Raw genomic sequence first — 72,089 nt, 5'->3', positions numbered from 1 at the left:
GGCAGAGAAAACCAAAGAAAGAGGCAGACCACTCTAGACTGGTAGGTGGCATTTTTTTTTTTTTTGGCATGTTTAATAGGCAAGGAAACTTACTGTTACCAAGCTTGTCTTGGGGGTCTGCACCAGGAGTAGATCTCTATACAGGCCCACCAGCATCTTAAAAGTTTATAAAAGGCTTGAACTGAATTCAGTCTTCTATCCAGTCCAGATAGTCTAACAATACCCTGCTCTCTTAAGGCTATGTACTTGAACATGGGTCTGGCTGTGGAAACGTGGGCAGAATGTTGTTTCCAAGGAGAGAGTGTGGGGTGAGGAGGCTCCAATTGACCAGGTCCAGCTCTCAGGTTAACCTGCTGTCAGGTTCTCTTGTTGACCTCCTTCAACAATGTGTACCATCATATATTTAGCCAGTTATTTCTTGATAAACACTGAGGGGTCTTTTCTTTAACTGCTTTTTCACTCGTATAAACAGTGCAATGATGAACATTCTGGTGTTGATTTTCTAGGGTACTTCTGCTGGTGTATCTGTAGAAAACTTGTTCTTGAAAGAGGACATGCTGAGCTAAGGTATGTGAATTTAAATTTTTGATAGACTTTATTATATATCCTTCCAAAAAGACTGCTAATTAACACCCTCCCCAATAGTATAGGAGAGTATCTATTTCTAGCCCAGGCTTTTGCCAAAACTATTATAATTTTTTAATCATTTCAATCTGATAAAACAATGATTGTCCAGAATGGTTTATTTAAATATGAATGAAGCTGAGCATCTTTTCATATGTATACATTTCTATATAAATTACCTCTTTGTGCTTGATGCACATTTTTATTTTTGATTATTCATTTTTTCTTTTTGATATGTAAAATCTTTTTCTGTATTAAAGAAAGTTTGCTTTTGTCATAGAGTTGCAAATATAATAATTTTCCCATTTATTTATATTACTTTCTTTCCTACAGACATCTCTAATCTTTCTGAAGTCATGTTCAGTATTTTTCCCCACTCTGTATTAAAAAACATAGTCTCCCATGTTTTACTTTAGAACTTTTATTCTATTTTTTATTTAGAATTTTAAACCTTTACTACATCTCAGGTTTATTTTAGTGTAAGTACTGAACCAAGAATACATCCAAACCCCACTTTGCTAGTACCAGTGCTGGCCAGTAGTACCAAGAAAAGAAGTTAATAATATATATTTTATCCCACTTATTTGCAATACAGTTTAATGTATATTAAATTTCTATATTTAAGATTGTTTTATCTGGAGATTGTAGCATATTTCATTGATTTGTCTAGCCCCAACCAGTAAGAAAAAGATTTTACTGATATTGATTTATTTTCAGTTTTACTAATTTTAAGGGTAGTCTGCTCTCATTTTTCCTTTTTAGAAAAATTTCCTGATTATCTTTCCCTGTTTTTAAATTTAGACTAAATTTAGTATCAACTTTTTTTAAGTTCCAAGAAAAACATACTGTTACTATCTTGATTAAGACCACATTGAATTTCTAGACAAATTTGAGAAGGATGGATAGTTTTATAGTATTGGGCTTTTCTAATGTTTATTTCCTCCACAAATACAGTATATTTTTACATTTATTTGTCTTCCCTTATGTCCTTTGGCCATTTATCTTTTTTTCTATATTATCATTACAAATGCCATGCAAGTTTATTCCTAGTTTTATATTTTTGCTGCTATAACTTAATGGAATCTTTCTTATATTTCGTGACAAAAATTTGTACATTAATTTTGTGACTACATCACCTTACTAGATTCATATTTTTTTAAAATTCGTTAATTCATTATTTTAAATTTTTGGCTGCATTGGGTCTTCATTGCCACGTGCAGGCTTTCTCTAGTTGCAGCGAGTGGGGGCTACTCTTTGTTGCAGCGAGTGGGCTTCTCATTGTGGTGGCATCTCTTGTTGTGGAGCATGGACTCTAGGTGCACGGGCTTCAGTAGTTGTGGCACACGGGCTCAGTAGTTGTGGCCCATGGGCTTAGTTGCTCTGTGGCATGTGGGATCGTCCCAGACCAGGGCTCGAACCAGTGTCCCCTGCATTGGCAGGTGGATTTTTAACCACTGTGCCACTAGGGAAGTCCCCATATATTTTTCTAGATTTTTTCAGTGACTTCTCTTTATTTTCCCAGTGGTAAAATCATATTAATAGCAAATTATAAGGCAGAAAATTTTCTATTCAGTATTTTTGTATATTTAATTCTCCAGCATCTATGTATAGACTAGTATTTCCAAAGTATTGTTAAATAACAGTATTGAGTGTAGGTGTCCATATAGTTTTCCTAATTTTAAAGGAAATCTTTCTAGTTTTTACAATTTGACATAATTGTGGCTGCTTGCTAATTTGGTCACATTCATAATAAGTAATTATCTGTCTGGTATTATTAAGTGTTTTCATCAGGAATAAAGGTTTAATTCTGTTAAATATCCTTGCATAAGCTAGTGAAATGGTCTTATATTTTTTAAGGTTTGACTTAATACTGGAATCAAATAAATAAATTTCATTATTTTAAAACATTCTTGCTCTGTAAAGAGTACATGGTGACAGTTAGTTGTTACTTTCATGTATTGCATGGTTCTTTGTGTTAATATTTAACTTAACAGTTCTGCAGACATATTTCTGGGCAATATTTAGTTTTCTTTTTCATTTGCAATGTGTTGCTTTTGTTAGGTTTGAGAGATTACTGATATATGGGTTTTATGAAATCTATTTGGAAGCTTCCCTTTTTTGCCTATGAAGATGTTTCTTCAAGTGTGTTACACATGAACTATCAGTATTGCAACTGACTGGTGGTGTTTTATTTGGTTTGTTTTAAAATTATGGTGACTATTTTTTATTTTTTCATTCATTTTTCCTTCAACAAACTAACCCTTGAATTGTCTTCTTTTTTATTTTCTGCCTTTTCTGCTGTGATATATTTAATTTGTCAATGTCCAACTTATCATGCTTCCCTCCTTTTCTACTTCTAACCTTTGACTTTTATTGCAGTGCTGGAATTTGGTCTAATCCATTGCAGTTATAATATATATTTTCAAATGATGTATTTTTTCTCCCAGTGTCTTAACATTTTCTTTCTTTTTTTAAACATAACTCACATGTTTATTTTGCCATGACTCAATAATTCCATAATCCATGGTATTCAGTTTTTACTCCCAGTCCTTTCATAGTATAGTGTCTTCATTCCCAAGTTCTTTGTTTGATTCAGTCTTTGGTTAGATGCCTCTAACAAGTTGATTTTAAGAATTTATGTTTGCTATATTTCCTGATTTGTTTAAGAATGCCAGCCTTTACCTTTATATGTTCAAAATGATTTAAATGAGTAAAAAATCTTGATTTTATAATTTTTCTCTTTATCCAATCAGAATTCAGAACTTATAGATATTATTCTTATGTCATTAGTATGAAAAAGTCTGAGGATGTTTTTTCACTCCTAATAAGTAAACTGCTTTTTTTCTTCCCTGTCATAGTGCCAAGGGAGTTTTTTTTTTAATTGAAGCCTAACACATTAACTAGGAAAATTTCAATGAAAATGACAGAAATTAACTATGAACTGGCATGAGCAAAAAAGAGAGATTTGAAATTGCACACACACTAACCAAGAAGGGGAGGAGTATCACTACCATTAAGGATGACTGGAATAAGTACTCAAATGCTGTCAGGTTCTTATTTGCTTCCATTCTGTGCTTTGTACCATGTGTTTACTTCATTATTTCCAAGTAAGGATTTTTGTGGGAGAAGTCTTTAGGAAAATTAGAAATATGATTATAAACAGCTCCAGACACAGAGTCTCAAAGCTTAGCAACAAGAAAGGAAAAGCTATTCTCTTCCAACTCCACCTTGAAAAATAGCATAAGCTCTCTGACTCACCTGAGGGTCATCTCCCATATGGACTTCTCAGTGTAGTCAGAGGTGCCCTGATGAGTATTTAAACCCAGTTTTTTGTTTTGTTTTCTTTTGTTTTGTGTTTCAAAACTGGGATGAGCTAGCTCTGGGGTCTTCCTTCTACAGAGCACTAAAGGTGATATGAGGGAGAATCCCCCACAAGAATTGATTGAAGAATAGTTTAAACTTTGAGTGTTATTTTAATCAGAAGAAGAAATAATTGTGCACTTCATTCAGTAAACTCATCAGGATATCACTTATTTGAGCTTTTGATTAAATTTTTTACTGGAATATAGTACAAACTTCTAAATAAACTACAGATTCAGATGTTATTTCATTTCAGGATTACTTTATTCTGTTATGTCCCTTCACGTTTGCTGGGGCCCCTGGTCGTCCTTGCAAATATATATCACTTTGTTATGCCAAGAAATTCAACCTTTTCTTCATTTATGCTCCTTCGAGACAATGCAGTAAGAATTTCCTAATTGCCAAAGGTTCATCAAAGTATTTTGTTAAGTAAAAGAGAGTGCATGATTTAAATATAACCATAATAATATTGTGTTTAAAAAAAACCTTCAGAACATAAAAAGTAAGTATTTATTTCATGCTTATGGATCTGAGGCTCAGCTGCTGTTGGTTAGTCTTGTATGGGTTTGATTGGGCTTAACTCCAAACTGCAGGCTGGGTTCAGATTATCTCTAAGTGTCTCTCATCCTTTTTGGATGCCAAAGCTACCAAAGGCATATTCTTCATACATGAAAGGTAGGAGCACAAGAATGCAAGCTCAGCTTCAAAGACCTTTTAGAGCCTTTGTTTGTATCACATCCACTAACATCTTATGGTTAAAACAACTCTTGTGATCAAACCCAAAGCAAGAGTTGCTTAGTTCTCTCCTTCCATCACGATAGGACTGTGGATGTATATTGTTACTGCAGGAGAGTTAAGAATTGAGAAGAATGATTCAATCTTTCACAGCTTCTTTGTTGGTCATAATTACTCACATATAAAATATACTCATTCATAAGCAAACGCCCCCCACCAAAAAAGTTTCACCAAAAGGAGCAGACTCAAAGTTGAGAATCAGAAGATCAACATTATGCCCAGATGCAGTTCCTTGTGATTCATAAGCTAATTGAAATTTCAGCAGAATCTGAAGTACAGTGGTATGACAAGGATGGGAAAAAGCATCATAAACATTCCCCTTCAAAAAAAGTAATAAAGGAATGCACATGCAAGTCAATTGTCCATAGAAATTTCATATTCCTGCTCGGCAAGTAGTTCCAAATCCACACATCCTAGGAGCAGGCAATGCTCTTTGATTTGGTCCTGTGTCTGCTCTCTGGGCATGATTCCCTCACCCACTGTTCTCCATTGCTCCTTTTCTGTCATTTAGGAGGCCTTTTCTTTTCTAAAAATATCTTCTTGGTCACTTCTGAAGAACACATGGGAGAATATGCTTTTCTTCAGAGCAGAGGAGCTTTTGAACCTGCTTTCCACATAGAGAAAGGAGAAGGGTCAATGGTCTTTTTACATCTTGCACACTTTCAGTTTCTTTTAGTCCAGATGAGAGAGATTTTGTCAATACAACTCTCTCAAAACCTGTAAAATTTCTATGTATTTGATTTCATTCAATTTCACATTCCAATAGCTACAACCACAATTATTTCATTGCAATGATAGTTTCCCTGGGTGTTTAAGACATCTGGGAGGCCATAGTCTTAAACTTTCTAGGAGGCACTCCTCATTTTTTTCCAGCTGAAGAGATCTACTAGATGCTCATTTAATTCTTTCAGAGGTTTAAAAAATGGTATTATAGTCACACATTTAATTTTAACATTCTCTGATGCTATATTTTATTGGAAGTACCAGAGAATTATTCTTTCCCCTGAGGCTATATCTTAATAGCCATATATTTAATATGGTGAAAAGCAGTTTAACTTTCCAATTTTGCAATCTTAGCATTCCTGGATTATTCATATTCCCTCTCAACTCTATTTTTATCCTGGCCAGTTCTTTCCAGTCTTATAGAACTTTATCATATGTAGCCTGTAGCAGCCACCTTGGGATTTCAGCAATCTACCTCAAAATCTCCTCAATGAACATGAAAAGTTCATTAGGTATATTTTCTATTCTCCCCACTATAATGAGTGACAGTATTACCAAACATTTAGCCACTATGTGGCATAGGTTAAAAAATTTTCCCCTTTTTATAACTTCCTTTACAGTTTTTCTAGCCACCTATTACAATATGCTTGTCACCTGCTGACCAGTTCCCAAGACACTGCCATCAGTTTTAGGTTTTATCATAGCTCTCATTGGTAGCAATTGTGTAAGTGATGCTTCATTACCAACCACGCTAAAACTCAGTGGCTTACAACAGTAGACTTATTTCTTTATCCATGAAACTGTGGGTCATCTTTAATTCCATTGATCTAGACTGGGTTTGCCTCTAAGTTTCATATTAGAACCAGGTTTGCACAATGTGGGTCTCATTCTCCATGGAGAGGCAACCATCTGAGGCATGATTTTCTCATGACTAAAATAAAAGTTCAAGAAGGCAAATCCAAATATGTAAACACATTTTAAGGTTTTGCTTATGTCACATATACTAACATATTTTGCCAAAGCAAGTCAATTGGCTAAGCTCAAAGAAAAGAGATGCATAATTATATTCTGCTTACCACAGAGGTATGCCAATGATATGGATATAGGCCAGCATTAGAAGGGCATGAATAATTTAGAACTATAATTCAATCTACACAGATAATTTGTTTTTGTTTTTTGAGAGGAATTCAACAGACAAATTCTAAAATCATAATATTTTATCCCTGATGCATATTAAGCAGGGCATACTTGTATTCAAGATTCTTGAAAATAGACCAGTAAGGAGAACATTCTTGAATTTTCATGTTAAAGTAATACAGATTTCTATATATCAGTCTTTTCATATATATCTTTGTGACCTATCATATCACTATGACTCTGGCTTTTCTGTTTCCAGTGAGAGCTAATCAGGACCAGTTTAAGAGCAATTGTTGCATTCTAATATTTCATAGGATGATAGCAACAGTATAAGTCAAGATTTTCATACATCTTCCAAAAAATCCATAGAGATCAAAAAGAAGAAGAAATAAAACCACCCCTGACTCATGCCTACAGCATAACTAGGGCATGGAGATCACTACAAGCCCTAAGCCATGGATAAGTCAATAAACATCCAAATTGCACAGATGTACATCCAGAGCCCATGCTTGTGAGGAGAGATAGAGGTAGAAATAGTTAGAAGAACGAGGGACCAAGAGTGATGGAACTCAGATAAAATTACCCCTAGAAAGAGAATCCTACACTTAATAAGAAAATATTCAAGTCAGGTTTGTTACCAGTAACTCAGAAAATAGTTATTAAAGAAGTGAAAAGAATTTTGTGTGCAGGACTCAAAGTGAGAGGCTCAAGAAGACATTGCTTCTGGTGAAAAGGGGAAAACTTATAAAACGGATTCATTATTTTGAGACTTGGTGGTAACAATGAAAAAGGAAATAAGAGGTAGGTATTAAAGAGTATGATTAAGAAAGTCAAGGAGAAAAAGTGTGTATCATGGATTGTGTTTAGCCAAGGTTTTTTAAAAAATACCAAAGGTATATAAAAGTAGCTTGACTCTGTAGAAACAGGCAGACAGAATCAGAAAATCAGAAAACACAACTATCCCCTCTTGAAAGACTATATATCATTATATCAAGAGAAAAGAACAAAGTCAACTACAAAACTTAGTAAATTATCTGAAGCCCTTCAGCCATGCCTGCGTACAACTGCTTACTAGTCCCAGAAGAAGACATCTCAAAATAAACAAGTGGTCGTCTCCATCCATACAAAGCTAGAATGAAAACAGAAAATAACAATAAAAATTTGAGCTCATGAAAAATCCTGAAAGAATAGTAATGAAGCAGAAGGGAACTATAACATAACACTCCAACCTAAATTAAATGTTATTAAACAAGCATCTGTGTTTATGTAAGAACAACTTGGGACTTCCCTGGTGGCACAGTGGTTAAGAATCTGCCTGCCAATGTAGGAGACACAGGTTTGAGCCCTGGTCCAGGAAGATCCCACATGCCGTGGAGCAACTAAGCCTGTGTGCCACAACTACTGAGACTGTGCTCTAGAGCCTGCAAGCCACAACTACTGAGCCCGCGTGCCACAGCTACTGAAGCCCATGTGCCTAGAGCCTGTGCTCCACAATAAGAGAAGACACTGCAATGAGAAACCTGCACACCACAGAGAACAGTAGTCCCTGCTCACTGCAACTAGAGAAAGCCCGTGCTCAGCAAGAAAGACCCAACACAGCCAAAAATAAATTAAAAAAAAAAAAAACTTAAATCAGAAATTTAAAAACTCGAAAAAATTGAAAAAAATTCAGAAAGCTGTGAAATAGGATGATAATCAGAATGAAATAGAAGGAAAAGACAAAAATTAATTAAAAATGAAGACAGAGCATAAGGTACCCCAAAGGGAATGGATTAAGTTGAGAATATTGAGATAAGGCATAAAAATAACTAAAGGGGGCCTCCCTGGTGGCGCAAGTGGTTGAGAGTCCGCCTGCCGATGCAGGGGATACGGGTTCGTGCCCCGGTCTGGGAGGATCCCATATGCCGCGGAGCGGCTGGGCCCGTGAGCCATGGCCGCTGAGCCTGCGCGTCCGGAGCCTGCGCGTCCGGAGCCTGTGCTCCGCAACGGGGGAGGCCACAACAGTGAGAGGCCCGCATACCGAAAAAAAAAAAAAAAAAAAACAAAAAAAAACTAAAGGAACATAAAGAAAGTGGTATGAAAGGATCAGAGCAAAAAAGACTGATAAATAAAATAGGAAAATGAAGGCCCAAGATACATATAATTGGAGACCTTAAAAATTTTTTTAAAAATAACAATGGAATAGAATCATTTTAAAAACTATTTTTCAAGAAAATTTCAAGAAATAAAACACCTGTATTTATTTATTAGAAGGACCCACTATTTCTGGAAAAATTGGGCCAGAAACAGATGACTCCAAAACATATCATTATAAAATTCTTAGAAATTAATATTGAAGGAAACCAAACCAAACCAAACCTTAGGTCTCTAGACAAAAAGACCAAATCATATACTAAGGGAACAAATTAATATTGGCATCATATTAACAACAATTACAAAAAAATCAGCAGAGTATCATTTTTCAGAAACTGTAGGAAAGAAAGTATGAACCAAAGGATTTTATATCCAGCCAAGCCATAATGAAATATTGAAGTAAAAATAAATAGGACTTAACCTTCAAGAAGCAGGGGATACTAGTCTCAAAAGCCCTTCCTGAGGAAACTACCAGTGAACAAGTTCTATCCAAACTAAATGATTCCTGGGAAGACTGGCCAAAAAACTGATCATGACCATTGTAATACTGTAATATGACATGTTTTTGGTCTCAGTTTTATCCTATCATTTTATGTATATTTACTGTGTAACATGTCATATTCAGTGTTTCCCAATGGGTTTTTTGTTTGTTTGTTTCCTTTGAAAACAAAGTGGTGACAAGAAGGGAAATTATACAAATAGCAAATGTTCTATCAATACAGATGTAGTGTAACTAAAAAGTAGAAGGAGAAGGTGAGAAAATAGAAAAATAGGAAAAGCTTATTGATTATTCCATACTAATAGGGATCAAATGAAAACAAAACTAGAAGTTAAATAGTTGAATGATAAATAAGAAACATTAGGCACTATAAAAAGGTACACATGTGAACAAAAATAAAAATCTAAAATGCCTCCAAAATTAAAAAGAGTAAAAAATAAGACAGTGCCAAAAAGGTATCATTGCAAATATAAAATTACAAAATAAATTTATAAATAAAATATATGTATATATAGTCAAGATCATTTTATAGAATTGAAACCAAACACCAGTCATATCATTAAAATGTAGATGAAGCCCTCAAACAAAATCTTAAAATATTGTGCACCAAAAATATGGATGGGCAGAAGCACATATTATGATTTTATCTCTGTGTGAAAAAAAACATAGTGATGTCTTTGCCAAAATTGCTAATGTAATCATCAATGTATAGTCATAGAATTATAGGGTCTATTGGGAAGTATTGCCATATCAGAGTGTCTAATATAATTAAGGGATTCCAATCCATCTCAGAATCCATCTCAGGAAGGCTAAAGAACTCAGGAGATTTTTCCTGGAAGGGGAAGAATGGTTAAGAGTGAATATGACTATTTTCTATATTTGAAGGACAATTATGTAACAATGGGATTATATTTATTCTTATGGCATAAGAAATATAATTAGACCTAATAGTTAGAAATTGCCTGAAGATTTTGGCTTAATATAAGAAAGCACTTTCCAACAGCCAAAGCTGTCTTTAAAAAATATTTTATAACTGGTAAGCTCACTGTTCATTGGTTATCCAGGTGACTAAGGAAGTACATATAATCACCAAGCACACTGAATAAAAGTTTAAATAAATTTAAAATTTTTTGATAAAATAAATTCCCAAGAAGGGTATTGGATGATGGATTACTAAGTGCCTGTTAGTATGACTTGCATTGAATTATTTTTGTATTTTGTGTCAAGAGAAAATTTTCAAATAAAGGTAAAATCATAGCTTTCACACAAATATAAAGCATATGTTAAAGATTTTTTAAAATCATCATTAATGAAGGAATCAGGCAGATGTTAAAACCAGTTCAAAGGGAGATCCAAAGAACAGACACATGTATAGATCAGGAATATTAAAGTGAATTTGTAAATGGGCTCAAAACCAGCATCTTCCATGAGGGGAAGGAAGTATATTGAAACTCCATCAGACAGAATTTATTTGCATGTTTATCATGAGAATTATTTGCATTACTGTAATTTATCTGCACCTTACAGAGTTGTAAAATAATATAAAAGGAATGAAGAGTTTAGATATCCCATAGAATTAGATTTGGATAACCCAGAAGTCTATACTCTAAATAATGCAGCTTTTTATTGGAGACACCAAGTAATACTTTTTGCTTATTTTAAGTTTCCTTGCTCTCATAAATCCCAAAACTTATATCACACAGTCAAAAGTGAGGAAATATTCAGATAATTTATTTCTCTATATACCTGTTGCACCGCCACATAAAACAAATTCTTAATTAATACTTTTAAGAATGTGATATATTCGGGCATTCCCTGGCAGTCCAGTGGTTAAGACTCTGTGCTTTCACTCCCGAGGGTGCAAGTTCAATCCCTGGCTGTGCAGCGAAGAAAAAACAAAAAAGAATACAGTATATTCATAAAAAAGAAACTCAAGTAAAGTCTATTAAACATGTAAATGAGGTCAAATCATAAATCATATTAAAAATAATATTTAAATTTCTTTACAACAAGAATCCAACTCTACTTATAAACTCTGGATAAAAAACAGCTATTTGAAAGCACTGTAGAGATGGCAAAGGCAGAGAGAAACAACTTTTGGAAGAAGAAAATACTGGTTGAATATATGTTTTTATGACTCTGAGGTAGGGTATAGTCATGTGCATGCTGCATTGGGTTGTGCAAACTTGGCTAGAAACATGAAGTGTTTCTGGTGTGACAAATCAGAGGGCAAGGTTTTGGGCTATCACCACAACTAAAAAATAAAAGGAAAATTCTAAAAAGAAAAACACCTCAGATGGGAAGACCCAAAGTCTATGTAGAAACTCTGCCCAAATCTCTGGCTGATGTATGAACTATGAATGCACAGAGCTCACTCAAAATTAAGTCCAGTAAGACTAAAAGAACAGAACAGAAATTGTAGCTTCCACTCATCATGGGGGAGAGAGTTTAGAACTTGAATTCAGCCAACTTAATTGTTAAAACAAACAAAAACAATTGGCATTCTTCAGAAGACAGTAACAATTCAGTTTCAATAATGCATCAATCACCACATCCAGAAAATATAATATTCAAAATTGCTATATAAATAAACAGAAAATATGACTCACACTTAAGAGAAAAGAAGATCAACAGAAACTAAATTTGTGATGACCAAGACCTTGGAATTACCAGACAGGCATTTTAAAGTAGCCTGTAATTATGCCCAGTGATGTAAAGAGTGTATTCTCATAGTGATAAAACAGGTAGAGAATCTCAGCATAACAATAAAAACTGTAAAGAAAAAAACCTAAAACCCCTGTGTTAATTCTAGAACTTAAATATAGAATAACTGACATGAAAATTCACTGAACTGGCTTAACACCACAATAAAGATGACAGAAGAAAAAAATTATGGAATTTGAAATAGAACAATAGAAATTGTCTAATCTTAAGAATAGAAAGAAAATAATTGTACAACAAATGAAAAGAGCCTCAGTGACATGGGTAAATATCAAAAATTTTAACATATCTCTATATATTTGGAGTGTGAGAAGATCAAGAGAGAAAGAATAAGGCAGACATTTAGTTGAGGAAATGACTGGAATTTCTCCAAATATATTGAAAGACATAAATGTAAAGAAACACAAAACTCAGCAAACCCCAGAAAGGTAAATACAAGGAAAAAAGACCTAAGTGAATGATGGTCAAACTATTGAAAAGATAAAGAAAAAAAAATTCTTTAAAGAAACTGGGGGTGGTGGGAAATCCAAAATATGTATACATGGGAACAATGTTAAGAATGATGAATGACATATCATTAGAAAGAGTGGAGAACAGAAGACAGGAAGACAGTGGACAATTATTTTTAAGGTGCTGAAAGAAAAAAAAATTCAGTCAATCCAAAATTCCATATCCAGTGAAAAAACAGAACAACTAAGAGATTTCATCACCAACAGACATGAACTAAAGGAAATGTCAAAGGAAGTACTTCATTAAGTGAGATAATAATATACAGAAAGTCAGATTTAGGGGAAGGGTTGAAGAGTATCAGAAATGATCAATATGGATAAATATAATAAACTATATTTTTCTCTTAATTTATTGAAAACATATATGATTTTTCCCAGTTTTTTATTGTGGTAAAATGCACATAACATAAAATTTAGCATCTTAACCATTTTTTAAAATGAGGTATAATTGACATATTAGTTTCAGTTGTACAACATAATGGCTTGATATTTGTATATACAAATATTAACCATTTTAAGTGTATATTTTAGTGGTATTAAATACATTCATAATGTTGTGCAATGATCACCACCATCCATGCCTGTAGCTGGTTTCATCTAGTAAAAGTGAAATTATGTACCCAGTTCCTGGCAACCACCATTCTGCTTTCTGTCTTTGACTACTCTAAGTAGATCAGATAGAGTCAGACAGTGTTTTTCTTTTTTGTGACTGGCTTATTTTACTTAAACACAGTGTCCTCAAGGTTCATCAACATTGTAGTATATATCAGAATTTCCTTCCTTCTTAAGGCCAAATAATATTCCATTGTACTATATACCACATTTTGCTTATCCATTCATCAGTTGATGGACAATTGGGCTGCTTACACGATTTAGCTAATGTGAGTAATGCTGCACTGAACATGGGTGTACAAATATCTCTATGAGACCCTGTTTTCAGTTCTTTGGGATGTATACACAGAAGAAGAATTGCTGAATCATAAGATACTTTTATTTTTAATTTTTTTAAGACTCACCATACGTTTTACACAAGAGCTATATCATTTTACATTCCTGCCAACAGTATGCAAGGGTTCCAATTTCTCCACATCTTCACCAACATTTTATATTTTCTGGAATTTTTATTGTAGTCATCCTAATGGATGTCAGGTAGTATTGTAGCTTTGATTTGCATTTCACTAGTGGTTAGTGATGTTTATCTTTGGAGAAACACCTATTCAAGTCCTCTTCCCATTTTTAAACCAAATTGTTTGTTTTATTGTTGTTGAATTTTATGAGTTGTCTCTATATTCTGGATATTAATCCCGTATTAGATATATGATAGAAAGCATTTTCTTCTGTTCTGTGGGTTGCCTTTTTTCTCTGTTAATATTATTTTTTGATTAACAAAATTTAAAATTTTCATGAAATCCAATATGGCTATTTTTCATTTTGTTGCCTCTGACATTGGTGTTATATCCAAGAAGTCATTGCTACACCTGATAACATAACATAAAGATTTTACCCTATGTTTTCTTTTAAGAGTTTCATAGTTTTAGGTCATACATTTAGGTCTTTGATGCATTCTGAGTTATTTTTGTATGCCATGTTAAGTCTTCTGCATGTGGATATTCTGTTTTCTCAGCACCAGTTATTGAAAAGATTGTCTTTTCCCCCACTGGGTGGCCTTGAAACATTTATCAAAAATCAAATAACCATATATGCCAAAGTTTATTTCTGAGCTCTTTGTTCTTCTGTTGGTCTATATATCTGTCTTTATGCCAATACCATACTGTTTTGATTATTGTAGCTTTCTAGGAGGTTTTGAAATCAGGATTTGGGAGTCCTCTAGCTACATTCTTCTTTCTCCAAATTATTTTGCTGTTCAAGATCCCTTGAGAGTGCCACGCAGGCTCCAGGGTCCTTAGTGCCACTACTGCCAAACCCTCCTTTGACCATGCGGGCCCCAGCAGGCCCACACATGCTGCCCATACAAAAGCCTCCTCCGGAATCAGCCCTGGGCACCTCCTGAGATGAGAAGCTGCCAGTGCTGGTGGGGTCAGAGTGCTAAAGTCTAGGGTCTAGGGTTAGGAGAGTGGATTTGGGGATAGGACTGCTGTTGGCTGTGCAGAGCCAGCCTGAGGGGATGGGAGTGAGGCGCTCCATGGCCAGGAATGCTCCTAGAGGAAGCATGGACTGCCTTGGAAATGAGGTACCACTGTTGAGTGGTGCACAAGAGGCAGGCCGACCACTGAAGTCTCCTTCCCCACCCACTAGCCCCTGCCTGTGTGGGCACTGGGAGGGAATCCCACCAGAGTGAGTGCATCCTCTGTTGCAACTTCTTGCTGGTCTCTGCTGCCGCAGGCACTTCGTACAACCTTGGTTGTGGCTGCCTTATCCCTCCATGGCCTGAATAAATGTCCCAATCAGCCTAAGAGACCCAATCAGCCGCTACTTTCACCCCCTCTTGCCTGGGTGGGGAACAGACGCCTGAGGGTGGCCCACACGCAGAGGTAAGGCCAGATCCCTGTGATCTGCTTGGTAAACCCTGCATGTGTGGAATATCTGATGGACAATGAGTACTCCCACAACTGAGACCAGCCTAACTTTAGCAGCTGTAGATTTTGGGGACAAGTACACACAGGAGGTGGGCCAGGTCAGTGTCTGAGCTGTCCCCACAGTACCCACACTGGGTCCAGAGACCTACCTAGGGGTATCAGAGGGCCTTCTGGGGAGGCAGCGGTGGGCTGTGGCTCACTGGGGGGGGGGGGGGCAAGGACACTGACAGCACAGGCCTCAGAAAAATATGATTATTACTATTTTTTTCTTTTTGTTTTTTGTTTTGTTCTGTTTCCTTTTTTTTTTTTTTTTTTTTTTTGCTGCATTGGGTCTTTGTTGCTGTGCACAGGCTTTCCCTAGTTGTGGTGAGTGGGAGCTACTCTTCATTGTGGTGCATGGGCTCCTCATTGCGGTGGCTTCTGTTGTTGTGGAGAACAGACTCTAGGCGCGTGGGCTTCAGTAGTTGCAGCACGCAGGCTCAGTAGTTGTGGCTCGTGGGCTCTAGAGTGCAGGCTCAGTAGTTGTGGTACACGGGCTTAGTTGCTCCATGGCATGTAGGATCTTCCTGGACCAGGGCTCAAACCTGTGTGCCCTGGTCATTGGCAGGCAGATTCTTAACCACTGTGCCACCAAGGAAGTCCCTGTTGTTGATTTCTTTTTTTTATTACTTTTAATTTTTTACTTATTTTTCTTTTCTCTTTTTATTTTTTTAAAAAATATAATATATTTTATTCTATTTTTACTTTGCTTTTTGTTGATTTGTGTTTTAATCTTGTTATTGTTTTTGTTCTTTGTTTTGTTTTTTGGTTTTCCTTTTTTTGATAATTTTTGTATGTTTGCTTTGTGTTTTCTTTGCTTTTATTTTAGATTACTTACTGTTTTTTGTTAGTTTTTGCTTTGGGTTCTTTTGTTTGTTAGATTGTTCTTTTATTTTTGGTCTTCTTTGGTTTTACTTTTATCATTTGTCTTGGGTTTTGTTGGTTTTCTTTTGTTTTCTTCTTTCTTTCTTTCTTTTTTTTTTTTTTTGCTGTGCCACACGGCTTGTGGGGTCTTGGTTCCCAGGCCAGGGATCGGGCCTCTGCCTCTGGGGTAAGAGCGCCGAATCCAAGAGAGTGGAATGCCAGAGAATCCATTCATTCATTTTTTAAATTCTTTTGTTTGTTCTCTTGATTTTTTGTTTTATGGGGGGTTAAATTATTTATTTTGCTTTTCTTTTTTTCTTTTCTATCTGCTTCTTTGTTTCTGTTAGTTTGGTTTTGTTGTCATCATTAGTCTTAGATTTGCAGTATCTGTTTATTTGTTTTCTTCTCTCTTTTCTTTTTTTGTTCTGTGTATGTGTTGTGTTGTTGCTACTGTGTGTTTGTTTTTCTCTTTGTTATTTGCCTTGGGTTTTGTTTGCCTGTTGGTTTTCTTTTCTTCTTTATTTTCTTTCTTTTTTCTCTGGCCGCACTGTGAAACTGGTGGGATCTTTTTTTCCCGGCAAGGGGTTGAGCCTGGGCCTCCAGGATGGGAGTGCTGTTTCCAGGATGCTGGACCACCAGAGAATTCCCAGGCACAGGGACTATTAATCGGCATGTGCTCTCCTGGAGGTATCCATCTCAATACCATGAACCACCTTCACCCAACTGCCTGCAGGCTCCAGTGCTAGATGTGTCACACCAAACAACCAGCAAGACAGGAACACAGCCCCACCCAATAGCAGACAGGCTACCTAAAGTCATACTAAGCTCACAGACATCCCAAAACACACCACCTGATGTGGCCGTCCTGATTAGAGGGAAAAGACTCAGCTCCACCTACCAGAGTGCAGAAAACAGTCCCTCCCTCCAGGAAGCCTACACAAGCCCCTGGACCAAACTCACTCACCAGGGGGCAGAAAAGAGAAGCAAGAGGAATTATGACCCCGCAGGCTGCGGAAAGGAGACCATAAACACAGTAGGTTAGAAAAAATGAGATGACAGAGAAATATGTTGAAGACGAAGGAGGAAGGTAAAATCCCACAAGACTAAATAAATTAAGACGAAATAGGCAATCTACCTGAAAAAGAATTCAGAGTAATGACAGTAAAGATGATCTAAGATCTCAGAATTAGAATGGAGGAACGGATTAAGAAGATACAAGAAATGTTTAACAAGAACCTAGAAGAAATAAAGAAAAATCAGTGATGAACAACACAATAACAGAAATGAAAAATACACTAGATAGAATCAATAGCAGAATAACTGAGGCAGAAGAACAGATAAGTGAGCTGGAAGAGAGAATGGTGGAAATAACTGCCGAGGAGCAGAATAAAGAAAAAAGAATGACAAGAAATGAGGACAGGCTCAGAGACTTCTGGGACAACATTAAGCACACTGACATTTGAATTATAGGGGTTCAAGAAGAAGAGAAAGGGCAAGGGCCTGAGAATATATTTGAAGAGATTATAGTCAAAAACTTCCCTAACATAGGAAAGGAAATAGTCAACAAAGTCCAAGAAGCACAGAGTCCCGCACAGGGTAAACCCAAGCAGAAACATGTGAAGACACATATTAATCAAACAAAAATTAAATACATAGAAAAAGTATTAAAAGCAGCAAGGAGGGCTTCCCTGGTGGCGCAGTGGTTGAGAGTCCGCCTGCCGATGCAGGGGACACGGGTTCGTGCCCCGGTCCGGGAGGATCCCACATGCCGCGGAGCGGCTGGACCCATGAGCCATGGCCGCTGAGCCTGCTTGTCTAGAGCCTGTTCTCCACAATGGAAGAGGCCACAACAGTGGGAGGCCCACATACCGGAAAAAAAAAAAAATCAGCAAAGAAAAAACACCAAATAACATACAAGGGAATCCCCATAAGGTTATCAGCTGATTTTTTAGCAGAAACTCTGAAGGCCAGAAGGGAATGGCAAGATATATTTAAAGTGATGAAAGGGAAAAACCAACAACCAAGACTACTCTACCTAGCAAGGATCTCATTCAGATTAAACAAAGAAATCAAAAGCTTTACAGAAAACAAAAGCCAAGAGAATTCAGCACTACCAAAATAGCTTTACAACAAATGCTAAAGGAACTTCTTTAGGTGGGAAAGACAAGAGAAGAAAAAGACCTACAAAAAGGAACCCAAAACACTTAAGAAAATAGTAAGAGGAACATACATATTGATAACTACCTTAAATGGATTAAATGCTCCAACCAAGAGTCACAGACAGGCTGAATGGATACAAAAACAAGACCCATATATATGCTGTCTACAAGAGACCCACTTCAGACCTAGGGACACATACGACTGAAAGTGAGGGAATGGAAAAAGATATTCCATGCAATATCAAAAGAAAGCTGGAGTAGCAATAATCATATTAGACAAAATAGACTTTAAAATAAAGTCTGTTACAAGACACGAGGAAGGACACTACACAATGATCAAGGGATCAATACAAGAAGAAGATATAACAATTGTAAATATTTATGCACCCAACATAGGAGCATCTCAATACATAGTGCAAATGCTAACAGTCATAAACAGGGAAATTTACAGTACAAAAATAATAGTGGGGGACTTTAACACACCACTTACACCAATGGACATATGATCCAGACAGAAAATTAGTAAGGAAACACAAGCCTGAAATGACACATTAGAACAGATAGACTTAACTGATATTTATAGGACATTCTATCCAAAAGCAGCAGAATACACTTTCTTCTCAAATGCACATGGAACATTTTCCAGGATGGATCACACAGCTTGGTTCACAAATCAAGCCTTGATAAATTTAACAAAAGTGAAATTGTATCAAGCATCTTTTCAGGCTACAATGCTATGGATTAGAAATCAATTACAGAAAAATAAAAAAACTAAAAAACACAAACACATGGAGGCTAAAGAATATGCTAAATAATAAACAAGGGATCATTGAAAAACTCAAAGGGGAAATCAAAAAATTTTGACAATGAAACCACGACGACCCAAAACCTATGGGATGCAGCCAAAGCAGTTCTAAGAGAGAAGTTTATAGCAATACAATACCACCTCAAGAAACAAGAAAAATCTCCAATAAACAACCTAACCTTACACCTATAGCAGCTAGAGAAAGAAGAACAAACAAGACCCAAAGTTCGTAGAAAGAAAGAAATCATAAAGATCAGAGCAGAAATATGAAATAGAAACAAAGCAGTAGCAAAGATCAACAAAAATAAAAACTGGTTTCTTGAGAAGATAAATAAAATTGATAAACCTTTAGCCAGACAAGTAAAGAAAGGAAAAAAGGGAGAGGACTCAAATCAATAATATTAGAAATGAAAAAAGAAAAGTTACAACTGACACCACAGGAATACAAAGGATCATAAGAGACTATTACAAGCAGCTATATGCCAAAAAAAATGGACAACCTGGAAGAAATGGAAAAATTCTTAGAAAGTTACAACCTTCCAAGACTGAACCAGGAAGAAACAGAAAATATGAACAGACCAATCACAAGTAATGAAATTGAAACTGTGATTAAAAGTCTTCCAGCAAACAAAAGTCAAAGACCAGATGGCTTCACAGGTGAATTCTATGAAATATTTAGAGAAGAGCTAACACCTATCTTTCTCAAACTCTTCCAAAAAGTTGCAGAGGGAGAAACACTCCCAAGCTCATTCTACAAGGCCACCATCAGCCTGATACCAAAACTATACAAAGAAATCACAACAGAAGAAATTTATAGTCCAATATCACTGATGAACATACATGCAAAAGTCCTCAACAAAATACTAGCAAACTGAATGCAACAACACATTAAAAGGCTCATACCCCATGATCAAGTGGGATTTATAACAGGGATGCATGGATTCTTCAGTATATGCAAATCAATCGATGTGATACACCATATTAACAAATTGAAGAATAAAAACTATATGATCATTTCAATAGATGCAGTAAAAGCTTTTGACAAAATCCAACCCTCATTTATGGTAAAAACTCTCCAGAAAGTGGGCATAGAGGGAACCTACTTCAACATAATAAAAGCCATATATAACAAACCCACAGCAAACATCATTCTCAGTGGTGAGAAACTGAAAGCATTTCCTCTAAGATCAGGACAAGGATGTCCACTCTCCCCACTTTTATTCAACATAGTTTTGGAAGTCCTAGTCATGGCAATCAGAGAAGAAAAAGAAATAAAAGGAATCCAAATCAGAAAAGAAGAAATACAACTGTCACTCTTTGCAGATGACATGATACTATACATAGAGAATCCTAAAGATGCCACCAGAAAACTACTAGAGCTAATCTATGAATTCAGTAAAGTTGCAGGATATAAAATTAATACACAGAAATCTATTGCATTCCTATACACTAACTATGACAGATCAGAAAGAGAAATTAAGGAACAATCCCATTTACCATTGCAGAAAAAAGAATAAAATACTTAAGAATAAACCTACTTAAGGAGACCAAAGACCTGTACTCAGAAAACTATAGGATACTGATAAAAGAAATCAAAGATGACACTAACGGATGCAGAGATATACCATGTTATTGGATTGGAAGAATCAATATTTTGAAAATGACTATGCTACCCAAAGCAATCTACAGATTCAATGCAATCCCTGTCATATTACCAATGGCATTTTTTACAGAGTTACAACAAAAAATTTTACGATTTGTATGGAAACACAAATGACCCCGAATAGTAAAGCAATCTTGAGGAAGAAAAGTGGAGCTGGATGAATCAGGCAACCTGACTTCAGACTATACGAGAAAGCTACAGTAATCAAGACAGTATGGTACTGGCACAAAAACAGAAACATAGATCAATGGAACAGGATAGAAAGCCCAGACATAAAGCCATACACCTATGGTCACCTAATCTATGACAAAGGAGGCAAGAATATACAATGGAGAAAAGATAGTCTCTTCAATAAGTGGTGCTGGGAAAACTGGACAGCTACATGTAAAAGAATGAAATTAGAAAACTCCCCAACACCATACACAAAAATAAACTCAAAATAGATTAAAGACCTACATGTAAGGCCAGACACTATAAAACTCTTAGAGAAAACCCTAGTTATAACACTCTTTGACCGAAATCACAGCAAGATCTTTTTTGATCCACGTCCTAGAGTAATGAAAATAAAAAGAAAAATAAACAAATGGGACCTAATGAAACTTAAAAGCTTTTGCACAGCAAAGGAAACCATAAACAAGATGAAAAGACAACCCTCAGAATAGGAGAAAATATTTGCAAATGAAGCAACTGACAAGGAATTAATCTCTGAAATATACAAACAGCTCATGCCACTCAATATCAAAACAACAAACAACCCAATCAAAAAATGAGAAGACCTAAATAGACATTTCTCCAAAGAAGACATACAGATGGCCAATGAACACATGAAAAGATCATCAACATCATTAATTATTAGAGAAATGCACATCAAAATTACAATGAGGTATCACCTCACACCAGTCAGAATGGCCATCATAAAAAAAATCTACATACAATAAATATTGGAGAGGATGTGGAGAAAAGGGAACCCTCTTAAACTGTTAGTGTAACATCAATTGATACAGCCACTATGGAGAACAGTATGAAGGTTTATTAAAAAACTAAAAATAGAATTAACATATTACCCAGTAATCCCACTCCTGGGCATATACCTAGAGAAAACTGTAATTCAAAATGATACATGCAACACCACTGTTCATTGCAGCACTATTTACAATAGCCAGGGCATGGAAGCAACCTAAATGTCCATCAACAGAAGAATGGATAATGAAGATGTGGTATATATATACACAATGGAATATTACTCAACCATAAAAAGGAGTGAAAGTGTGAAATTTGCAGAGCTATGCATGGACCTAGAGACTGCCATATAGAGTGAAGTGAGTCAGAAAGAGAAAAACAAATATTGTATAATATCACTTATATGTGGAATCTAGAAAAGGTGTACAGATGAACTTATTTGCAAAGCAGAAATAGAGACACAGATGTATAGAACGGACATATGGATACCGGGGGAAAGGAGGGGTGGGATGAATTGGGAGAATGGGATTGACATATATACACGACTATGTATAAAACAGATAACTAATGAGAACCTACTGTATAGCACAGGGAACTCTACTCAATGCTCTGTTGTAACCTAAATGGGAAGGAAATTCAAAAAAGAGGGGATATATGTATATGTATGGCTAATTCACTTTGCTGTACAGCAGAAACTAATACAACATTGTGAAGCAACTATACTCCAATAAAAATTAATTTAACAAAGTAAAGACATTGAAGTTCACAGAGATTTGAGGTAATTTGCCCTAAATCCTGTTAAGAACAATTATCCCCAATGTGAAAATTAGGCAAAAAGAACACTATGTGTCCTTTCAACATTATACTGGGGCTTTAGCTAATTGCAGACCACAGATTGTTCATTCTCTAACAGAGTGTACCTTTGACTTACTATTTAGTATTGATTAGTAGTAAACTCTGTGAAACTACCAGTTAACTTGTAGATTTTTGTCTGATAAAAATGCAAATGATTTTTTCCAGTAGAAAATATAATTCCAGAGCAACATTTCTTTCTTTCTTTTCTTTCTTTCCTTCTCTCTTTCTTTTGCTATATATTCAGTCTCTCCAATTCTTTTTTTCAAAGATTTATTATTTATTTATTTTTGGCTGCATCAGGTCTTAGTAGTGGCACACAGGATCTTTGCTGAGGCATGCGGGATCTTTCGTTCCGACGCATGGGCTTCTCTCTAGTTGTGGTGTGCAGGTTTTCTCCTCTAGTTGTGTCGTGCAGGCTCCAGGGCACGTGGGCTCTGTAGTTGTGGCACACGAGTTCCAGAGCATGTGGGTTCTGTAGTTTGTGATACACAGGCTCTCTAGTTGAGGAGTTCAACTCAGTAGTTGTGGTGCGTGGACTTAGTTGCCCTGTGGCATGTGGGACCTTAGTTCCCTGATCAAGGATCGAACCTGTGTCCCCTGCATTATAAGATGGATTTTTTACCACTGGACCACCAGGGAAGTCCCCAATTTCTCCAATTCTTGAACCAGTATTATAATCCTAATGCTTCCCTCATTAATAGATTAAATGAATTTTGAAAAACAAACAAACGAACAAAATCCCTTGAGATTCTACATGAATTTTAGGATGAGTTTTTATATTAATTTAAAAAAACATTTTTCATAGGGATTGATTGCAGTGAATCTATTGCTTATATCAATTTAAAGCAAAAATTATAACACTGTGCTGTGTAATTTATAATATATGTATATATACTACATATAAAATAGTTTAATATATGAGGGAAGTAAAATATTTATTTCCAAATTCTTACTTTATGTACAAAGTGATGTTACATTAACTTTAAATAGACTGTGATAAGATAATGATGTCTTTTGTAATCCCTAGAGCAACCATTCTGAAAATAAAATAAAAAAGGTAAATCTAAAAAAAAAACATTAAGTTGAATTATAAAAACTATACAATAAATACAAAAAAGTTACAGAATAGAAGGAACAGAATATATTTTTAGACAGATGGGAAAAATAGAAAACGTTAGAAAAATGGTATACCTAATTTCAATCATATGAATAATTACATTAAAGGTAAATGGACTGAAGTCACCAATTAAAAGACAGAGATCATCATAATGAATGTAAAAACATGTTCCAAATATAATCTGTCTGCAAGAAATAAAGATGCAGATAAGTTGACACTTAAAGAATGAAAAAATAGATTTAGCATAGAAACATTAATAATAAAAAAGCAAAAGCTAAATTTTATTTAAAGACAAATAATGTATGAGAAAGACAAACTGTATTAATAGAACTGTATTATGAGTTGAAGAATGCTTCATAATAATAAAAATAATATTACATAAAATAGATATTCATAATGTTATGTTACCAAGAAATCATAAAATCAGAACTATATATACACCTAATAACTAAACTCTGAGAGAAACAGGAAGTAAAAATTATACTATGTATGAGGTTTCAGTTTTTCCAAATCTTTCCAACACTTTCTATTTTCAGTTTTTAATAAGTTACTTATTATGGTAGGTGTGTCTTGGTATCCCAGTATTTCTTTTCCTTTGTCTTTTTAATGCCTTAAAAAAATTAAGACAGTGTTTTTTCAGAGCAGTTTTAGATTCACAGAAAAATTGAGAGGAAGGTACAGATATTTTCCATACATTCCCTGCCTCCACACATACATGTTTTCCCCTATTATCAACATTTCCTACCAGAGTGGTACGTTTGTTACAACTAATGAACCCACATCAACATATCATAATCACCCAAAGTCCATATATTACATTATGGTTCATTCTTTTTTTTTTTTTTTGCGGTATGCGGGCCTCTCACTGTTGTGGCCTCCCCCGTTGCGGAGCACAGGCTCCGGACGCGCAGGCTCCGGACGCGCAGGCTCAGCGGCCATGGCTCACGGGCCCAGCCGCTCCGTGGCATATGGGATCCTCCCAGACCGGGGTACGAACTCGTATCCCCTGCATCGGCAGGCGGACTCTCAACCACTTGCGCCACCAGGGAGGCCCCATATGGTTCATTCTTGATGTTGTACATTCTATAGGTTGGGGCAAATATATACTGTATCCATTATTATGGTGTCATACAGAGTGTTTTCAATGTTCTAAAAATCCTCTGTGATCCATTTTTTCATTCCTCCTCCACCCAACCCCTGCCAACCACTGATTTTTTTAAATTTTCTCCATTGTTTTGCCTTTCCAGAATGTCATATTGTTGGAATCATACAATATGTAGCCTTTTCAAATTGGCTTCTTTCACTTATATGCATTTAAGGTTCCTCCCTGTCTTTTCACATGTCATTTCTTCTTAGCACTAAATGATATTCCATTGTCTGAATGTTCCAAAGTTTATTTATCCATTCACCCACTGAAGGACATCTTGATTGCTTCTAAGTTTTGGCAATTATGAATAAAGCTGCCATAAACATACTTATGCAGGTTTTTGTGTGGACATAACTTTTGAACTTTTGGGGGTAAATACCAAGGAGCATGATTGCTATATCATATGGTAGAGATATAGTTACTTTTGTAAGAAACTGTCACATTGACTTTCAAAGTGGCTGTACCATTTTGCATTCCCACCAGCAATGCATAGGAGTTCCTGTTGCTCCACATCCTCACCAGCATTTAGTTTTTCAGTATTCCATATTTTGGCCATTTTAATAAGTGTGAAGTGGTATTTCATGGTTGTTTAAATTTGCATTTCCCTGATGACATATGATGTGAAGCATTTTTACATGTGCTTATTTGCCATCTGTATATCTTCTCTTGTGAAGTGTCTGTCAAGTGTCTTTGGCATAATTTGAATCGAGTTGTTTGTTTTCTTATTATTTAGCTTAGATTTCTTTGCATATTTTAGATAACAGTACTTTATTAGATGTGTTTTCGCATATATTTTCTCCCAGTCTGTGTCTTGTCTTTTCATTCTCTTGACATTGTCTTTTACAGAGCAGAAGTTTGTAATTTTAATGAAGCCAGCTTATCGATTACTTCTTTCACTGATCATACCTTTGGTGTTGTATCTAAAAAGTCATTGCCACCCAAAGTCATCTAGGTTTTCATCTTTGTTATCCTCTAGGAGTTTTATAGTTTTGCATTTTAGATTTAGATCTGTGATTCATTTTGAGTTAGTGTTTGTTAAGGGTGTAAAGTTTATATCTAGATTCCTTTGGTTTTTTTTTTTTTGGATGTAGATGTCCAGTTGTTCCAGCAATGTTTCTTGTAAAAACTACCTTTGCTCCATTGTGTTGCCTTTGCTCCTTTGTCAAACATCAGTTTACTATATTTATGGGGGTCTATATCTGTGCTCCCTATTCTGTTCCACTGATCTATTTGTGTATTCTGTCACCAGTACCACACTGTATTGGTTACTGTAGCTTTATAGTAAGTCTTGAAGTCAGGTATTGTCAGTCCAACTTTGTTCTTCTCCTTCAATATTATGTTGGCTTTTGCCAACATAAACTTTAAAATCAGTTTGTCAGTATATACAAAATAACTTTCTGGTATTTGGATTGAAATTGCATTGGATCTATAGATCAAGTAAAGAAGAACTGACATTTTGAAAATATTGGGTCTTCCTCTAGGTGAACATAGAACATATCTCTATTTACCTCTTTGATTTTGCTCATCAAAGTTTTTTTGTTTTCCTTGTGTATATCTTGTACATATTTTATTAAATTTGTATTCAAGTATTTGGTTTTCATGGATGCTAAAGTAAATGGTATTATATTTTTAATTTCAAGTTGTATTTGTTCATTCCTGATATATAGGAAAGCATTTGACTTTTGTGTATTAACTTTGTATCCTGCAACCTTGTTATAATCACTTGTAAGTTCCAGGAGATTCTTAGCAGTTCTTTTGGATTTTATACATAGAAAAATAAATCTATTTGCAAAAAGAAGTAATTTTATTTTTTCCTTTCCAATCTTTATTCCTTTCCTTTCCTTTCCATTCTTTTCCTTTTCTTACCGAATTGGATAGAACTTCCAGTATGATGTTGAAAAGGAGTGCTGAAAGGGAACATCCTTGCCTTGTACCTGACCTTAGTTGGAAAGCTTTGAGATTCTCACCATCTAGTATGATGTTGTATATTTTTTTTGTAGATATTCTTTATAAAGTTGAGGATATTATCATCTATTCTTAGTTTAATGAGAACTTTTATTATGAATGGCTGTTGGATTTTATCAAATGCATTTTCTGCATCTATTGATATGATCATGTGATTTTTCTGTTTTATCCTGTTGATATGATGGATTACAATAATTAATTTTTGAATGTTGAAACAGGCTTTCATACATGGGATAAATCCCACTTGGTCATGGTATATTATCTTTTTATACATTATTGGATTTGATTTGCTAATATTTTGTTGAGAATTTTTACATCTGTGTTCATGAAAGACAATAGTTTACAGTTTTCTTATATCTTTGTCTGGTTTTGCTATTAGGGTCATGATGGCATCATAGAATGAATTAGGAAGTAATATTTCTGCTTCTGCTCTCTGAAAGAGATTGTAAAGAATTGGTATAATTGCTTCCTTAAGTGTTTAGTAGAATTCACCATTGAACACATCTGGGCCTGCTACTTTCAGTTTTAGGAGGTTATTAATTATTGATTCAACTTTCTTGTTCTCTTTGTTTTTGGTTTTCCAGGATTCTAGTGATACATCCTCTAGCTCAAAGTTTCCTTCCTCAGCTGTGTCACATCTACTAATAAGTCCATCAAAGGCAGTATTCATTTCTATTACAGTATTTTTGATTTCTATTATTTCTTTTTGACTCTTTATTAGAATTTCCATCTCTCTGCTTACATGACCCATCTGTTTTTGCATGCTGCCCACTCTACCCATTAGAGCCCTTAGCATATTAATCATAGTTGTTTTAAAATCCTAGTCTGATATTTTGAAAACCCCTGCCATGTCTGGTTCTGATGCTTACTCTATCTCTTCAATATATATATATTTTTTTGCCTTTTGGTGTGTCTTGTGATTTTTTTTTTTCTTGATAGCCAGACAAGAGGTAAGAGGAGTAAGAAGAGCTGCCTGTAAATAGGCCACTAATAATATGATGGTGAGGTTTGTGGGGAGGGAAGGCATTTTATAGTCCTTTGATTAGATATCAGTGTTTTAGGGAGCCTATGCCTCTAGCCCGTGAACTTAACAGGGGTTTCTCAGGGTTTTTTTTTTCTCCCTCCTTAGGTAGTACAGGTTGGCTAGAATGGGCTGGAGTCGAGTATTTCCCTTCCCCAGCAGGTTAGGCCCAGTGTAACTAGTTTCTTCTGAGGGCAGGCCTTGTTAAGAAGAACAGAGTGCTCTGGAGTCTTTCAAAATGGTTCCTTTTCCCTTCCCCCTGCAGGAAGCAGGAGAGGATTTTTCACTGATATTTACTGTAGGAACCTAGTCAAGCTCCTGGAGGTAAATTTTAAAATATTGTGAGTCCCCCAAGACTAGATGCCTTGAAGTTTTTAACTCTCAGAGCTGTCTGCTCTGAGCCTCCAGTGATTCATCGATTACAGCCAAGGCTTTCCTACCATGGCACTGGCTCCTGTGGGGTTGCAGCTAGTGATTCTCTAGTAAGCCATGCCTCCCTGTATTGATCTATCTCTCCAGTCTTAGGAATAGCAGTTTGTCCTGTGTCCTCCCCTCTCTTGAGAATTCAAGGAGAGCTGTTGATTTTTCAGTTTCTTCAGCTTTTCATTTGTTGTTAGGGGAGAGTAACAACTTCCAAGTTTCTTATATGTGTCTTAATACACATCTTTTTAGCTAGTATTAGGTTCACTAAACAATTTTCCCCTGAGGGCAGGCCTGGTAGGAAGAACTGAGTGCTCTGGCATATTTCAAAATGATTTTTTTTTTGCCTGTCAGAAGCAGGAGGGTGTTTTCTCTGATATTTAATACTGTCAGAATTTGGTCAGACTCCTTACCTGGAGGTACATCTCACAATATTGTGGGAGCCTCCCATGACTGGTTTCCTCTTGATGTTTTTAACTCTCACAGTTGCCCTCACTCTATCTCCAGCAATTTATCAATTATAGTTCAGCTTTTTCTATCCCAGCACTGCTTCCAGAGGCAGTTTCTCCTTGTATGTCTCTGCTCCAGTAATCTGGTAATCAACAACTCCTTGTATTCAGCTCTTTGTTTCTCTAATCTTGGGAGCAGTGGTTTGCCCTGTGTTCTCCCCTATTTCATGGATCCAAGAAGAATCATGTTCAACTTTTTACTTGTTAAGATGGAGTGTTGACTTCCAAGTTCCCTTACATGCAGAACTAGAAATCAGAAGTCCCCATAATTAGGATTTTAATTTCCATTTTGCTGATGACTAATGATTTGAACATTTCTTCACATACTTATTTTTCATTCACATAGTTCTATTTTGAAATGCCTGTTCAAATATTTGCCATCTTTATTGCATTGTGTGTATTTTTATTGTTTTAATATATCTATCACATATATGTGTAAAGCTGTAATATATATTAGATAGTAGACACATTAGTTATATAAGTATCTATATACATAAATATATCAATATACATTTATAGATATATCTATTTATGTACATAGATGTGTTAGATACATATAGACATATTAGTAGATAGATATATCTCTTGGAAACCTGTTCTCAGATATTTTGAAAATATTTTTTTTCTTAGATTGTGGCTTGCCTGTTTGTTTTCTTCATGGTGACATTTGAAAACAAACATTTAAAATGTTGATAACATCTAATTTGTCTCTATTTTATTTTATAAAATCTTCTGTGTCATGGAAATTTCTTATAAAGTGAGGTACATAGCTACCCTATGACCCAACAATTGCACTCATGGGTATTTGTCCAAAAGAAGTAAAAACATGTCCACAAAAATGTTCAAAGCTTCTTTCATAATAGCCAAAATTTGGAAATAATCCAAATATATATAATCAGGAGAATAGATAAACTGTGGTATATTCATACAGTGGGAGACCTGGTCACCACTTAAAAATAAATACTGATGCAGCCAAGGATTTTGATGAACCTTAAAAATCATGTTCAGTGAAAGAAGCTTTACACATTAGAGTATGTACTGTATTAATTAGTCCATTTAAGTAAAGTTCTGTAATGGGCAGAAGTTAATATATGGTGAAAAAATAAAAGCAGCGTTTTAAAAGTAAAGTTCTATAAGTCAAAAATTAATATATGGTAAAAAAAAAATAAACACAGAGTTTTTCTCTGAAGTGTTGGAAATAGAAACTGACTGTAAAGAGGTATGAGGGAATTTTCTGGGGTGACAGAAATGCCTTATAGCTTGACAGGTGTTTGGATAACAGATCTAAACGTTCGTCAAAACTCATTAATGGCTTGTATATTTCACTATAGGTTAAATTACCTAAAATAAAGCAATAATAACTCTAAACAAATACTGAATTCTAGTTAATGATATAAATGCTAAACTGTTTAATGCTCATGTATCCTAATGTCTGAAACTTAACTTGAAACACTTCAAAAAGTGAGATGAACTTATAGATGAATAGATAAATTGATAAACAGATCAATTGATAAATTAAAGTTTTGGATGATAGATAAATGAACAGGTATGTGATAAAGCTTATCTAGCAAAATGTTGAGAATAATAAAATCTCAGTGGTGGATAAATGGATGTGTACTGTATAATCCTTTCAACTCTTCTGTACATTCAATAATGTATAATAAAATGCTGGGGAAAAATGCTCTTCCCATTGCAAATTATAAAGAAATAAAAAGAAAACCACTTTTTTCAACATTTCTAGACAAAAAGGAAAGTGAAAACCATAAATGCAAATTTTAATAAAATAATGTAATCCTTACATATCAGAATCTATTTCTTACAGCGTTTTTTCAGAGGAAACTTAAATATCTATATTGTTGAAATGTATAATTAAAAATAAGTTTCTTGGGCCTCCCTGGTGGCGCAAGTGGTTGAGAGTCCGCCTGCCGATGCAGGGGATACGGGTTCGTGCCCCGGTCTGGGAGGATCCCATATGCCGCAGAGCGGCTGGGCCCGTGAGCCATGGCCGCTGAGCCTGCGCGTCCGGAGCCTGCGCGTCCGGAGCCTGTGCTCCGCAACGGGGGAGGCCACAACAGTGAGAGGCCCGCATACTGCAAAAAAAAAAAAAATAATAAGTTTCTTAATTTCCCAACTCAAAACTCCAAAAGTGTATAAAATCTTAAAAAATAAAAATTAAGGAAAGACTTATTAAAATAAAAAGAAAAATTAATGAGGCAGAAATAATAAAAATTTTAAAATAATATTAAATCCAAAAAGTTATTTTTTAAAAAGTTACAGATGAGCCGGTTTGCAGGGCAGAAGTTGAGATCCAGATGTAGAGAACAAACGTATGGACACCAAAGGGGGAAAACCACGGGGGTGGGGGGTGGGGATGGTGGTGTGCTGAATTGGGTGATTGGGATTGACATGTATACACTGATGTGTATAAAATTGATGACTAATAAGAACCTGCTGTATAAAAACACAAACAAAAACAAAAACAAAACAACAAAAAAGAAAAATCCTTTTTGTAGTCTGAATAGTTTCTTTCAAAAAAGATATCTGAACTTATTGTAAGGGCAAAGCAATAGGTAAGTATTTTGGTATAAAACTTTAAAGTCCACATTAGTGATCTCTTCATTGAATATCCAATTTATTGAGGAAAACTGTATCAAAAATAGATAACAGGGGCTTCCCTGGTGGTGCAGTGGTTAAGAATCCACCTGCCAGTGCAGGCGACATGGGTTCATGCCCTGGTCCATGAGGATCCCACATGCTGTGGAGCAGCTGGGCCCGTGAGCCACAACTACTGAGCCTGCGCATCTGGAGCCTGTGCTCCGCAATGGGAGAGGCCCACGCACCGCGATGAAGAGTGGCCCCCGCTCACCTCAACTGGAGAAAGCCCACGCACAGAAACGAAGACCCAACATAGCCATAAATAAATAAATAAATAGATAGATAGATAGATAGATAGATAGATAACAATGCAGAGAAAATTAAAAGTTCTGAAAAAAATCAATGTAGAGGAAATGTAATAAGAAGTTTGATTACTGGATCAGGAAAGGTCACTCGGTTCAAAATGACGCTGTGCAGAAAAACTGAAAGTTGCTCAAGATTGGTTCAAGGGCAGCAGTGGCTCCAGAGCAGTAGCAGCATCACCAGGTCCCTGGTGGAGGTGCTCCTACAGGTGTTGTTGCTGGAGCAGCAGAGGTTCGGTTCTCACCATGGGGCGGGACCCTCCGGTTCATGTTAGTCTTTGGAGATCTCCCTCATCCCCCTCAGCTTCGGGAAAATGGCTCAAGCGAGTAAGCCTGCGATAAAGAAAACTTCAACATCTGTTCCTTTGGAGAGGAATAAGAAAGAAAAGGAAAATTCTGTAAACTCTTTATTGGTGGTTTAAGCTCTGAATCCATGGAAGAAAGTCTGAGGAACTACTACAAGCAACGGGGAAACCTTACAGACTGTGTGTTAATAAGGCATCCTGCCAGCCAAAAACCAGAAAGATTTGGTTTTGTCACGTTTTCATCCATGGCTGAGGTGGATGTTGCCATGGCTGCCGACCTCATTCCATTGATGGGAAAACGGTTGCACCCAAATGTGCTGTCCCAAGAGAGGACTATGGAAAATTGGGGGCTCTTGTCACCGTGAAGAGGCTGTTTGTTGGTGGAATTGAAGAAGATACTGAGGAGCATCATCTTAGAGATTACTTTGAGAAATATGGAAAAATCAATGCCATTGAGATAATTACTGATAGGGAGTCTGGAAAGAAAAGAGGCTTTGGATTTGTTACTTTTAATGACCATGATCCCGTGGAAAAGCTTGTGTTGCAGAAAGACCATAGCATCAATGGTCATCATGCAGAAGTAAGAAAGACCTTGTCTCGACCTAAAATGCAGGGAGTCCAAAGTTCTAGAGGTGGAAGAGGAGGCAACGTTGGTTTTGGAAACTCTCCTGGTGGTGGTGGAAATGTTGGAGCATGACCAGGACGAGGAAGGAAACTTGGAGGAGGAGCTGATGGATATGGAAGAGGACATACATTTGGGGATGGCTATCATGGGTGTGGAGGAGGATCTGGAGGTGGCAATTTGGGGGTTAGCCCTGGTTATGGAGGAGGATGAGAAGGATATGGTGGTAGAGGATCTTGATATGGCGACCTGGATGGGGCCTCCAGAGGTGGTTTTGACAGCCATGGATGAAGAAATTATGGAAGTCGTAATTACAATGATTTGGGAAATTATAAGCAGAAACCTTCTAAGTACGATTTACTGAAGAGTGGAAAACTGAGTGCTATAGCAGGAACGTGGGAGGATCATACGGTGGAGGAAACTATGGTCCAGGTGGCAGTGGAAGACGTGGGCGTTATGCAGAGACCAGCCGATACTGAGCTTCTATTTGCTGTGGGCTTGACTGTATAAATAGGAGACGTTGAGAGCCCATAGGTAACAGAAGAGCTTTAGGTTATCGAAATAACAATGTTCAGGAAACTCTTACCTCAGTCATGCATAAATATGCAGTGATATGGCAGAAGACACCAGAGCAGGTACAGAGAGCCATTTTGTGAGTAGACTCGATTAGGTAAGAACAATACCTTCCTGTGGAGGAAAGATTGTGTGAAAAATTGCTTTTGAGACCATTTCCTAGCTTTTGAATTGTTGTCTCTCCAGTGGTCTCTGTAAGAATGTGGAAGCATCCCCTTTGATAATGTTAAATTTCAAAGTTTTGGATGATATTTGAATCCTTTTTCAAGATTTTTCTCAAAATTTTGAAAAACTGTTAGCTAGAATCATGGTGTAATGAGACATAACATCATTCTTCTAAAGAAAATTAGTTCATGTGTAGAGTTAAGAAACTGTTGTACCTTTAAGATTTAATAAAATAATTCTAAAGGTAAAACAGTAGTAGTTTGTCCTCTTTGATAATTTTGCACTTTTAGTTTTCACCTTTTAAATATTTTTCTTGTTTTATGATATCAGAGTTTCCAGGGTAGTGATATGACTTACATACATTATGAAATGATTACCAGAAAAAAGTTTTTCTTCTTGCGATGAATTGTAGGATTTACTGCCTTAACAACTTTGATGTACATCCTACAGCTGTGCTAATTTTGGTCATCCTGTACCTTACATCTTTTGTAATGTTGAGTAACTTGTCATGTACCTATTGGTCATTTGTATGTCTTATTTGGATAAATGCCTATTCAGTTCCTTAGTCCATATTATAGTTTGATTATTTGCTATTGTGGTAAAAAAAAAGTTATTTTTTAAAAAGTTAACAAAAATAGACATGTAACCTAATAAAGAAAGCAATAAATCACATATATACAAAATAAGTAACTACAAGGAAAAATAGCTAGAGAGACAGAGAAATAATAAAAGTCATAGCAGAATACTTTGTGTAGCTCTATGCAGATATATTGTAAACTTAAGTAAGAGATAAAGTTTCCTAGGAACATTCAATTAAGTAAAAATAATTCTATTGCAGAAAGAGGTGAAATAGACCAGTTTCACAGGAGAATAGTGAAAGATCAAAAAAAAAATTCCCCCAACAAAAAGTACCCCATCTAGGTGTTTTCAAAGGGGCATTGTATGAAATGGTTAACATCTAGATGATCCTAATGCTATATAAATTTTTCTTGAGCTTCAGAAGTGAACAGAAACTTTCAAATTACTTCATGAGACAAATATAACATTACTTCCTGAATCTGATGGTAGCAGAAAACAGAACAAGACAAAAAAACCCCCCAAATATTCCTTGCGGACATTGATATAAATATGCTAAATAAAATATTAGCAAATGGAATTGAACAGTTATATAGGAAAATAATACATTATGACCAAGTGAGATTTATTCTTAAAACGTAAGGATGTCTTAATATTTGCAAATCTATTAACATATATCTTCATATCAATGAAGACAATTTCTTCATATTAATTCTGGGGAGAAAAATCATAGTTACTTGGAAGGGTTGACACAGTGGATACCCATTTATCTGATAATATTTAATGGAATAAGAACACACACATGCACACACATGATAGAAGCAATCATACTGAGATCAAGAACAAGGCATAGATGCCTATTTCCCCACTATTATTTAACATTGTATGGGAATATACATCAAAATGGAAAAGAAGAAGGAAAACTACACCTGTTTGCAAATGATTTGACAGTGTTCTGAAAATGCAAGAGAATAAGTTCTTAAAAGAAAACTCATATAATAAACATTCTATTAAGTAATAGGATATAAAAATTAACATAGAAAAGCCAGTAGCTTTCAACTGCACAAACAATAGCCAGTAAAAAAGATATAATAGGAAAGAATCCCTTTTAAACTGCAACAAAATATAAATAAAAGGCTTAGGAAAAAACACAAAAGACACAAATGTAGATTTGCAAAAGCAAAAACATTCCTTGTTTTTTTGGTTCAATATCATATGCATGTCATTTTTCTTTAAGTTAATATATGAGCCTAATGCAATTTCAATAAAAATTCACATAATTTAAATTTGTAGCTACAGAAGTTAATATGGAAAAATTCATGTGGAAAAGTAAACACGCAAGAATAATGATGAAATCTTGGAGAAGAGCATAGAGTGACAGGGCAATGCATACTTATCAGATACTGAAACATATTATAAACTTTCTATAATCAAAACAGTTATGTATTATCATATTAATGGACGGAAAGAACAGTAGAACAGAATAGAAAGTTCTGAAATAAACCCAAATACAATAGGATAAAGATGACACCTTAGTCACTGTAGAAAATATAGGCTTATTAATAAATGCAACTGGCCATCTGCATAGTCATTTGGAAGAGTAATATCAAATTTATATTTCATAGATTACACAAAAGTGAACTCCAAAAGTATCAGAAGTCTAAATCTCTCTTTTTCTAAAGAAACCATACATGGAGTAGAAGAAAACATGGATACATTTCCTTATAAACTGGATAAAGGCAAAGCTTTCTACTTGAGTCTCAAAATCCTGATGCAATTTCTTTTATTAGACCAGTAAATATAAAACATAAAGAAGCAATTTTTGCCTAGAAAACAAAGAGCCAAAAATACAATTAAAATATAAATTACAAACTGGGAGAAAATATTTGTATAACATTTATCCTAAGAGCTAACTTCTGAAAAATATAAAGAATTATAAGTGGGTAGGGGGGAGGGAGATGAATGAGGGAAGGGATGGGGGAACAGATGTATATGTATGACTGATTCACTTTGTTATAAAGCAGAAACTAATAAAAAAAAGTCTTTGAAAAGAAAAGAATTATAAGAAATGAAGAAATAGCAAGTCCTTAAAAAAAGGAAAAAAATAAGGAGACAAAGACCTGGCAGCATAAGATATGAGAAAATGGCCTTTAAATTCTTGAAAAGATGTACAACTTCATCCATACTACTATAAATGTGATTAAAACTACCTTGAATTAAAGCTTCATTTCTGATTAGATTGGGAAAATTTTTAAAGTTTGACTACACACTTTGTTGTTGCTCAGAATATGGGGAAATAGGTACTTTTTTATACTGATGCTAGAAATGTTAAATTGTATAACTCCTATGGAGGAAAATTTGGCAATATATAACAAAACTGCACACCATTTGACCTAGAAATCAGTTCTAGAAATTTACCCTAAAAGTATGCCTTTAGTAACACACTCATACAAAATACATTACTTACTCATTATGACATTATTTATAGCAACAAATTATTGGAAAGTTACCTATATGTCCAATAATTGGTGATTAGGCTAATCAACAAAAGTGTATCCACAGAATTAAATAATACACAAATATAAAAAGAATTAAAAAAACTCGAAGTGATATAGTTTAAGCAGAAATATGGTGTATATATCTGTGAAAAGAAAGAAGGGGAGATAAAAATGTGTATGTTTGTGTTTATGGAAATGTATCTACTTATTTTTGTAAAATAAACACAGGAAGGATAAACCAGAGAATGATTAAATTTGTTACCTACAGAAGATATGTGGAAACAGATTAGAAAAAATAGGAAAAAGAATGAAACATTATTAAGCATTTAATAGAGATTTGACTTAAACCATGTTATTATTTTCATATTCAAGAAATATTAATTCAAGAAAGAACTGCAAAAACTCTAAAATTGAATGCAAATATGAGAAAATATATAATTGCATATCAAATTGATCATACTCTGACTATATTCCCAGTGGGATATATTCCAAGGACAAAAGGAAATCTTGACCTTTAATACATTTAGTTAGTGGTGGTAGTATGGGTGTAGTAAGTCTGAAACTGTTTCTCAAACATTTTACGAGTGAACAAATAAGTACATATATTGATATTGATGGTACTACATTCATTTCCAACTGTGGAAAAAGGAAGTTGTAAATGTGGAATGAGAGGAAAGGAAGAACACTGTAAGTGTTCAATTTGAATTGAAGTTATCAATATGAGTTAACGATTTTTAAGATACATATTTCCTAGCTCTGTTCACTGATAAAACTAATAGCAATAGTACTTCAGTAGCAGTGAGCATACTTAGCACCTAGATCTTGACTTTTATAAGCACCATTCTATAAAAGGAGCCAGAGCTCCTTGGATAATGGCTGGCTCTGGGTCTGTATCCAGGGAAACAAGGTGGGTTTGATGCATTTTGTTATGTCAGAGAGTAAAAGTTCTCAAAAGTTGATAGGAGTATTTCAAGAGGACATAAAATCTTGTTTGAAGAGGCTCCATTGGCTAAATTTAGGATAATTTGAGCCTCAAAAATAAATAATGATGGAAATGATTTATAATACATGGAAAAGGAATGAATCTATGAACTATCATAATACTAGCTAATTTTCAAAGGGCCAAGGAGGAAGAGAGTGAAGGAAAATCTCTTTTTTTATAGAAAAATGCCATCTAATAAATATAGGAGTGATAAAATTGGAAAGTCATCATTTTGCAAACAAAATTTTAGGAATTGATTCAGGAATCAATCTTCAATGGATACTAAGACCATTCGGTTTAAGATTGTAGAGGAGAAGGATAGTTGCATGGTCTCAACATATGACCTCAGAGATTAGTTATGAATTATAAAGGGAGAATGTAATACTACAGAAGAGAAATATGGTGAACTTGACCTTTACCAAATGATCAAATTTAATATCACTAGTAGCAGGACAAAATGGCATCATCCATTTCCTGGTATGATGCACTGAGAATGATACAAAACCACCTATGTAGTATTCTTGTTAAAGATGCTTAACCTGAATCTACTCATGAGCAAACAATCAAATCCAAATGAGAGACATTCTGCAAACAAATGGCTTACTTTTCTCAAAAATATCAGTGTCATGCAAGAGAAAAAAGAACAGTCTTGATTATAGTAGACTAGAGAGTTATAGCAATTAAGCGCATTGATTGAGCCCTGGAGAGGAGGAAAAAGACATATGGAACATTATTGGAGTAATAAGAGAAATTAGAATATGCACAAGATATGAAAACAACAGATCAATAATTAATTTCTTTAATATAAGCATTGTATTACGATTATATAAGGGAACATCTTGGGTCTTAGGAGCTAAATGCTTAAATATTTAGAGATGGTAAAATGTTAAAAATTGGTGAATGTAAGTGAAGGATATAAGGGTGTTTGTTGTTACCTTTTAGCAAATTTTCTAAAATAAAAAGTTGGAGGAAAAGAACACACTAAAGGCCAAATTCCTAGATTGGACAACTTTTGTTTGTTTTGAAATTCAGGTAGAATATTAATCTGTCCTTGAAATTTAGAAAAGCAAATTGTTTTTCTATGACATGCTGGTCCTTCAATATTATTGAGAACAAGGATAAAGATAAAAACCAGATATGATGTGAACAACTCTAAACAGTGCCCTGGTGCTTGGAACTGACATTCTCTAAGCTGCAAATACTACATTCAGAATATAATTTTGAGGTGAGCCTTTCCTATTTCCAGAAGTGAATTCTCTTCCTTAGAGAAGATGGACACCATTATGTGAGGAACCAAATGAGAGCATCAAGGATTAAATAAATGTGCTTTTATGGTGGTTGGTAGTGGTGGACTTGGTGGGAGAAATGAAGTGGTACAAATATCCCCCTTCTTTTTTGTTTGAGTTCTTTTTTCTGCCACTAGATTAGTAAGATGGAGAAGACCTTGTGTTTCAGAGATGCCCTCAGTTCTGGAGGGCTGAGCGAAATATTAAGGCAGGAGCTTTAAGCCTAGACCTTAATGGAAAGTGGTAAATAGGAGTGTGGCAGACATTGTAGATTGGCCCAAGTAACATCCTATCAGTGTTGGCCATGTGACAGACTTTTGACTAATGACATGCAAGTGGAGTGGACATCTGCTAGTGCTGCTTCTTCTTTCTTCTTTATTTTTCTTGGCCAAATATGATATGATGGCAAGAGCCTCTGTAACCATCTTGCAACCACAATGAGAAGGCTAAATGGAGTCATCCCTGATTGCTGAGTTACTAAAAGGATCCTGCAATCAACTACCTCTGGGCTTCTTATGTAGGAAAAATAAACTTATTTGTTTAAGCCCCTATATTTGATTTATGATACAGTCCATCTCACTAGGGTAAGACCAGGAATTTGTGGCAAAAAACTCACATCGAATATGAAGAATTTAATTCAGCTTGAATGTCCCCTGTGTCATTGCCCTCAGAAACCTGTGTGACCAAATATAGTACACTGCCAGCCTTTAACAGGTATAAAATACCTTTAAACGGTCTAAAATAAAAATTGCCCAAGGTAGAATTAATTGAGCTATGTCACATGAAAGGAAGAAGCAAAGACCCTGCAGAGGGAGAAAGGAGATAGTGTGGAAGTTAACTTGGACCAGAGCTTCCCACATCAATCACTGGAATCACTAAAGGCTAGAAGGTGTTATGTCAGTCGGAGTGATGGTGAGAAACTGACCTCTGAAGAGTAAGGCTGAAGAGAGGATACATAGCATGGTCCAGGGTTCAGAAAGGGAGCTGTCAAGTAATTATCCCCAAATTATGCTGTTTTTCATTGAGAATTTGAAGGGCTTTCTTCAGACTAGTCAATACAATATTTAAAGTTATTATATGATAACTTGAAAAAAAATCCTGATGAGGACAGTTGATCCTGAGACCTAGCCAGTATTAAAGTTCTTGCCAAAGCAGCCCTGGCATTTAGCTTCATCACAAAGACAACCCTGTAGATGTGGAAGCATCTGCTCTCCAACTTACTGCTTATGTTAAAATGAAAGCTGTTCAATAAAATATTTATGAGTATCTCTTCCACTGGTGACTGGATGGAAATAAAATGGCGAGAAACCAAATTTCTAATAAACATATGAATAGCCACTCAGTTGACCACTCTTTGACATGGACATCATTCATAATTCCTGATTCTTTTTCAATGTGTTCCTTTCTTGTCAGAAAATTGAAAACAAAATATTCTAGGTTTCTTAAGTGTCCAGAATAAATGAGTCCTGTCAATATAGACAACAGTGATCAATTGGTGTGTTCTTCCTCTGTAAAAATTAGATTGTTAACTCAATCACTCATTAGTTAATCCATTGAACGAGTATTATGTACTTGATATTGTCATAGACTCTGTGGATAGATAAGCAAAGTTGGCCCTCTGAAAATTTATTTGTAGGTGATAAAAGGGAATGAAAAGGAGATTAAAAAAGAAAAACATGCTTTTTTCTTTGTAACATGCATCAAGTCAGGCTAGTTGGATCTTTCCTCGCAGCCAATCTCAGTAGAGACTCATTAAAAAAAAAAAGTAATTAGGGACTTCCCTGGTGGTCCAGTGGTTAAGACTCTACACATCCACTGCAGGGGGCATGGGTTCAATCCCTGGTTGGGAAACGAAGATCCCGCATACCATAAATAAATTTAAAATTTTTTAAATTTGTAAAGGGATTTAAAAAAGTAAAAACAATTTGGCCATTTAATAGTCTCTTTTGAAAAGACCCACAGATCACAAAACTTCTAAAATTCTAATTTCTTTGGCTCTTCATGTCAAAACCTTTCATGAGTATTTCCTTTCACTCTATAAACTCATAAAACAAACTGTCCCTTCACATTATATATACTGGATCTGAATACCTTTTCTTTCCTCACAGCCTCAGTTCTGTATGGCATATCATCTTAGCCACTCTGGCTTCCTTTTTTATTGGGCAGTGTATCAAATGATGAGGTACTAGACATATTTTTGTCAGCATTTTATAAGCCTCTACAAAGAGAGACAAGATGTGTGTTTATAATACCTTTTGCTCTTTGCCAACCAATTGTTAAGAATTTCCTTCTTGTTTGAGTGGCATTCATGTAGGATAATTCCAGGAATATTTCCAAATTCAGCTTTGTATTGCCCACCCAAGTTACTTAGAGAATTTGAATAGGGCCAGGTGAAGGCAGGTTGGCTTGCTTTTACTTTAAGCTTGGCCTAAGTAAAGAATTACAGTTAAAACAAACAAAAACTAAAATTTGGTGACAAAAGTTTAATTAGGAGCAGTTTGAATCTTGACTATAAACTCTCTCAAAAAACTTCACAAAGGGTGTTCCAATTACAGTGCTTCCCAAACTTCTAGAAAGCCTCTCTTCCAATGGCTTGCTAATTATTTCACTTTTCTGGCAACTGCCCACTCCCCGTTGCTTTCAGGTGTCATCTCCTCATCTTTCAACTTAGTAGTTCTCTCCGTCTACCCCGACTCCATAAACTTTAGACCCTCCCCATCCTCCTACACCTTGGCCTTTATTGTATGGGTAACATTAGTCATTTTGTTAATATCCTTTCCCACTTATACTTGGAATCTTCCCAATAAAGGAGAGCCTGACCTGGCCTAAAGAGGACACTAAAAGGAGGGTAGATTGGTAACAATTATAATTTACTAGCATTTCTTTTGTCTTTGTCACAGCTGAGAAAATCATGGTAAGGGTGAGGGAAGGAGAAATAACATTTCTGAATACCTACTGTGTGTTAAGAACCATATTAGGTTCTTTTTATAAATATGTCACTAAGTAGAAGTTTGATCTTTAGAAATGTAAAGTGCAGTGATGTCCACAGTTATGGGCCAAGAATTTTGAGGGAGCTGTAGAGTAATTTTAAAGGAGTCCTCATGTCAATATCCATATCAAGCATGAAGTCAAGGAATCACTAGTTTGAAAAAAAAAAGATTCTCAACATTTTATTTTTATTTTTCTTGTCAATACACTTTGATTCATGATTCTGTGACCCTCCTAAGGAGTAGACTTTGGTAAAGATAAGCAGAGTAGTGAAAGAGATTCTGTTTTGGGTGTGCTTCCATTAACCTCACCCTTTTCTCTCCTGCTCAGTAAAGTAAATAAGGATGTGAAGGAGACACAAGAAAATTTCGTAAATCCCTTCTTGTGTATATAAAATAAACATTAATTCTGTCACATTAACGATAAATTACTTTCATCAAAACTTAAAACAAATGTATTATTTCAAAGTATGTAAGTAACAAGTGACCAATACAAGTACTCCTAAATGGTCTGTGCCACCTCGCAAGAAACAGTCCACTTATCCAGACATTTCACAAATATTTGCTGAGCAGTAACAAAGTGCTAAGAGTCTTTGTCAGTGGACCAACAGAAAAAATACCTACGCTTGTGGAGCAGGAAGTTTCAGATACAAAATATAACATCGAGTAGTAAAAAGTTGGTTTAAGAAAAAAAAAAAAAAGCAGAGGGTGAAGGTTGTGGAGGAGATCATTGAAAGGACATGGCCCCTGGTTGACCCAGGCAATCAGAGGCACCTCACCCCTCCTCTGTCTCTGGAATATACATTCTGCCCACCATTCCCACAGCTGGAGCCGTTTTCAAGGACGCAGCCTTGAGAGAGCAATGCGTTGTTGAGACCATCTGGAGGGTACACCTGACGGAACTGAGTTAAAGCCTCTATGTAAACTTTTAAGATTCTGGCAGGCAGGTGTGGAGATCTGCTCATCTTTCAGCCGCTGAAGACAAGCTTTGTGTATAAGTCCCCTTGCTGCCACCTACCAATCTGGAGTCATCTGCCTCTTTCTTCCATCTCTCCTTGTCCTCCATGTATGGGGGCCTGTTTACAAACTAACAAGCGTGTTGCTACTTTAGGGAATGTGTTCCAGGAAGATCTCTCTGATGAAGTAATAATTGAGCACACACTAGGAAGAGTTAAAGGAGTCAACCATGTGGGAAGAACATTTCAGAAAGGAGCCTCATCAGAAAGGCCCCGAGGAGAGATGGGGTGAGTGTGAGCAGATAAGGTCAGAGAGGTGAGGAGGGACCAGAGCAGGTAAAGGGCTTTGATCTTATACTGAAGTGATGGAAAGTCATTATAGTGCCTTCAGCAAGAGCGTAACATCAGATTCATGTTTTAAAAGGATCACTCTGGATACTGTGCAGAAAATAGCTCTTGGGGGCAGGAATACAGGAGTTCAGGAAGCTCTTGCAATAATCCACAAGGGAGATGTTGTGACCAAGAGGCCTTGGAAATGGCTTTTTAAAAGTACGTTCTAAGCTGCAGCTGTGAAAAATAACATCCTGATCTCACAGAGGTTCCACTGGAGTTAGGTATAGGGCAGACCATAAACTGGTCCTTGATATGTTTGAGAATAACTGACAACTGTGGAATGGCCTTCTGAGAATGAGGGCAGTGGTATGGCCAGATGTACCTTAATGCAACTGTAAATGATCACATAATTAGGGGTATGTATAACTTCACTGAAATAAGCATAAATTCATCATAAGAGATCTGTTAGTTTAGTACAGCAGAAAGGAAGGGTAAATGGAAGGTAGTCCCATATGACAAGTTTTGCACATTTCAAATACTTGTCTCTGGAATCCCTCTATTCCTTTGTCTCTTTGGACATGTTCTCTTGCTTGATCACAGCCTACCCTTTCACACTTGATTCTGGGTATTTGTACTGTAGATTCCTCAAAAGCACTGGGGCTCAGCAAACTCATGTTAACTATTATAGCTCCACAGGACATATTCTCTGAAAGCAGGCAGATCCATGCTGGAGGATTAAGAGATGCAACTCTTTGGCCAACCATTGCAGAGAAAAACCACACATTCTGTAGGAAATGCTGTTGGCTCAGGCCTTACATGAGTCTGAGCATATCAGAAGTGTGAGAATTTCTATACAAGGATGCCTCCAAATACAATTACTATTTTAAATCACATTATTTCATATGCAAGAAGTGTTGATACCTGCAAGAAGTATCTGACACCTCTGAGGTTGTCACAGCCTTGATATTAGATAAGGGAGCTATGGTGTCAGATGCACTGGCAACCTGGATTCTTGTCTTGAACCTAGAATCACCTTCCTGTGCGATTATGCACAGACAGAAATAAATTTGACTTTTCTAAGCCTCAATTCCCTGATCTAAAAAAGAATATGGACTAACTGATCTAGAAAGTCCTTTCCTGCTTTAGCTTTCTATCTTTTGGTTGAATACAGTCTTGTGGTAGGCTTAAATATCAAATATTGATTTGTTTTTTTCTCTGTGTATTTCCACCCTCTTCTTATATTCTAACAGACATTTTCTCTATCTCAGCCTACACCAAAGTTAAAAGAAAGAGCTACAAGAGACATTTCTTAGAGGTCTCCAGACTAGGCTTTCCTCTCCAAAAACCAGTGAGACTGAATTCTATGATCTGAATGTTTGTTTGCCCACAAAATTCATATATTGCAATCCTGATTCCCAATGTGATTATAATAGAAGGTGGGGCTTTTGAGAGGTGATTAGGTGATGAGAGCAGAGAGCTTATGAATGAAATTAATGCCCATATAAAAGAGGCCAAGAAAGCTCCTTTGCCTCTTCCACCTAATGAGGACAGGAGAACTCAGAAGTTTGCAACCCAGAAGAGGTTGCTCACCAGACCATGTTGGACCCCTGATTTTGGACTTTCAGCCTCCAGAACTGTAAGAAATACATTTCTGTGTTTTTAAACCACCAAGTGTGTGGTATTTTATTATAGCAGGCTGAGCAGACTAAGACACTAAGTTTGGGTGAAGGGAAAGAAGAGAAAGACTTGCACATTTTATGGGAGAAATGCCGATGAGAGGTATGAAAGGGACTCAGCTTGGGGTGTATGGGGTTAGAGGGAAAAGGAGAATTTTCATGTTGAGCCTGGAAGTGGAGTGGTAGGTATTCTACATTTGAGGTGTCATCTAGTGTGGGCTCCTGCTTCTTCCATTGGGTTCATCCATCTGCTTTAGACAGTCTGCATTTAACTGTAGTGAACACATGTAATTTTTCCCTCTGACCTGGGTTTAGACACCTTGTCTGAAGAAGGGAGCATAAGGGAGAGCACCGTCTTCTCACCAAGATGAAAATGAACAAAATAGTTGGAATTTCTACTGGTTCAAGCAGCAGTGGATACAACGTATTGATAGTTTAAAGTCTTTTTCTTACCAGAAGAGAAACAGACTAGTAGAAAGACAACTTGAAAGAACAACCTGATATAAGATATTCCCATTACTCCCAAATAATTTGAAGTTTGTTTTCATATACAAAGATAAACTGGTGGCACTGGGCTGCTTTGAAAATAGTGTTAAGTCTAAGTTAACTGCTTAACAATTGTATGACGTCTGCAAGTAACTTCACTTCTTTGGACACCAGTTTTCTCATTTATCAAATGAAGGAGTCGGAATTGACCATCTCCAGGATCCATTTTAGTTGTGATGATCTCTGGTGCTCTGAATGGAATCTGATAAGGTATGTTCTATAAAGCTGGGGGATGATTTAAAAGTATTATGCCTGGACTCAATTCTTTCTTCTGGGTATTTCTTTTCTTCTAGGTTGAATTAAGTTTGAGTCAAATCCTCAGTAATATAAAATGTTATGACTTAAAGATATTCAGAGAGTTTAAAGAGAGAGAGCGCGCACGTGCAAGAGAGAGAGAGAGAGAGAGAGAAAATATACCAAAATGGCATAAAAGTTGTATTTGAGAGGTGGGTCTATGGGGTAATCTTTTTCATTCTTTTTATTACTCAGTACTTCCTGGTTTTATTTTTATTAAACTTGTAGTTCTTTAAAAAATATTTTAACTAAAAATTTCTACGGCAAAGAGAATGTTACTGATATCCTCCGTGTGTGTGTCTCTCTGTCTGTCTCTCCCTGTCTGTAGAGAAGAATGGCTGAAATATTTTCTGTAATAATCCAGCTTTTACATTCAAAGGTCAGAGAACCTACTGTGAAGGTTTGATATCTCTTTCAGACTTAGCCTTGAGCTTAATGATGTTCATGTTGAATTTTCTTGCTACTAATGTGAAGGAACACATTCTGTAATTTTTTATATAGTGGGTCCTAGATGAATTTTTAAAATCTGGTAATAGATTAGCCTTCTTTTTGACCTCCTCATACTTTATTTCTGGGCAGAAGGCAAGTGACTGGAATACATGTTTCACAAGACTCCTTCTGCAATAGCAGAGTACTAAATCCTTATGTGGATGCATTTACCTGTATAATGACTTCCTTTTTACGTCAGTATGCCAAAAAGCCTGCCTTAGCAATTAGTGGCTTCCCTTTGTAGATACTAAATATTATTGGACAGCTTTCTGTAATTCCTTGTCTTCATTTTTTGCTTTAGGTGGTCACTTTTGGTGCCAAGACCTCTACAAGGTATAATATAACTCAGGGATATTGTTTCCATAGCAACATGTCTTTCTAGTGCACTCATCACAACAATTGCAGCCGCTCCTGCCAACTTAAGCTTGATACCTTCAGATGAGAACAGGTGGCTAAGTAGTCTACTTCAACTATCAGAATGATCCAGTCAAATCATCTTACTTCTCTCTAAAACTATCCTTGAATTCCAACTCTACAAGGCAGTTTTGATTAAGTGGGAGTGAGATGTGTTTAAATAGCTGGTCCTTACACAGCCATACAAATACCTTTCTGACCCTTATCCTTGCCACAGATGTAAGTAAATACTAGAAAATGAATGAAGCAGAAAGAGATGTGGCATTAACAAACACTTTAAAAACAGTCTCCATCTCTTTTCCTCTCTTCTAATGCTGCTAGGACCTCCTTGAGAGCAAGACCCTGACTAGTTATGTCTAATACATGGAAGTGTTTTTAAAATGCTAACTTAGATAAGCTACTTTCAAGTCCAATTACTAGTCTGCTCTGTATTTCAGTACTATAACTTCCTTTTACATGAACAATGTACTTCCATTGTCTTCTGAAACTATTAGGGTAAATTAGGTGCCAAAATTTGCTTAACTAATGCCACCAGCTTTTACAATGTTGGACCTATTTTTTTTGTGTGTGGGGAGGCAGCCGTTTACTCCACACTTATTCACTATCATGACCAACTGCTTTTCTTTAGCCAGGGTCCCCTCAAAAGGACCAGGCCTGAATGTTATCAGTGTGGAAATGGACAGCCATAAAATCACAATTATCTTGTATTGTTATGTCAAGTTGACCCACGATGTGTGTATGGATAGTTGACAAGAAGCTTTAACCTGGCAAAAAGCTACAGGTTTTCTGACAAAGAAAACTTTTTCTCATTTTAAAATAACAAATACCTTATATTAATGCATATATATGGAATCTAGAAAAATGGTACTGATGAACCTAGTGGCAGGGCAAGAATAGAGACGCAGATGTAGAGAACGGACTTGTGGACACGGAGGCGGGGGGAAGGGAGGATGGCACGAACTGAGAGAGTAGCATTGACTACCATGTGTAAAACAGATAGCTAGTGGGAAGGTGCTGCATAGCACAGGGAGATCTGCTTGGTGCTTTGTGACCACCTAGAGGGGTGGGATGGGGAAGGTGGGAGGGAGGCTCAAGAGGGAGGGGATATAGGTATACATACAGCTGATTCACTTTGTTGTGCAGCAGAAACTAACACAACATTGTAATGTGATTATAATCTAATAAAGATATAAAAAACAAACAAACAAAAAATAACTTTTCTTCAATTAGTCATGTAGTCCTCTTCAATGCCCCCCCCAGAAATGTTTGGAATTGTATTGGAGTTGTCTTAGATTCAAACTTGTGTCTCCCCAGAACTGATTTGTATCAAAAAGACAAAGCACTGGGCTCCTTGGATTTGAAGGAAGATTTATAAAGGGGATGGTCACAACTCCCTAATTCTTAGCTGACATACACTTGCTGGTGAATATCTAAGAAGTACAAGAATGCGCCTAGTTTAGAGTAAGGAGAATCTGTAGTAATTGGATGTAGTTTTAAAAATGTTTTTGCTATTTTAGCTGTTTCTCTACGTTGGCCTAATAGCAGATGGATCAGTTTGTTATTTTGCAATGACAAAGTAAGAATGAGGACCTCTCAAAAACACATTGCAGGCATGTGAAATAGGACAGGACATTTATGGTTCTTTTTTGCTTCTCTAGTTATCCACTTAGTATTTTGTTAATTGACTGGCCCAGAAAAGGGAAATTCAGAGCAGGTGATAACTGGCAGAGTGACTGAAACCTGGCCTCTTAAGCAGGTGACTTGGTTTATTATTATTAATGTTGTTAAAAATAATAAAGAATAAAAGAATAATACCTTTAAATTTATGTAGAACACATTTCCATTCTGAGGTCCTAGGCCCACTGGGAGCTCATGAAGTTAGTAATTGTGAATTGTTTATACTATTTCAAAACAATTTAATAAGGATAATATTGTAGCTCAATTTTTTTACTGCCTAGTATGTTATATATATTTATTAATAAATATATACAGTTCGATTTGGTAAAGCAGCTTTTAAACAATAAAGGCGAGTAACAGTAAGAGACATCTTTAGAGGTGTAGAAGTCATTAGAATATTTTATAGCTAAATGACTCATTTTTTTCTCATGCCACTCCCTGAAGTTGGCAGATGGGTATAGTTATTTATTAGACGAGGGAACTGAAATTTGTTACTTCTATCTGTATTATCTGTTCTTTCAGGTTTCATATACTATAGATCTCTCTTTCATGGTTTCTTCATGCGATAAGTACTTTATTGAAGTCAGGACTTGTGTTAGGAATAACACAGTGTCAAATCACTAGAATATTATTATATATAATGCTTAATGTTTGCCTATCGTGGAGCTTATAGTCCAAACAGTGATAAAAAGTAACCTGCATGAAAAGTCAGAAAAGAAGGAGAGCAGGCAAAGTACAACTTGTCCATTTCTCTATCTCATAATATCTTCAATGATGTCATATTGGTAACTTGAGAGATCCTACTCAAATACCAAAACTGAAAACAAAAAAAACAAAGAATATAACAAAAAGAGTAGTGTAAGGCAATACATGATTATGAGACAAATGAATGATGGAGACAATATGAATTGGCAGGAAGGAGGGGTCACCGTAAGTTTAGTTATTGTTAAGGAAACATTTTTATGGACGTGAGTTTGGCTTTTAATGATTGTTCTAAATGAGAGAAAAGGAATAGAAAGACATTTGGGGCAGAATCTCGACTCTGTCACGTGGCACGTCCTTTCCAGTAAGATGCTACTTTTCAGTATGTTCTAACATCATATTTTTGCCAATTTTTTAACTTCTGAAAAAAGGGTTCAAAGGACAAAGTAAACTGGAAATAAATAAATAAATGTATGAGATGAAAATTTTAAAACAGATAAAGAAGAATTCAATCTTATCATTACCTTTACCCTCACTCTATGAAAGGAGTGAAGGAAGGAGTGGACCATCTGTATCACATATGCTAAAATGAAATTGGGTTTAGTTCTTTAAACATCACGCTCCCATACACACAAGAAACAGCAAGGAGAGTGAGTACAAGCCAGAGAGAGCTATTAAACAAGGGATAGCAAAGAACATGAGGGGAGAGAGAAGAATCCAGTGAAATGGACCAGAAAGATAATGGCAGCCCTAAAGCAAAATTTGGAAGAAAACGTCTGCTATGCAAAGGTCAGAAGCCAAAACTGGGACAGGATCTGCCAGTCACCAGGTAACAGGCGAATACGGAATCTGAATCCAGTTTGCTCAGTCTATCAGCCTGGCCAGGTGTGAGAACATTCATCAAGCTCCTGATAGTCTACCGCACCCATCCGTGAGAAATCTCATTTCTGGACATTCAGCAGTCCTTGACCTTGAAAGCAGTTCCGGACTGATAGTCAGTCTAACTTGATAAATGACGATTTCTCAACGAGAAATGCAATTCTCCCACTCCACTCTGACCACAAACACACACAAACACACACACACAAGTATAGGGCATAAAAATGTATAGCTTCACACATGGAAAGACCCATGAATGTGTGACATTCTCATTCCACCAGCAAGTCACTGATAACAGTGGTGCACTTGATGCATTCAACATAATTACAGATACCAACACCTGTGCCTGCCCCACTCTAAAAGCTCCCAGAGAAATTTTGGCTGTCTGACAGCAAGGTGTACAAGGGAGTCCCTGCCAAAGAGCAAGAATACAAATGTTTATTACAAATAATGTCTAGGATTATGGTTGTGTTCTGTGTAGAACTATGGTGGCCTGACCAGAGCACCTGGCCAAGGGATACCAAAATGTGCTGGGATTTTATTTAAATATGTATTTTTTTAGTCTAAACAAGCATGATAATGATATTTTTATCTCTTCTTTTTACATTGCTCTTATTCATTTATTATATTCTTGTTCCTACCACTAAATTGTAAACCCCTATGAAGACAGTCACTGTGTCACCTATTTCTATCTCTTGTGCATCTATTACAATTCTCTCTCTCTCTCTCTCTCTGAATGATATATGATCAATGACTGCTTGTTTTGATTTATCCATAGGCTTCCTTCATTCCTGAAATAATACAAGTAAAACGAACATATATGACACTTAATGTTAGTAAAAATTATTTCTTAAACTAATAGCGTAAATATATTTTTTATAGATGGATAAATATAGGCACCTGTTTGTCAACAGACTATCAAATTTGGATGGATTACATATGAGGCCTGCACATGAATTCTCTTTTTGTTGTTATAAACATTCTTTGTTCTGAGACACCAAGATTCGTGAAGCATTTTGATACTATACATGTAGTGACAAATATCTCTAGATTTGTTTGTGTTACAGGGAAAGAGCTCTTCTGAAACTGTACTTGCCCACCTCCTCAATTAACCATCACTCTGTTCCCTCTATTCTGACTGGGGCCCCCTGATTAGTAGACCTCCTTAACATACGATGTTCTTCTTTTCCCATCAACTAAATTATAGGTTTATTAAGTATGAATTATTTTTTTCCAAACATATTTATGCTAGCTTTATGTGCTATGGTAATTACATAATTTAACTAATTACTATTTAAAACAAACAAATAATGGGAGCAAAAATAAAAAGTTGCTGTTTTAGGGAAAACTATGTTGAATGCTTTGGACATATTTGTTAAAGGTAAGCTGGGAAAAAAATGCTATTGAATTAGGAGGGGGTGAGAGAACTGTAAAAGACTCAGGGATAATTGAAAAAATCTGGAAGAAATTCCATACTAAGATTTTTCATAGGTATCATAAGGTTTTTTGTAAGAAAGATAATGGGCCTATGCAAGAAAAGACCTTGGGCTTCCACTAAAATTGTGTTAAATAAATGTACATTTGTAAGCTTTAAGTTAAAGTGTTCGAAGCTATGCATATATTTTTAGAAAAATAATGATTCTCCTTAATAGATTTTTTAAAATAGACTTACTCTAAGGTGAGTAGGTATAGGGTTTTTACCCTTTATTGGCCCTTGAATTTATTCAGTTTCAAGTAGTACTTATTTCTTTTTAAAATAGTTCAGGAGATTTTCTCGAAACCTCAATTTTAAGGCATTCATTTATTCATTCATTCATTTTATTGTAACTACATGCTTAAAACAATCATTAGTGATGCAATGGCTACATTCAGTTTCATGATCTTTGTCCTCAGTTCACTTGCAATTGAATAGGGAAGGTATGGCACCTATATTTATAACTATAGTCAGTTACTTATAGTTTACAAAGCAAAACAGGGTTTCACTTCCAGAAGCATGGATGAAAGATGCATTTCTTTATTCAACAACTATTTTTAGACAGACCTCTTAGGTACCAGGAAATATGCTCAGTTCCAAGGACATAGTGGTAAATAAGACAGGCAAGTCCTTGCCTCTATTTGAGAAGATGCTCCTTAAATGTCCCATAGGTAGGCATAGGTTTTGAAGAAAATCATTGATGAGGTAGGTGGGGGGCTTGAGCAAAAGCAGGGAAAAACTCAAGATTTATTGAGGGATTAGTGAATAATTTGGCCAGAGGATGAAGTATCTGTGGAAGTCTAGTGAGAGATAATGATGAAAATGTATGCAATCTCCCCTTTTCATGTAAGGACAATTCTTTGAAAATCATTGCTGTGCCTTTCTGAGCCTGTTTCCTCATCAGTGAAGTACAGGAAATGGTCAGGCTCCATGTTCGACAAGGTCCAGGAGGTCCTACTCTTTTTCTATTTTGAATTCAAATCCCCCCTTCTGGTCCTTGGAACAAAATCAACAGCCCAAAACCTTCCTTCCAAGTTGGGTTTGTTCTTAGGCTCTCATCTTGGGCTGAAATTAACATGGGGAGTGAGGATGAAGAAATGGAATTTCTAATCCCATTGCTCAGAGCAGGTTGTCAAGTCCTGCCATGGCACTACATTAATTGCAAAAAGTACAATGTAATAGGAAGGCACGAGAGAAAAGAAACCAGAAGCCTTTCTAACTCCATTTGGTTCCTATAATTCCTTGTTCTTAAGAGTGTGTTTTGCCCCCCTGTGAGCCTTACATACAAAAGTGTCATCTAGATTTGGAATTTATAGCTTCTTCTCCTTTTATGTTATTTGCTTTTATAGTTTAGGCTTTACAAATTCTAAGACTATATCTATATTATGCCCAAAAAGATTTATTGGGCAACAAATTTGCTTGGCCATTTGCATCCTAATGGCAAAAGCAATTTCTTCAGCCAGAATAGATTGTTTTCTTTTCAGTTGCAAATGGGGATATTTTAAGGGAAAAGAAGTTATTTTGGTTCAAAGGAGGATACTATAGCTCCTTATTTCTGACACCTGTCAACCTCCTGCCTCAGCAAAAGTCCTTCCCTAGTCAGGAATCAATGTCTTGACTCAAATGACCCCAGGCTGTATTATCTAGTCCTTATCTAAAATAAAATAAACTTTGGAGTTTTTCCCTAGGTTTACGTAAATTAAAAATTATACCATCTACAGGAGAAAAAGTTTTATTTTATGGAAGAGCGTTGGTGGGAAGCTTTACCTTTAGTTATGTGCTAAGATAGAGCACTATATTAGGAATCAGAAGGATTAAGTCCTATTTTTGGTTTAACTATATGACTTTGGACACATTGCTTGAGTTTTGGAAGGCTTAGTCTTTTTTGTAAACTTGGACGCGGGAGAGTGGGTTTAGGGAAAGCCAGAGGGTGAGTAGCAGTGCTTGAGATAGTGTCATGGATCACCTTCACTCAGCACTTAAAGTATGTCAGGAACCTTATATACCTTGTTTCAATAGGTACTCACAATACCTGGAAGGAAAGAACCAGAGCTCAAAGAAGTTGGGTTATTTACCCATGTGTTGGAGGGGGTCATTGAGAGGACATAACCCCCAGTTGACCCAAGAGCTGGACCCAGGCAATCAGAGGTTCCTCACCCTCTCCCCTGTCATTGGAATGTACATGCTATCCATTGTTCCCACAGTGGCAGCTCTTTTCATGGTGTTGCTGAGACTACCTGGACTGGATACTTGGCTGAACCCAGTTCAGGGCCCTACATAGACTCTTAAGATTCTGGCAGAAGGGTGTGGAGATCTACTTGTCTTGCAGCCACCCAAGGCACACTTTGTTTGTAAGCTCTCTTGCTTGTTAAATCTGCCACCTACCAATCTGGGGTAGTCTGTATCTTTCTTTCCATCTCTCCTTGTACTCTTTGGGGCCAATTTGCAAACTAACACCAGGCTCACTTGGCCAGTGAGTGGGAAACCCCCTTTATGTTTGAGGTTACAGCTAGATTTTTCTTCTATAGCACACCACACTGCCTCATCTAAGGTCCCTTCAAATACTGAAGTTCTTTTTCTGGAAGCTCTACTATTTGGTTTCTTGACACATCTGGTTCTAGCTTTGCCTTATTTAGTGTGGAATCTACAGAAATGGTACAGATGAGCCTATTTGTAGGGCAGGAATACAGAGGCAGACGTAAAGAATGGACATGTGGACACAGCGGGGGAAGGGGAGGGTGGGCCGAATTGGGAGATTAGGTTTGACATAAATACACTACTATGTGTAAAATAGATAGCTAGTGGGAACCTGCAGTATAGCACAGGGAGCTCAGCTCGGGGCTCTGTGATGACCTAGATGGGTGGGATGGGGGTGGGGGTGGGAGGGAGGTCCAAGAGGGAGGGGATATAGGTATACATACAGCTGATTCACTTCATTGTACAGCAGAAACTAACACAACATTGTAAAGCAACTTTACTCCAAAAAAAAAAAAAGACACACTCCTACCTTCTGAAATTTTTGCCATTGCTGTATTAATGAGCTCATGCACATGAAGTAGCTCCACAGCCATAAGGTATTATTATTGTTAGCTGAGCACAGTTACTTCTAGGCTTTTCAGTCTGGAGTTGGACTTGTTTCATTTCAGATGCCCACAAAAATCTGCATTCTTGTTCTTGATTTTCTAATTCTACATAACTTATGTAGCCATTTCCAAGATCTGTGAAAACTGCTCTGGCAGGCATTGGGACAGTCAAAAGAAACCCCCAGTCCAGATTGCAAAGTCTATTATGGAAGATATTGTGCATATCACCTTCTCTTGCCTAAAGTCAAGTAGTGGGAGTATAATATAGGCAGGCATGAATGGCAGTTGTATACTGCTACAGGATGATGATTCTCTAGTTTAAAGAGGGGGAAAAACAGCTCTAATGTTGGAAAGGCAAAAATAGGCAATCCATCTGTTCAAAACATAACAACAAAACTTTCCTTTTTTTGGCTCCTTGTCCCCGTACAGCATCCTAAGGGGTCGCTGGACAAAAATGTGCTTCTACACACATTAAACATAATTGTACTTGCAATAAAAGGTTTCCTTTTTCTTTTTTTTCTTTTTTTTCCCCTTGTTGTTTAGGATTTGCTAACACTTGATAAAAAACCTTTGAAAAGTATTCTAGTTAGAGATAGTTTTGCTGATTCAGTATATTGTGCATTTGAATTCTCATCTTTTCTTGATTTTATTTTGGGATATTAGTATAAAGCTGTTCTTTAAAAAAAATCTTTCTTATGATTGTTCTTATAGTTTTGGAGGAATACTGTATAGTAAGAGTGGTTTGGACACAGATATTGTGACTTAAATATTCATCCACTCATTGGGGGAAGTAGTTGGGGGTCTATTGAAATAAAATATGAAAAGCCAGCTTAGGTGTCTCTGGGTTTGAGTGGGAAAGGACTATTTTCTTTTCTTGTAGGGGGACTTTGGGTCTGAATGAAAAAAGGATACTTGATAAAGGCATCCAGTACTACCAGATTTTTTTTTTCTACTCAGAGGGAGAGAATCCAACTGAAAGGTACAGGCGGGGCAGGGTGGGTGGCGACAACTTTTAGGAATTCCTGGACCCACCAGAACACAAATCTTTTGATAGAATGTAAATGACTTAACAGTAATACCAGGAAGCTTCTCAGAGTAAATTACAACCCCATCACTGAGAATTAGCAATGGAAGTTGACAGGCTATATAAACTTGGAGATTTTACTGGAGTGGAAAGCAGCTGCAGGGAAGGGAATAAAATGCCCTCAGGTAAAAAGCTAAGAACTGCTTCTATGCCTGTGGTTAATTCTTTTATGTTCTGTGTTACTTTCTAACCCAAAGTAGCTTTTCAGAACCATAGTGATGATGCAGTGTCACATCATTACTACCTATTTAAACAAACATGTCCGTATGTATGTGTGTCTTCCACTATGATATTAAAAGGATATCCTCCATACTGTTACATAAGCTGAACTTCACAGGATGAGGGTTATGTTTGCATTCAGAAAATTCCAACAAAACACACACACACACACACACACACACACACACACACACACGTCTTCAAATTCCATGTTCCTGAACTCTGACAAGGCATCAGACTGAACTGTGGCCCTATCTATAACTGAATTAAAGCATCTGGGAATCGGGCCTGAATATCTACTGTTTATAAAAATTCTACAGATGACTTTACCCAGCCAATTAGAGAATCACTTTTCTATCTTGTAAACAGTGTCCCTGAACTAAAGTCAAGGGTATGGGCAGAAATAGAATGGGATACTTTCTTTACCCAGAAAAGAATATTTGTGAGAAAAAAGTCTCTAATCATATATTACAGTTTAAGAAATTTTTGATAAAAATATTTGGACAGTTGATATATAAATACATACATGTTCTCTGGCTCCACACAAACAAGTAATTACTCAATTGCTAGCTAAAGAAATGTCTGTCCTGAATCTTGCGCTCTGCCAGGCTCTGTAAGGGATACAAGGTAATTGGAAGGTATGCTTATAATCAATTTGGAAATTGATACAGTACTAACATAGAAATTAGATTGATTTTTAAAAACAATACAGAAACAGATAGGTAGTATAGCTGGTACAGTATGTTTCAGGCAAATGTCTAATTTAGGTATCAAGAAAAATTCTGAGATAACTAGTAAAGAATTGTTGGAAGCCATTCTAAACACAATGTAAGGAGACCATAGTCTGATATAACACACTTCTTGGCTTTGCCAAATCCAAATCTAAACTGTATGACCTTAGCAAGTCATGTGACTTCCCTGAGACTCAGTTTCCTCACCTAATTAAGGTGCTTGGACTAGATAGGTGGTCTCCACAGGGGTGGCAGAGTAGGCTGGGGAGATTGTTATCCCCAAGGGACATGTAGAATATCTGGAGGTATTTTTGGTTGTCACAACTTGGGGATAGGAGTGCTAATGGCGTCTAGTGGGTAGAGGCCAGGGATACTGCTAAACAACCTACAATGCACGGGAGAGTCCCATGCAACGATTCATTATATGACTCAAAATACCAACAGGATTGAAACTGAACTTAAATATTTCTCACTGCTCTTAACACTTTGTGGTTCTTAAATACTGTTTCTCAATCATTAGAAGGCACTAGAGTCACCTAGAGAAATTAGTTTAATGCAGATTACTAGACACCCCCAACATCCAAATATGTTAATTCATTAGGTCTGGTGTTATGACTAAGTAATCTGGATTTTTTGCACGTGCGCTAAGTGATTCTGTTGCATCTGAGTCCTCAGATTACATTTTGAGAAACCTTACTAAGATATATATTGACACTGAAGAAATCTAGGTTGATTCTTGAAAAATAATACTGCTAGACATTATTTATTAAGTACATCATGGATCATACAACAGCCCTTGGAGACTTATTCAAGGTCTCACAGCTTGTTAGGGGCAAGGGAGGATCTGAATCCACTTAGTTTTAGCTCCTAAGTCCTTGCTTGGGCCACTGTGCAAACTGCCTCCTGAGAGCAGTATAATCTTGGCAAGACAAACAAGTAGCACATGAAGGAAGTACAGAGACTAAAAGAAGATTGGACGGTCTGGAAGAAAGGATCTCCATTGGTTATCGAAAAAGGGAATGTAAATTATTAAAGGTAAGGTGAAAGTTTCAGAGGATCTCAAATTGGAAAATGAGAAATCTGAATTCAGTCTGGTAGACTGGTGTTTCTCAGCCCTCCCTACAAATTAGAATCACCTGGGATCTTTTAAAACCCCACTGATGCTAGGGCCTCACTCTAGAGATACTAATCCAATTGGTCTGGGGCTGGGTCATGCCTCAGTAGGTTTTTATTTTTTTGCGGTATGCGGGCCTCTCACTGTCGTGGCCTCTCCCGTTGTGGAGCACAGGCTCCGGACGCGCAGGCTCAGTGGCCATGGCTCACGGGCCCAGCCGCTCCGTGGCATGTGGGATTTTCCCAGACCAGGGCACGAACCCATGTCCCCTGCATCGGCAGGCGGACTCTCAACCACTGCGCCACCAGGGAAGCCCATCAGTAGGTTTTAAAAGCCCCCAGGTGGTTCTTATCTGTTCCCAGAAGACCATAGAGTGCTGCTGTAACTCATAGACAGGTAAGAGTCTTAAAGTGTCAAAGAGGATTTAAGCTGGTGGTAATGTAGAGACTAGATTAGAGCATGGAGGATGGAGGAAATGGGTCAACTGGGAGGCTATTGTAGGTACCTAGACATGTGGAGATGAGCATAAAAACAAAGAACAACTAAAGGGATGGGTTAGAAACAGCACTGAAATCAGGAGACCTCCCTCAGCTCGGCTGACTTTGCTGTTACTGGCCTGTTGAGTGTCATGGGAAAAGTCACTTAACTTTTCTGTCGTATTTTGGAAAGTGTAATGCACACAATCCATGTTGTCTGTATCATGAAACGGTGGCAGTGGAGCTGGGAAAAGATAGAGATATCTTTGACACGTTTGTATTGGTGAGATTGATGACCAACTAAAACTGCAGAAAGGAGGCATGAAAGATACTTCTAAAGGTATGAGCCTGTGGAATTGAGTGATCCTTCTAACAGAAAAAAAATTTTATTTTTTTGGAAACAGGGAATCATTCCTGAAGGAAACTGGCAGTAGGCAGAGATCAGAGGTTCTCAGCCAGGGGCAATTTTGCTCCCGAGGAGGCATTCAGCAATGCTTGGAGACATTTTTGGTTTTCATTAATTGTGTGTGAACGTGCTACGTCATCTAGTGAGTAGAGGCCAGGGATGCTGCTAAACATCCTACAATGCACAGCACAGCCTCCTACAGCAAAGTATTATCTGGTACAGCATGTCAATAGTGCCACAGCTGAGAAAACTGATACAGACCTTAAAAACAGAGTTGGAAGGGGCAAAGACATCATGATTGTGTAATTCGATTTTTTAATTTCACTGATGAGTAAAATGATGTTCAGAGATTAAATGACTTGGCTAAGGTTCCCAACAAATGGAAGCCAAATTGTCAGAACTGAAATCCAGTTCACCTGACTACCAGTCAGGGCTCGTTAATGGGGAACGCATCTAACCCCTCACTCCATTTGGGCGTGGCCCGGAGAGTCTTCAATTGGAAATGCTTGGTACCTGCCCCAGCTGGGAAGTCTGATTTGAGGGCTAAGTTGTTTAGTGGTGAGGTCTCCATCTGGGAGTAACCAGCAGAGATGTGTTTGATTTCTGAATAAATTTAGGAAAGAAACAAGAAAATGTAACAGAAAATCTAAACAAAGAAGAGCAGCGGACCCAGGGGGCTCTTAGAGTGAAGGTCAGAAACACCAGGGGAACTATTTTGACTCGGTGACTTTGGAATCAAGTGAAAAGGAATGGCTAACAGCGTGAAATGAGGCATAGAAGCCAGGTGGGATAAGGCTTCCAGCAGCCATTAGACTTCTCAGGTGGAGGTCATGGTGACATTTGGAGGAGCATTTCCATTAGGTTGTTGGGGGAAAAGGGGAAATTTCAAAGAGACAGAGAGAAGGAGCAATTGGGTAATGAAGAAATGTGGGTTGTAAATGCCAAGCGTCTCCTCGTGAAAAAGAGATAATCCGGACCTATGGGATAACGAGGTCAAGTCAAGGACTCAGGAGGGCAGGAGCTTCACCTGTGATGCCAAGAGCAAAGGGGAATTGGCGGCTTTGGATGGACCTGGAGCGCACACACACAAGCCAACGCAGAGCTGCGGCGATGCCGGGATGTGCGCACTAGATGGCAGTAGCGGGGCCCTTTCGGCTCGGTTCGCGGTCCTATAAGACGCTGCTTGTTTAAGTACAGTCGCATTTAGTTGGAGCTGCAGGGGAGTGAGGGAGAGGAGGGCCGGAAAGAGGAGAGCCGGAGAGCTTGAGGGAGAAGGGGGCTCGCTGTGTTTACACTAGACACAGCTCCGAGCGTCCGTCCAGCCCCGGGCTCGCGCTCTTGCGGAGGACAGCGAAGCCGTTCTGGGTCCGGCCGTCCTGCGGCAGGAGCCTGCTCCGTCCGGGTTGCCGGAGCCGGCAGAGCCCAGAGGGAAACCGACGGAACGAGCGGCGCGTTTTTCTAGAGAGCGCGCGAGCGAAGAGGCAGAGCCGGAGCGCGCGGGGGAGCATCGCTTCGAGCGCGGCGGAGACATGAGGACCTACTGGCTGCACAGCGTCTGGGTGCTGGGCTTCTTCCTGTTCCTCTTCTCGCTGCAAGGTAAGTGGGGGGGAGGGGGTCCCGAGGGTCCCCGGCCCCTCGCGCCCTCCTTCTCGCCACCGGGCTTGGGGGGTGGGGTCGGGGGAGTGAGGAGCGCTCGGAATCTGGACGGAACGAGGCTTATTTACAAGTGCTGCGGTGCGCTCCCTGCCCTCGCGGCTCCGCTCCAGCCTGGGTCCCGAGGCGTGCAGGAGTGTGCAGACTTGCTGCATTACCCCTGTTAGTGGGGAGATTTGGAACCGGTGTGTGCGTGCGTGTGTGTGTGTGTGTGTGTGTGCGCGCGCGCGCAAGCGCGCGTGTGTGTGTGTGTGGGGGCGGGGGTGGGCGCTCGTGCGAGGGGTGGTGGCGGCGGAGCTGCTCCTCTGTAAACTCCAAGCGCCACCGCGGTGTTCGCTGTCCCCGCGTCCCCGGTGCTGATACCACTGCATTCCTCCTCTTTCAGAAAGGAATTGGCTTTAAGTTTAGGAGGAGGCAGGGTATGCACTTGGCACCGGGTACTTGTATCTCGGTGCAAAATAACCCCTACAGATGCGACTCCAAGGTGGGGGAGGGAAGCTGATGGAGGGCAGCAGGGGGTTGGGGGGAGAGAGAGGGAGAGAGAGAGAGAGAGGGAGAGAGAGAGAGAGAGAGAGAATATGAATTCATGGGTTAATAGCTATGCTGACTCGGAATGGCCAATATGTTTCATGCTTGGAGGACTAAATAGCTAGCTAGTGCTGGCTGTTTACTTTGAAAAGGTTTTTAGGTCTCCGTTTCGGTAGGTTGTGCAGTGAATTCACGTAGGTTAAAAATGAAAACACATATACAGTGTGCGCATTTCACTTATAAGCTGGCATACCATGTTGAACGTACCTACAGTACACGAAGTATTTCTAACATAAGAACATACTATTATCTTTTTAATTCACCTGTCTCACATTATTCCCACCCATGAGAGGATCCTTGCACCATTAGCCATAGAGAGTCTGTGTTGTATTGCTCTACCACTGACGGTTCTACTACAGCTTCATGTTTGGGGCATTCCGGAACCATTAGGACCTGCACCCGCTCGCATTTCTCATGCTACTGCACACACAAGTCTATTCATTTACACACACATGTGCATGTGCACACACACTCACAATCACAGTCTCATACACACACAGCCCCTCTCATGAACACACTGACATGAAATGACCAGACTGGTAATCCTACTCATGATTTTCTTCTGACAGCTGGTTGCTAATGTTACATTTGTGGGTTTCATTTTTCATTGCTGGGGGATATTTTGTGTTGCTATAGAACGCTCTTGCCAAGTGAAAAGAGAAGAGACTCCCTGGCTGTTTACTAGTTGAAGCATTGCAAGTGAATAAATGCTATGTTGAAGTTACATTTTTGAAATAAGCTTAGGGGAGCAGCTGGACTTCACCCCCAACACAATTACAAGTTACAGGTCCTAAAAACTTCCTCATCTTAGAACTCACTGACCCATTCCTGCACCGTCTAAACTGTGAGGTCTTGTAATACACAATTCCCCTACTAAGCATGCCTGCATGAAAAATAGAATCTGAAACCAGCTTTGGCTTTTAATATTTTATTGCTTTGCGTTTTCTTTTTTTTTTCTTTTCTTTTCCCTCCAGAGCTCTCAGTACTTTCTCTGTGACTTCAGATACTGCTGCAATTCAGCTTTTTCATAGAGACATTAGCATCGTGACTGTACTATGCCAGCAGCAGAGGTTAATCCCTTTCCTTCCTATTCCATTTAACTCTAGGAACTTAGCTCTTCAGATAAAATGCTAAGAATGAAGTCACTAATATATGCTTCTCTTAAGTTTGAATAAAACTGTAGAATATTCATTACTCAGTTATGGGGTCACACGAGTGAAGGACAGATCAGAGTGCTGGGCTGATGTTAGTGAGCACTTCTAAGGGATGGGGAGGGTCTAATGGAGCACCAAACCAGATAATTATATTTCAGAAGATCTTCCACTTTAAAAAAAAAAAAAAAAAACTCTGCAGTATTCTGTAGAAATACCAAAGTTAACTATTATGGCAACTCTTTGAAATAGAGTATCTGGTATTATTTGGACAAAGTAGATAGTTTTTTCTTCCTAGAGAATATTGTTCTTTCCAAAGAGAATTTTCAAGGGTTTGCTCCATCGAGTTCAGTGAAATCATGGGAAACAGCCCCAGTTGTCTAGCTTTGGGGTCCCCTGATACTTGACACAGACCAAGAAGTAGTAACTTTGAGCAATGGGGTAGAAGGAGAAGGCAGTATGGCCAGAGGAGGCTAGGAGACATGGGGGTCACCCACAAGCAGTTGCTATATGCTCTTTCCTTCTGCCATGATTATGCAAGTCTGGGGCTGGCTGCCTCACAACATGCTCTCCTGTCTCTTACACACACACACACACACACACACACACACACACACACACAAACACACAACTCCGTGTCAAAGTGTGTGGCCCTTTCAAATCAGCCCCACAGTGCCTTGACTACTTTCTCCCTTCTGCAGCACAGTTGTTTCTCATGGATATGTTCATAGGTCCCCAGATGATGCTGTCCTTGGTAGTCATTTTTAATTAGATTCCATTTGTTCAAAAATGTTTAATGTGAGTATTTGGGGCCGTGTAGGTGGATACTTTTTTAATAAATTGGTTTGGCCTTGTGAGACAGAGGTGGTGCAGTCTAAGTCATTACTTGGCGGCCATAGGCAAGCCAGACATACATTGGTGTGTTCTCGGTATTAATTATATTCTGTTTCTAGGTGATGATGTAAGAATCATTAACATTGTTTTGAAACAGATGATACAAGATATGTTAGTTAAAGTATATTTACATGTGATAAAAACCTATAATTTTTCTTGGACTTTTTTTCTAAATATCCTAGAGTACTTTTCTATAGTTGATTATTTTCATCCATGCCATCTTCGTGATAATGAAGAAATGGTGAAAAGGTTACATAATTAGTGTCCCAACTGGGTTTTATCCTTGATATACTGATAAATGTATTTTATGCAATAACAACTCTGTTGTTAAAGGTATACGGTTCTCAGAAGAAAGTTTCTAGTTCATAATTTCACTGTTATCATGTTTATTTATAACCCTGAGCAAGCAAAGAGAAAATAATCCAGTTGAAATTGTTTTTTTTTTTTTTTTTTTTTTTTTTTTGCTGTACGCGGGCCTCTCACTGCTGTGGCCTCTCCCGTTGCGGAGCACAGGCTCCGGACACACAGGCTCCGCGGCCATGGCTCGCGGGCCCAGCCGCTCCGCGGCATGTGGGATCTTCCGGGATCGGGGCACGAACCTGTGTCCCCGGCATCGGCAGGCGGACTCTCAACCACTGCGCCACCAGGGAAGCCCCAGTTGAAATTGTTTAAAGGTAAAGGGAAGCAAGCAAACAATTCAACAACAACAACAGAAACTCCTCAGAACTCTCCATTTTGTGCTGGGGTAGTCTAAGGCCCTTGTTTCACTGGCTCAGGTCTGGCTGGGTCTCCTTGTCATCTGGCATCTCTCTTTCCTTTCTCATGCTCCAGAGCCAGAGAGCAGCCGCTGCTTTCCACTTGGGTTGGCTCTGTTCTCTCCCTTTGGCATCTGGGCTGGCAGTAGCTCTGTGCCCTTTGGAGATTGCAGAAGATGTGAACTCCACATGGCCCACCCCACCCGCATTTCTGGCTCATCTGGGCCTGAAGGTCGCCTTGGCTTCTGCCTGCAGCCAGATTTGGGCTGCTCAGTGGCCAGGAGATGAGAAGAGTGTAGTTACACTGCATCAGAGGCAGCATGGCCAGCCCTTGAGGGGAGCCCTGTAGCAGCTGCTCAGTGAGGACCTGTGCATTCTATCCCGTTGTTAGGAGGCTTCCTTTAGAGAACGTCTTTGAAGAGCCTAAGCTGCTCACAGGGACACGTGCCTCTCCCTTCCGCACAAGCAGTTCAATGCAAATGTGTTGGTGAAACCCCTCCAGTGGTGTTTGACAGCTCAGTCTGACAAGGACTAAAAATAAGACCCTTCAAGAAATAACTTTTTTCTGAGTCCATGTTACATGTTATTTTAATATTAGGTGGTAGCAAGTAACTACAAAGTGAAAATGTAAAGTTTCTAATTTTACCCAGGTAACCTAAGAAGAGTTAAGGCATCCTCCGTAAGTCTAATTTTCTGCAAAGTGGGAACGTTGCCGTTGTCTTCATCACTGCCGCCATCGTTGTTGTCTTCAGTGCGCGTGCACTGCAGCGAGGCCCCTTTGTTGGAGATTCGGGAGAAACAGTTCCTTTTTTCTAAGGCACAGGCTCCGGATCCGCAGGCCCAGTGGCCATGGCTCACGGGCCCAGCCGCTCTGCGGCATGTGGGATCTTTCCGGACTGGGGCACGAACCCGTGTCCCTTGCATCGGCAGGCGGACTCTCAACCACTGCGCCACCAGGGAAGCCCAAGGCACTTGCATTCTAAGGAAATATCTGACATCACTTATTTAAAAACAGTACTAACATGAACATTCTGAAGAGCCTATCCTTTCCCCTTAGTGGAGTGTTTGTTGTCTTCTCTCTGGTTTTCATAGGTGGCTGAACAGACCTTGTCATAAGCTTTCAGTTTGTATTGTGATGCAACACACACACACCCCAACGACCCGGTCGAATTACCATGATGACTGCTGAAAATGTATACCATATCTCTTTGTGGAGTTCTTTAGAAGTAGCTTATTAATCTAGAGAGGCACAATACAGTCTAGAAGTAAAGCAATTGACCAGGGGCCTTAGGATATCTTTTCTTATTCCAGTTGTTAACTGTCTACAGGCCAACCCCAGAAGACAATAATTCATTTTCCACAATTGTGGTCAGATCCTAAAGCCAACCCTGTCTTCTAGCACATAACAATATTTGTACTGTGAAGATCTTGTTTATCATATTTTCCTACATAGGATGTTTTCTTTATTATATTCCTTTCCACCATGCCCAATAGGGTAGAATGATTTGAAATAAATAAGTAATTTTCCTTGCATGAGCCTTTCCTTCATACCATTGCCCCTCCGCCAGCCAAGATTTCCTTGTGTTCTGTATCATTCTTTGCTATTTAAAAACATCAGTGCTGGGCTTCCCTGGTGGCGCAGTGGTTGAGAGTCCGCCTGCCGATGCAGGGGACATGGGTTCGTGCCCTGGTCTGGGAAGATCCCACATGCCGCGGAGCGGCTGGGCCCGTGAGCCATGGCTGCTGAGCCTGCACGTCTGGAGCCTGTGCTCCACAACGGGAGAGGCCACAGCAGTGAGAGGCCCACGTACCGCAAACAAAACAAAAACAAAACATCAGTGCTGCCAACATAAGAAGTGCTAGTCTGGACACTAAGTAGGGAAGGTGGTCAAGTGAGAATGCTTGAGACACGCATAATAAAATGTAGATACTGATTTTGAATCTACTGATAATTTCCCCATGAAATGTAGACTATAATCTCATGTAAGTCTCAGTTTTCTTATTTACTGGATTGGGATAATGGTGCCTGTCTGATGTCATTTGCATGCTTTGAAAGTTATGATGCTTCAAGCAGATGTACTGTTTGTTTCTGCCAGAGAAGATAAAGAGTTAAATTAAAAAGAATTATCTGGCTGCTTGCCACTGACTGAAAAGAATTTGCCAGTGTTCATAGCTATCTCTCTCCCAGCCTCCATCCTTTATTTCTCTGGACTTGGGTGAGAGCCATATTAAGCTCCCAGTGCTAACCTAATGCTGACGGGAGATACCAGGATTGATATGGGCTGCATAAGCTGCTTCTGCCTTCTTCTCACTTGGCTCAAAGGGCTTAAGCCAAAACACAAAACAGAGCAAAGCAAAATTGGAAGGAAAACGTGTCCATTTTTAATTCCATGCTAGCCACCCTTTGTTTCCCTTTTTCATAAGCCTGCTAAAGCCTCACTTAATATTTTAGCTTGCAGTACTGAGGAATTGCTGAAGGAGGGAAGAAAGGTTAGGGGATCTAGATTCCAATGAACTTTGCTACTGTGGCTGTGTAACTCTGTGTGAATCACTGTTGTTTAGCAGATGAGAGTGAGAATCTGCAGGATTCATGAATCTTGCTGAGGGTGTCAGCAGACCAGAACTCTACTGCTCAAATAACCTCCATGCCTTCTCTTCCTTTATGTCCCTTCTATCTTATCCACTATGGAGAAAGTCAGGGGAAAAAAGGAAGTTATGCAGGGAAATACACTGACATTGTTGATATGTATAATTAGTATTTGTCTTCCATTGAAATATCAGTGATATTAAGGGATTCTCTATAGGCCCCATTTATAGGGCTGTTTTTATAGCCTTAAGTGCAGAATTAGGTATATTTAAACCAATGATACAATCTTGTTTTTAAATTGAATGAATACCACCTGTTTTATGAGGAAGCAAGAATTTATATAAATGTCTTTCAAACCCTGTTTCAGGAACGTGCTCTCTTGTCTCTTCTTGAGACGGCAGTTGTGTACTCCCAGGGATGGGCAGGTAAGGAGGCTTACCTCCCCCCCTCCTGTTATCTCCAACCGGCAGCCCCAGAAGCTGTATCCTACCCCCAGGAGAGGGGATACGTGCCTCTGTCTCTTCAGGACAGAGCAGCAAGGTGCTGGGAGGAAACCCAGGCTCACTGTCCCTGACGAATACTCAGGGGAACTCTGGCTGGGTCAGTCTGATCCAGGCAGCCTGCAATCAGGCCTGCTTCCCACTGGGGACACTCTGTCTGAACAGCAATGGGAAGAAACTGTGATTTCTGTCTCATGTATCAGAGATAAGACTAATCCCACTGACCCAACCCAACCCGGTGCTGGCATATCAGATGCAGGCTTGAAACTGCTCCTAGTAGCTACTAAGGTTTTGTTACTGAAATTTTAATTTCTTGTCTTTCCCATTAGGCAATAATGTGGTTTGAGCTGAGGAGGAAGGAGAAGAGTGGGCACTCTGTGGGTTTAAAGTTATTTTTGTTTGTATCTTGTATGCAGCATGAGGAATGGGTAGTTATGCCAGCTAGTTGGGGTGTATACAAGGTACAGGGTAACAAGAGTGTGGCTGGATATCCAAGAAACATCTCCATTCCTCCCTCCCTCCCTTTCTTCCATAAATATTTTTTAAGCCTAAGCAAACACTCTTATAAACCTTATAGCAAAGGAGATAGGCACTTAAAAGATAAGAAATTAATTACCATTGTAATAAATAATGAAGGAGAATTTAGGGTACTATGAGGATGTATTTTAGGGAGACTTAGCTTAGCCTTGGGAGCTAGGAAGGCTTTTCTTGAGGAATTCACATGTAATTGGATTTGAATGATGAGTTGGAGTTAGCTATGAGGAGAGAGGGCTTTCCCAGCAAAGAGGTGTATTGCCAAGGTGTGAGGTACGAAGGAGACTAACTAGCATTTTCCAGAAACTGAAGGAGGAGAAGGGTGCCAGGACCAAAGAGGAAAATGACAAGGTAAACCTTGATGGGTGAACTAAGCCCAAAGCTGCAGGGCCTTGAGGAGCTTTGCAAGGATGTAAGATTTAGCCTAAGGGGCAAAAATGAGGGAAGGTATTGAAGGGTTTTAATGAAGGAAAGTGCCACCTAGGTGTGAGTTTTTGAAAGAGGACTCTGGCTGCAGTATAGGAAAAGGAAAAGAGTGATGGGGAGAAGCCACCTCAGAGGCTTTTATTAGATAAGAACAGAGATCTTGGTAGTTTGGGCTAAGGTTGTGGCATTAGAGAGAGAGTTAATGCATTGATGAGAGATTCAGGGGCAGAATCCTTAGGGCTTGGTTGAGTGAGGTTCCCTGGCACACAAGTGTGTAAACAACCGTTGCAGTTTAGGATGAGAATACAAAGTTGACAGTTTAAAATGGCCATGCTTATATATTACTTCTCACCTGTTCCTACCTATTATTAACAGTTGTGAGGTCATATGCTATTATTTCCACCCTACAACTCAGTAAAACTGGGCTTGTGTTAGAAGCCTTGGCTTCAGTCTCCAAGTCCAGGTCCTTTTCCTTACACTGCATTACCCTAAATAGTGGTATAAATGGGAATGACTTATAGAATAAAAAAAAATCATTTTTGACTCACCATCTATGTAGCCTTGGGCATGTTACTGATTCTGGAGATAATCTCTAAGTTCTCTTTGAGCTCCAAAAATTAGATGACTCTATGATTTTATTTTGATTGGGGAGAAGTCTAGTCTTAGTTAGCAAAATGGCTGAATTAAATACCATTTTAAAAGAATTCAGTTTTATAACATTCAGAAAAAAACCCCAAAAAACTAATTCCCAACAAAGTCTTTTCAAGGAGAGGGTCTTGCTGACCTAGCTTTAAGGCCAGATTTAAAAAGAACCGAATCCTTTTGTAATTGGCAGTAGCATCATTTATTTCCAATTAAGTCACTAAAATCATAACACTAGCTCTTTTTTTTTTTTTTTTTTTTTTTTTTTTTGCTGTACGCGGGCCTCTCACTGCTGTGGCCCCTCCCGTTGCGGAGCACAGGCTCCGGACACACAGGCTCCGCGGCCATGGCTCGCGGGCCCAGCCGCTCCGCGGCATGTGGGATCCTCCGGGATCGGGGCACGAACCCGTGTCCCCTGCATCGGCAGGCGGACTCTCAACCACTGCGCCACCAGGGAGGCCCACTAGCTCTTTTTTGTTACATTTTCTACCTCACCTCTATAAAACTTTATACCACTGGATGTTTGAGCTTAATTCAGTATGTATTTATTGGGAGTCTAGTATTCTTAAAAAAATAATTTCCTGAAGAGTAATAGACAAAATATGATAAACTGTAAAACAGATTGGTTCAGAAAATAAGTTAGAGAAACCAGAGGATGGGTATGTATCATGGAAATGGTCTTAAGTCTGACATTGGAAGGCTAGAAGGATTTATAGGGGGAAGGAAAAAGATGAAGGATACTTCCATTGGGGAAAATAACACAAACAAAGGAACAGAAAAAGGATGTGGTGTGTTTGGGTTGTAGTATGGACTGTAGCCCGAGTAGAGTTAAGGGTTGTTGTTGGAAAATATTGACAAAGAAGCCTGGAGACTCGGTGTGAAGCTGGGATGCCAGGCTGAGCCATTTGTACTTGATCCTGAAAGAAATAAAGGGCCATTGATTGGTTCAGGAAGGAAGTGACATAAAGGAAATGTTGCTTCTGGAAGACTAATTTGATGCCAAGATGCCATTTGCATACATAATACTGAGTCAAATGCAAGCCTTGCCTTTGTTTACTGCAGACTCCAAGCTACTTAGTTTTTCCGTATAAAATCTACAAATATGTGAGGCAAGAAGGTAATTTTTAAAGTAAGTCGGCTCATATCTTGAGTGTGAATATCTTTATCACATCATCTTCTGAAGACACACACATACACACAGATGTATATGTGTCCTGTGGGATGACTTTGACATAGGAATCTATGTAAGACTGAGGCACATATGTTATTAATAAGGCAATAAGGAGTTGTGTGTGTAATGTATAGTATGGAATATATGATGAGTAGGTAGTGAGGGTAGCTTTTCCTAGATTGCTGGGTTTCCGATGTAGACCATCTGTTTAGTTCTGTTCTTGTATAATATATGGTGAGAAAATATTGTTAAATAAACCTTGGCAACACTGAAGGAACTTTGAAGAGCTTCCCACTGCATTCCAAAGCAAAGCTTGCTTTTTTTTTTTTTTTTTAAAACATTCTTAGAATGAGTGAAGCTACAGTTTTCCCTGATAGGGTTTAAAGAATCATTTGTATTTTAAAAGTTTCTCATTATAAATTAATGTGTTCATTGTAGAAAAATGAGAAAACACAGAAAAGCACTGGAAAAAATGAAAAAGCTAATTATATGTTCAGTACTAGAGAAATCTATATTAACTTTTTTTGGTTGTAAACCATTCCAGACTCCCTCCCATCCTCAGGTGTTAGTTATAAAATTAGGATCATGATTTACATATACTTTGTGATTTATTCTTCTCTTTTAATAGCCTGTCATGAAATGTTTTTCTCTATTATCAAATATTCACCTACAACATCTTTATTAACAATTATATAGTGTCCCATACCATAATTTATTCATCAGTGCCCTATTGAATACAATTTTTGGTGAGTGCTTTGGTTTTTAAACTAGGGGGATATTACATGATGCCATCCATAATTAATTTGTTCTTGCTTCATGACCTTAGTGGTTTTTAGCAAACTTAGGAAACTGACTAGCATATCAATCCAGTGTTATTTCATCTCTCAGAAACCATGCTGGTTTTCCTCCAGTAGCTTGTTTAGTTGCTTGTTCATTGATACATCCTTGTTAATAGATCCCATGATCTCTTCATAAGTACCCATGTGCTCACAACAATTTACACTTTATGAAGTGCTTTCACAGAAATTAACTTCTCTGGGCCCCAAGAATACTCTCTGGGGAAGAAAGAAAGGTAAGACTATTGAGCACCTGCAATGTGAGGATTGCATGCAAGATACCTAGTTCAGTGCCTGGCAACATAATGAAAGCTTTAAAGATAACAGTTTCAGCTGTTATTTGATACTTACAGTCATGTTATCTCCTTGAATCATTACTTTTTATTTTATTTTACTTTATTTGGTTAGGGATTCTTACACCCCTTTTAAGGACAAGGAAACTGAGACCTTAGGAGGCTCAGTAACTTAAGTGAGATAAAATGCTAGTCAATAGTATAGCAGCCTCCCACCTGGCCTGGTGCTCTTTCGTCTCCACTCTCCCTTCTCCACTAGTGGGGACAGAGCATCAATTGTTTGATGCTTTTCACTGGGATTTGACTTCATTATGAAAGGGAGTTTCACCTGGCTCTTCTTTGATGCCTGCTTGTGGGGAGATCGCTCTGGCAAATCTCCAGTGGCCTAGAATGTGACCGTTTAAAAGCGCATCTACATTGATCTTACCATCTCAAGGTCCCACCTTTAAGTTACTTTTAGAATTTGTAGATGGATCCCATCCAACAAGGATGACTCATCTACATTTGGTGTGTGAATTTGTTTTCAAAGATCACACACATATCTAGCATCCTTTGATCTCACTGCCCCTTTAAAATAAGAAACAGGTAACCACCTTGAGATAGACTGAGGCAAAAGATCTAGTTTCCTGGCTTTTACCTTTTTACTCTGGGTAGGCTTTCTCATTCCTGTGGCCAGGTGGTTTGTGTAATTCTCCTACTGATCCCCTCCCTTTGCTACACTTAAAGAACCTATCTTAGGCTCTCTAAACTTTTGCATGCTCTTCCTTAGTTTCTTTTTTTGGACTCCTATAATTCCTAAGTTGCACTTGAAGTACCACCTTTTGTGGCCTTCCTTGTTTTTTAAAATCTATTTATATTTTGTACATATTTATTTTTATGTTTTTCCTCTGCCTTTTTTTCTTTTCTTTTTTTTTTTTTTTTTTTTTTTTGTGGTGTTGGGGCCTCTCCCGTTGCGGAGCACAGGCTCCGGACACGCAGGCTCAGCGGCCATAGCTCACGGGCCCAGCCGCTCCGCGGCATTTGGGATCTTCCCTGACCGGGGCACGAACCCGTGTCCCCTGCATCGGCAGGCGGACTCTCAACCACTGCGCCACCAGGGAAGCCCTCCTCTGCCTTTTAATATATGTTATATTGTACTTTATTAGTTGGTAACAGAACTTTTTAAAGCTTTTTTTTCTGTCTCCCCTTCCCTCCCCCTCTCTCTATTCTTCCTTCCCCCTCCCTCCCCCCTCCCTCTCTCTCCCTCCCTCCCTTTCTTCCTTTCTGGACTTACATTGAATCCAGGCTTTCAAATGTTTCTAAACAGCTTTAAGAGTTCTTGTGGGTTATTTTTATCTGTAGGTTTTTTTTTTTTTTCCTAAGGATGTCATTTTTGTCCCTGTTGCCTTTTCTAATATAACAGTGTGATTGATTTCTTCAGATTTCCCTCAACCACTAGGATGTGGGATTGAGTTTTGCTGTACATGGCTTAGCCTCAGCTGGTTTCTGCAGCTACTTTGTGTAATGAGTCCTGCTCCCCCACCCAACCATCCTCCTTCCTATTCATTCTAGAAATACCTGCCCCAGGGAGCAGCTGTATGGACTATCAAACACCCACAGGTTTTTTAAATTCTGTTTTTTCCTCCTAGTGTGCATTAAATAATCAAAATGCCTCATTGTTAACATGTGCTTTAGGTTTTATTTTTTCCAAATTAGTTTCATTGTCATAATAAAGTGCAGTATTGTGTCTCCCAGATGGAACATTTAAATTATTTAAGTGTAGAATTCCTAGCTACAAACATTCAATAACATTAATGTTCATGTTTTAACACTAGTATACGTTCTCTTGTTTCTTATTTCAAATGCTGTATGCATTAGTTCTTCCTCTCAAGCACTGTTGACAATTTCAGACTGTCTAATTGTCTACATTCCCGTTGTCACTCCTGCTGCAGCTACTATTATCTCCTGCTCTAAGTGATGGCCACACATCCCTACCTTTGGGTAGAGAGATATT

At 37.8% G+C, this 72,089-nt stretch overlaps 1 pseudogene; it reads left to right on the top strand.

Annotated features, from left to right (window-relative positions):
• Positions 1–31,833: 31,833 nt before the first annotated feature.
• On the top strand, positions 31,834–59,241 carry LOC132490461 (heterogeneous nuclear ribonucleoproteins A2/B1-like; annotated as a pseudogene).
• Positions 59,242–72,089: the final 12,848 nt, after the last annotated feature.

The sequence above is a fragment of the Mesoplodon densirostris genome, chromosome 5 (genome assembly GCF_025265405.1).
Source record: "Mesoplodon densirostris isolate mMesDen1 chromosome 5, mMesDen1 primary haplotype, whole genome shotgun sequence".
Taxonomy (NCBI): Eukaryota; Metazoa; Chordata; class Mammalia; order Artiodactyla; family Ziphiidae; genus Mesoplodon; species Mesoplodon densirostris.
Note: the sequence above shows the minus strand (reverse complement) of the source record. Positions and strands in the feature narration are given on the sequence as shown.